General features: G+C 31.6%; 8 protein-coding genes and 1 pseudogene across 35 annotated transcripts in view; 4 read left to right on the top strand and 5 right to left on the bottom strand.

Moving 5' to 3' along the window:
- The window catches only part of LOC102625913 (uncharacterized), a 17231-nt gene extending 8416 nt beyond the window's left edge, over nt 1–8815 (top strand). Inside the window, exons 7-14 of one of the 6 annotated variants that reach the window (XR_003065430.2) lie at nt 1935–2109; nt 2479–2562; nt 2798–2993; nt 3328–3533; nt 4092–4310; nt 7617–7680; nt 7873–7990; nt 8594–8815. Coding sequence is in view for 3 of the 6 variants with exons in the window: in XM_025098742.2 (XP_024954510.2) it covers nt 1935–2109; nt 2479–2562; nt 2798–2993; nt 3328–3533; nt 4092–4280 (850 nt within the window). In the remaining 3 variants the exon portion in view is untranslated. Of the gene's footprint in view, nt 1–1934; nt 2110–2478; nt 2563–2797; nt 2994–3327; nt 3534–4091; nt 4311–6416; nt 6683–7616; nt 7681–7872; nt 8276–8593 lie in introns of those variants that run through there. The other 5 variants (XR_003065429.2, XR_008053410.1, XM_025098742.2 and 2 more) reach the window with 5 other exon arrangements.
- A 2319-nt stretch (nt 8816–11134) lies between these two features.
- On the bottom strand, nt 11135–12226 carry LOC127900616 (uncharacterized). Its single transcript, XM_052435782.1, has 2 exons — nt 11870–12226; nt 11135–11674 (listed from the first exon to the last, which is right to left on the bottom strand). Exons 1-2 carry the CDS (start codon nt 12224–12226, stop codon nt 11135–11137), a joined length of 897 nt encoding a protein of 298 aa, XP_052291742.1.
- Nucleotides 12227–14351: 2125 nt separating this feature from the next.
- Nucleotides 14352–18551, top strand: LOC102626403 (NAC domain-containing protein 21/22). Of its 2 annotated transcripts, none has more exons than XM_006477934.4 (3): nt 14352–14710; nt 16822–17099; nt 17833–18551. In XM_006477934.4, the coding sequence occupies exons 1-3, from the start codon at nt 14521–14523 to the stop codon at nt 18337–18339; spliced, it is 975 nt and encodes a 324-aa protein (XP_006477997.2). In that variant the 5' UTR covers nt 14352–14520; the 3' UTR covers nt 18340–18551. The 2 variants fall into 2 exon arrangements, with proteins under 2 accessions (XP_006477997.2, XP_015385606.2); XM_015530120.3 differs by having other exon boundaries at nt 17824–18551.
- Nucleotides 18552–28930: 10379 nt separating this feature from the next.
- On the bottom strand, nt 28931–35724 carry LOC107176952 (uncharacterized; annotated as a pseudogene).
- Nucleotides 35725–41583: 5859 nt separating this feature from the next.
- Nucleotides 41584–47953, top strand: LOC102626696 (DNA repair protein recA homolog 1, chloroplastic). Of its 3 annotated transcripts, none has more exons than XM_025099253.2 (13): nt 41584–41939; nt 42093–42184; nt 42452–42527; nt 43800–43865; nt 43975–44104; nt 44217–44302; nt 45074–45199; nt 45570–45674; nt 45781–45837; nt 45951–46001; nt 46088–46164; nt 47277–47349; nt 47537–47953. In XM_025099253.2, exons 1-13 carry the CDS (start codon nt 41667–41669, stop codon nt 47636–47638), a joined length of 1314 nt encoding a protein of 437 aa, XP_024955021.2. In that variant the 5' UTR covers nt 41584–41666; the 3' UTR covers nt 47639–47953. The 3 variants fall into 3 exon arrangements, with proteins under 3 accessions (XP_024955021.2, XP_024955020.2, XP_006477998.2); XM_025099252.2 differs by having other exon boundaries at nt 41586–41939; nt 45951–46013; XM_006477935.4 differs by having other exon boundaries at nt 41587–41939; nt 43803–43865; nt 45951–46013.
- A 189-nt stretch (nt 47954–48142) lies between these two features.
- Nucleotides 48143–50941, bottom strand: LOC102626990 (photosystem II 10 kDa polypeptide, chloroplastic). Its single transcript, XM_006477936.4, has 5 exons — nt 50786–50941; nt 49566–49624; nt 48874–48929; nt 48556–48608; nt 48143–48391 (listed from the first exon to the last, which is right to left on the bottom strand). The coding sequence occupies exons 1-5, from the start codon at nt 50934–50936 to the stop codon at nt 48297–48299; spliced, it is 414 nt and encodes a 137-aa protein (XP_006477999.2). The 5' UTR covers nt 50937–50941; the 3' UTR covers nt 48143–48296.
- Nucleotides 50942–51430: 489 nt separating this feature from the next.
- Nucleotides 51431–55455, bottom strand: LOC102627267 (pentatricopeptide repeat-containing protein At3g18020). Of its 18 annotated transcripts, none has more exons than XR_008053046.1 (3): nt 52449–55455; nt 51838–51932; nt 51431–51702 (listed from the first exon to the last, which is right to left on the bottom strand). XR_008053046.1 is itself a non-coding variant. In XM_052436968.1 (1 exon), the coding sequence occupies exon 1, from the start codon at nt 55403–55405 to the stop codon at nt 53375–53377; it is 2031 nt and encodes a 676-aa protein (XP_052292928.1). In that variant the 5' UTR covers nt 55406–55455; the 3' UTR covers nt 51431–53374. The 18 variants fall into 18 exon arrangements, 1 of the variants encoding a protein (XP_052292928.1); XR_008053051.1 differs by having other exon boundaries at nt 51838–51919; XR_008053047.1 differs by having other exon boundaries at nt 51431–51932; nt 52449–52541; nt 52607–55455.
- Nucleotides 55456–56929: 1474 nt separating this feature from the next.
- Nucleotides 56930–61088, bottom strand: LOC102628137 (uncharacterized). Of its 3 annotated transcripts, XR_008053061.1 has the most exons (10): nt 60944–61088; nt 60736–60835; nt 60380–60560; nt 59959–60031; nt 59683–59862; nt 59116–59213; nt 58798–58886; nt 58500–58673; nt 57705–57831; nt 57186–57334 (listed from the first exon to the last, which is right to left on the bottom strand). XR_008053061.1 is itself a non-coding variant. In XM_006477941.2 (9 exons), exons 1-9 carry the CDS (start codon nt 60984–60986, stop codon nt 57163–57165), a joined length of 1110 nt encoding a protein of 369 aa, XP_006478004.2. In that variant the 5' UTR covers nt 60987–61088; the 3' UTR covers nt 56930–57162. The 3 variants fall into 3 exon arrangements, 2 of the variants coding, with proteins under 2 accessions (XP_006478004.2, XP_015385586.2); XM_006477941.2 differs by lacking the exon at nt 57705–57831 and having other exon boundaries at nt 56930–57334; XM_015530100.3 differs by lacking the exons at nt 57705–57831; nt 59683–59862 and having other exon boundaries at nt 56930–57334.
- A 9590-nt stretch (nt 61089–70678) lies between these two features.
- Nucleotides 70679–70742, top strand: part of LOC102628635 (cold-responsive protein kinase 1) — a 3717-nt gene continuing 3653 nt past the window's right edge. The window contains exon 1 of the mRNA XM_006477943.4: nt 70679–70742. This exon is cut by the window's right edge and continues 114 nt beyond it. The gene's annotated coding sequence lies outside the window, so the exon portion shown is untranslated.

The raw sequence follows: 70742 nt of genomic DNA, 5'->3' as shown, positions 1-70742 counted from the left end.
ACGGACTTCATCAAGGTCTGAACTCAAACCTGCTAAGAATTCAAATACACGCTCTTTTTCTAACATCTTCTTGTATTTAGCACTATCAGCGGCACATTCCCACTCGCCATCATAGTACTGATCTAACTCTTGCCATAAGCCCTTCAAAATATTGTAGTATTTAGTCGCTCCTTGACTACCTTGTTCGGTTTCTCGAATTCTGGTTTTTAGATCATAAATCCGAGCAGAATTTCCCAAATCAGAATAGGTCTCGGTGACAGCATCCCACAAATCTTTTGCTGTTGGCAGAAACAAGTAAGTTTGACCTATTTCTTGTTCCATTGAATTCACTAACCATGACATGATCATTGAGTTGTCAGCATCCCAAGTTTGAAACTTTGGGTCTTCTTCAGTTGGTTCTTTAATTGAACCAGTAAGGTAACCAATCTTCCCTTTACCTCTGATAAACATCTTCACAGATTGGGACCACTGAAGAAAATTTTGACCATTCAATTTATGGGTTGTGATCTGAAGTGATGGACTATCATTAGAAACATAACTTGATGGTTGTAGATGCCGTTGCAACTGCTCTGAAGATAACTCAGAAGTTTCTTGCTCGCTATACTTTGACATTGGTATTCAAATAGAATTGAAACTAAACCCAAGAATCAAGAAAATTATTGAAGAAATATGTATCTCATTTTCTTATCTTTTACAATAGGATTACATAATACATATATAGATTCTAAACTACATAACGTGCAAGAGTAGGAAAGTAAACAACTAACTGCATACCAAGAAACTAGGAAACAAACTCTATCAAAAAACTGAAATTCTATCCCTATCTTTTTTCTTTTCTATCCCTATCTTTTTTCCTTAAAAATAGGATAGAAAACATGTGACTTTTCCACAAACCATCAAATTATGAATCCTTATTATTGTTTTTAAGTTGAAAAAAGTAAATGCCAAAATGTGCGACAACCCATCAACCTAAACCCCTTATGTATCTATCCGTCAGGAGCAATCGAATCAGTTTTGAGGGACTTAAGTCAGCTGTGATTGACCTTTGACCTGGATTTACTGGCATCAGATTGGGACCCTGTCGGCTTGACATTTTAGCAAACACTGACCAACTTCGTCTGAGTGACTTCTCAACTTTAGTACTCTAATAGAGTAACATGATAGCAAATTGCAATGAAAAAGGTGGAATGAGAAGACCCCTAAGGACTCAATCTTGTGAACTTCTCATATCCCTGTTCGAATTGATAATCTAATTGTTGCTGTGTCTGTATATGTTTTTTCAATATATGACCGCTGAGTGAGAAGAAAGTAATGAAGGAAAAACTAACATTATTTGATTTCTCCAAGTGGATTATGCTGTTGGCTAGATCTCCTGAAGTACAGGTAGCGGTCTGGATATAAATCCTCCTCACACCAATCTTGAGAATGCCTTAAGTTAATTTTGTTTACGCATGGGGAGAGGTCGGGTAAAATGTGTGCTAAAAAAGGAAATTGAGTATATCTTATAAGAGAAGAAAGCTACATGGTAGAAGATATTGATTAGATAAATCTATCTTCTGATGGCCAAACACTTCCTGTTTGCCAGGATGCATGTTGATAGTCATATTTAAGCTATTCTATTCTGCAGTTCTTGTGTCAATGTTATTCCTGCACTTAGGCCAAACACTTCCTGTTTGCTGGGATGCATGTTGGTAGTCATATTTAAGCTAATCTATTTCTGCAATTCTAGTGTCAATGTTATTCTCGCACTTCTAGTGGTTATGGTTTACCTAATTCATGTCATTCTACCAATCTTTATTTCCTGAATTCCTGTTACAGGATTTATACTGATACAAAAATTTCATGTCACCTGTATTGGTTTACTAATATTTAATTGAATTTAACAAATACATTTCTATTGGATGATCAACATAAGTACATCTCTGTTGGATCAGGACCTTCGTGGAATGCAAAGAAGTTAAAGCTGTTGTTAGCATCGGCTGCTGTTACAACTTATTATCTGAAGAAGGAATTGACTTAGCTGGGTCTCCAAGTGGTTTTCCCATTAGTCATGGTGTTAAATCTCTTGGCTTTACCCTTGGAAAAAGTTCACGTGATCTTGCTTGTCAGGTACATGCATATATTGTTTTTACTTTCAGTTTAATTTTATTTTATTTTACAAAAGATTTATAGAAGTATAGAAAGGTGCAGGTTTCTTTTCAATCAAAATTGCTGTATATTATATATATAAGTTGATGGATTCACAAAATAGTGAATATTGGCTTTCTCCCCTATTCTTCTGTATATTTCTCAATTTTTCTCATAACTTACCCTTCTTTCTCTTTGTTTCCTTTTTTCCCCTTCTCTCTTGTACGTCAATGCATTCTGAATGTTTATAGTTTAAAAAATGTCCAGCAATCTTATTTTCAAGATTCTTTTCTGCAATGTACAATGATGTACTAAGGGCAAACTCTGTGTCCTTGCTTTATCATTTTTTAGAGTGCAGAGAGATGGAGAAGTCTAGAAATGGATGCTGGTGTTCATAATTTTGAGTTGCATGCTTTCCGTGCTGCTTTTCAAATGGTATGCAATGTTTACAACCCTGTTCATTTCTAGCCCTGTTTTGTGAGTTTTGAAAAACATTTGGTTTGTTACTTCTCTGTGTAGTTGGCAATCTTTATGCCTTCCACATTTTCATGGAGATGGTGTTATTGTCATTCATTTTAAAGGTTTCTGGTATTCTAAGAAAAAATCATTGAATTGCATACGTTAAATTCTTTTAAGACATGCCATGTATGGAATAACTTTTCTTTTGAAGGTCCTTTGTAAATATTATCCAGAAGTAATTGTAACAAGTCCGTCAGTTGGACGTCAAGGCAAGGCTTTGCGTCGCCAACAACAAAGAAGGATCCTAGAGTCTCGGTTGCGTATTGAAGATCACACATGTCCATCTTTCGATCAGAAGCATTGTGGCATTGCTTACTCATTCTTGAATCCCAAAGAATCCAAAATGGGTAAATTATGATCTTTAATTTTTGAAGCATGCTAGATTGCAGTTGAACCTTTCTTTGCTTCTCATGAGCGAGACAATCCCAAAAAATGAAAAGTAAAAAGGCATATGAGAAAAGAAAATATTTCTTTTTAATTCATTCGAAAGAAAGAAAGCCTTGCATCTATTTGGAAAGCTTCCCAGCAGCAAAGTTATTCGATCAGTGCGCATTCAGAGGGCTGGAACTTTGATGAATCTTTGCTCAAAATAAGTCTTTGCTCAATATAGTCCCAGCAGATGTACTTTGTGGAAATTTAATTGGTGATCTATTTGAATTGCTTGTAAAACTTGTCCTGCAGATAACAAGTCAGTCTCAATGTTGGATACAGCAGCCTTATCTCATGGAAATTCATTCAATAGGAGTACAAGATGTGAACACACTGTTTCTGATGACAAATATTTACTTTTTGAGAAATATTGTCTGTCTGGATTATGCCGCCTTGATCTCAAACCTCTGGACAACCTAAATCTTCATAGATTATGGGATGAAGCTGAGCCTTTTGCAGTGCGTTATTCACATACCACTTATTATTGTATTTAAAATATTCTTCTTTAACTTTTTCTTTTATAATCATTACAGTTTTTTCGCCCTCTGTTTCTTTTAAGAGTAAAATTGCAAGAATAAATTAATTTACTGACAAATAAGTTAATAATCTAACAAGTGCCCATATGCAAGTGGTATACTGAATATATTTTTCATTCTTGTCTTGAACATTACATATAATTTAGATTTGCATCATAGCTGCTTCCCGAAGTAATACTGCTATTTTCTCTTTCTTAAGTTATGAAAACATGTTTGCTTGAAAATTTTGTTACTAGCTTACCGTATCATGAAATTTCATAAATGTTTATCCTGAACAAAGTATTCAAAGAGAAATATAATCAGAAATACCAGCATTTGCTGGGATGCATTTATTGCCAAAGATGCAACTTGGGCATTGTTTCATTTCCATATGTACTTCTTATGTTATAGTTGTTCTTTCTAGTGGCAGCAGGGACATGGACATTAAATGAATGTGCATATCGGCTGACAATGTACTGATTGATTAAATATAACTTACAGGACATCATTGGACCTTATTGGTCCCTTCGAGCTGCATTGGCACCTGTTTTGGAAACTTATATTCTGCTGGATAGATTACTGTTCCTCCAGGAGCAAGGCAGTTCTCTGGAAGCAGTCATGTTACCTGTTTTTGATCCTGTATTATCCCCAAGGAATGTGGCTATAATTGCTAAGAAGCCAAAAAGTTGACACAAATAATGCAACTTAGCATGATAAGTGGTAATGATCATTCCCTCCTCTCTCATGTGTGCATGCCTGCACGTGTGTGTGGGCAACATGTTTTCTAACTTGTAACATACTTGTGCATTGATTTTGCAATACTTGTCAACAAGATGCAACCAACTAAACATTTATCATGTGATGAGTGCTTTCTTGGTAGTCTTTTACTGGGTTGGTGGAAGTTGCTATGTAGTAAAGAAATGTGATCCAGTTAGAGATTCGTCGCTAGTAGTAAGTGATAATAGTATAAATAGTCATAGCAATCTCAAGTAATGCCTGTAGCTCTGATGTTAGCTCAATAAAGTCACCAGTTCATTCTTTCACATTGTTAGATATACAGACATTACAAGGATGCAAAAATGTTTGATACCTGTTATTTATCATTATTGTCATGGATATTTGTAAACTTGTTTAATCTTTGCACTGTTTGCTGACTTCTGATAAGCCATTACTTTGTGGTACACATTTTCAATGCTTTGGGAAGATTCATGAAGCATATATGAAAAGTATAAGATATGGTTTATAGTCTTGATATGATAATGTTATGCCTTCAGGGTTATTCAAAACCTGAAATAGACCTGCTTTGTTGTGCAAATTTACTTAGGTTCCCTTGAGTCAAGAAAAGAAGTCTCATTCATTTTAAATTTATTTCTTTTATGTTAGAACTTATAGTCATGATAATATCTAGACATCTCCCTCTGCTAAACCATATCTTTCTGTCTTTACTTTCTCTTCTTGATGTTTTTACCAATGAACAAGAGCATCAAATCTGGACATCATTGAATCTCACATAAGTAGATGACAAACCCACTCTTTATTGCTTGTCGTTTTTACAATCTCATCACGAGGCTTTAAAACCTTTGGTTGTTATAAAAAGTAGCCTGCTGTTAGGCATCCATTGTGGCCATTGAGTATGAGTCGAATCTACAATAAACACTACCTTCTTGATTGTGAGAAATCTGACAACATTGAACTTAATATCTGCTGTTATTGGCTAGAATTTATTATGCAATAAAACCCTGGTTAGCAACAACTTTTTGGATGACCCCTTTTTTTTCTTTTTGCCCCATCCATCCAGTCATTGAGTTTAGTTCATTCATAGTGCCTTCAATGTTTGTTAAATATCAAATCAATCAATTATCCTAGCTTTCTGATTTAGAAACTCATAATATTTTGTATATTAAGAATATTTAAGATGTATGTTTTCTAGCATAGCTTTGATTGGTTAGCTCCAAATTTCTAATGAAGCTGAAATCACTGCAGTTTGTCTTTGTCAAGAATGTGAAATCTAGTAATTGGTTTAGCAAACTGCAAATCTTGTTAAAAGATTTTTGAATTGTGTAATAGGAAATTTTATGTTACTTGTTCTTGACTCGTATGCTGTAAACATTATAACTTTTAGTTAAATTGTCATGGATTCGCATTATATTAGCATAGATGACCAACATATTTTGAGAGAGGGCATCATTCTCATTCAAAGGATTTAGGCTATTTATATATATTCCTTAAAACTTTGTAAGGACTTTTTGTTCATCTTTCATAGAGCGTTTGCAATATTTCTCCAAGATGATATGCAAACTATTATGTGTGTTTTGTCCAAATTGAAGTATTTATATTCAAATATCAGATATGTTTACTGAGAGTAGTCTCGTCTGATGTCATACCTACACAGAAAAATCAGTGCTGTTAAGCTGATTGTCATCATGAAAGGTGGAAATTTTTTAATTATTTTTCATACTTTAATTGGAACCAATCTCTAGCTTTGCGAAAGGTCGGTAGATGACAGATGATGTTAAAGCCATGATGAATGTTTTCTAGTAGTGGTTTGGTTAAACTTTGGCAGATTAAAAGACCTGTAGTAGGACAAAATCTTTAAAAAAATGAAAAGGACCTGTTTTAGGACTAAAGTGGCACTCACTATTGACTTTAATTTCTTTTGGTTGTTAACCCAGTTTCAGTCCTCAACATTCTGAGGTGAAACTTACACTCGAACATGTAAATTTTAAATGCTATTTGCAAATTAACATAATGAAGGCTCAATTTGAAAACCTTGATATGCTAGGTATTAATCACCATCAATATTCATATTGTTTTGGCATTATGCAGGTAGGCCGTTTTTTAAATGACCAATGGACGCATATCCCGGTGGTTATTTATCTTTGAAATTCTGATGAGTATATCTTCCAGATTGATTTCAGTTGTAGTAGTTAACGGGCAATGAGGAGTGTTAGTATAACTGATTCATAGAATGCATCTTCACCATGCCTACAAGATGCACAAAATATGATAGTTCTGACCTTGTATGGCAGTGTATTAGAAATAATCTTAAATTTTGGAATTAATTTGCAGCATTTAGATTGTCTTATGTTTTATTTGCATTCCAGTGCCGACGAAAAACTAATGTGGCTTTGCCCTGGTGCTATTTTAGTTATTTAGTTAAAATAAACGCATTTCCTTGTTTTAATCTAAAGTCTAGAAATATAGGGCAAATATTAGTTAATGATAAACAGGCTGATATGATTGTTATTTTGTAAATTTAAAACTACAGACCAAACCATCTACACATAGATACACTCGACTTGTATTCAAGGCACATGCTGTTTCAGTACATGGTCATGTGTACACTGTTGTTTGATGTTAGTCTTGACTGCGACGGTAGATGTATTGTATAGTTCAGCTTTGTTTCATCATGGCTATGTTTTTTTGCCCCCCCCCCCCCCCCCTTTTTGTTTCCTTTTGTTGCCCTTGTATGAGAATGATAGGACTTAGGGCTAAATTAGGGCTGACTTTTATTGATTATATCAAAAGAAAACAAACAATCCGGACCTACAATTCGAGAGGTAGGTCAATCTCTCTTAAAACTCCTAATAGTTTCTAATACCAGACAAAACTTAACATAAACCTTAAATGACTCCATAATATCTTATTTATACTTGAACCCTAATTAATAAAATCACTGAACTGCCCCTGCCTCTAAAATTACTAAACTGCCCTTGCCTCTTTATATTTGTGCCTAACATAAGTTTTCATTGGTCTAACTGAGAACTAAGATTTGCTTTGCTGGCTAAGATATCCTCTACTAGGCTGCACTTCTATTGAGGAATCTTTCTTCTTCTTCCTTTTTTTTTTTTTTTGGGTGGTTGAACATGTTGATTTTAGACCAGATAACCAAACATTTTCAATAAGTGTTTAGTTTTCTATTTGCTAAAATAAGTGGTAGGAATTATTTGAAAGCTCCAAAGGGTCCTGGAGTGACTATTGACCATTGACTATTTGTCTTTCTGCATGTGATGCCTCACCTAGCAGTCACTGCAGGAAGTCTCAGTTAGCACGCTGGAATGAGAAAGACGGATTCGTTTCCATTCATTTTGTAACCACCTTTCTTTGACCCAGTCTTAGAATTCTTCTCTCTCTTCTAAAAAGAATAAACTAATAATTGAATAAAATTCCTGGGAGTGGCTACTGTTTTGCCACCTTGAGATACTATTTTATGTAGCAAATAAGAATGATTAACAATCATGTTAGTTGACATAGCTAAAATTTCTTTAATGTTGTATAACAGAAAGATTCTTTGAAGAAATCTGTGGTTGGTGCGTTCTTTAGGCTAGTCAAATTTAGAGAATTGTGGGAACACTGTGGTTGCATTCACAAGATGTTCACGCGGATGGGCATCATATGAGGTAAGCAGCCATGAACTGGAACTTATACAAGTGGTGACACGTCTGTGAAGTTGAACAATTTTTGTCGTCTTTGTATCTTTTTATCTTCCTGGTCTTTCTACTGGGTGTTTGACAGTCGTAGAATATTCAGATAATGAGCTTTGTTTTATGCATTTGTGTCGTGAAATATTGCTTTCAAGAAAAGATGGTTGATTTAAACTTTTCAAAGTACATACAGAGTACTGAGACATGATAACAAAAGCATCTAAGTTCTGGTGTTTAGAGATATATACTCTTTCGCTCTCATGTCCTGTTTATGTTAAAGTTATTGTATATCTGAAAGTTGATCATGCTCGGATTGAAACTTGTTTCTGAATAGTTGACCATTTAGGAGATAAGAGAGGGAAAATAAAATATGTTTCTTAGTGCTTTCTTTTTCATTTGAAATCGACAGGTTATAACCAGAATTATTGCTGAGTATAGTTTAATCTTGACTGAGTGGCTGATGGGTTTGTTTGGGATTTTTCCTTAATGCCCAGTAGCTTTCTTACAACGCTGTCGTTAATGTTATTACTTTATTACAAAGTATCATTATTAATTTATCCTTTTTGCCTTTCCGTTTAGGTTGAAAATCCACTGTTGACGTGTCTGGTCTGTATTTAGACACAACGAGAACGTACCTGCGTTGTTTTTAAAAGTGAGTATAATTACGTAGACGGTAACCGTAAAACAGCTTTTTAGGAAATGTATTTTCGTGTTCGAGAATGCCAGAAACATCAAATTTGTTTTTTCCGCTTGGCGGCGCGAACTGAAAACTGAAGAGGATTCTATATTTTGTTAGACGCATTCTTAAGATCCCGTGGCACATGATTTTCCGGCTCACAATTTCAAAAATAAAACCAGAAACTTGTTTTTCAAAACAAGAACAGAATTTCTTCTATAGATCAGTAAATGTGTGTCAACAGTCACGTCATTAACCGAATGCAAATTATGAATAGCATTATTATTTTTCTAAAAAAATATTCATTCAATCCTGTTCTATTCCAAATTTATACAAAAGCAGGAGGTTTGTCGAGACATGTTCGGAAATTAATGCCGAAGAAAGATGGAAAGTAGCATCTTAAAATCAAGGGGAATTCTATTGAAAAATTATCACGTTAAGATGAGGCAAGAAGGTGTTAACCATTAGATTAAAGACTAAAGAGTGGCCTACCAAATTCCACAAAGAATGAGATTTTGGAAATTATAATAAGCTTGTCTGAAAATCGATTGGTAAGGTCTTGTTTTGTACCTTCATAGTTTTTAGCTAGTCATTCTTTGTTTTCTGAGATATTATTTGTTTCGTCATTTTTTATGAATACATAAAAAGTAAATTGTGTGGGTTTATTTACAATTTAAAAATTGTTTTGAACACTTATGTTTTATAAAAAGATTATTATAAAAATACTCATTTTATTAACATTTATTAAGGATATTTTATTATGAGCAAATATAACATTATCACTCTGAACCCTTATTTACCATACACAATTCAACGTTCAATTTTTTTAGTGTCAAATTCTAAACCTTTTCTTCCGAACATCTTAAACAAATATTTATAGAGGAGTAACTCAATCTGTCTAAGATTTTAACTTCAATTGAGTATGTGTGATTCTTTTGATTTTGTAGTATACAGTACAAAAAACAGTTATTTTTTTTACCAATATTGAATTCTACTCTAAACATGATATTATTTGCAGGATATTACTTGAACTCAAACTTTAAATGTTCATTCAAAATATGTGATGGACTATACTAGTGAATTTATAAATCATGGGGTGAGTAAATTAATTTTCTTTTATGCTAATGTACTAATTGATTATCTAACCAAACAATTAAATTTTAACTAAAAAGGTGCTCGGAGAAATTTTTTAGAGCGCATGGCATTTTCTTGAGCCATAGAATAAAATAAAGACAAATTAATTAAAAAAGGTTTGAGTGAGAACTTTTTTTGGCATTTTAAAGAATGTACAAAGTTGAAATTAATTTTTCAAAATTAATAGATGAATGTATAATACAGTATTCAGAGAATTTTTAGAATATAAATAATCTTACCCAAATATATTTTATTTGATTTCAACCTTTTGTGAATGAGGGGGGAGAACTCTAATGGAGTGTATACTTTCTAGATTTGGGAGTTCAAATTAAACCCATGTTTACTTACTACAATAAGGACAAGAATGGAAATCATTTGGGCAGACCTTACACCAAATTGGGAATTGAAAATGGGAGCATGATTCACAAGGGGTTGAGAATTAGACTCTCATTCTTAGAACTCCCTAAAATACCCTCTCACCTAAATTTCATTATTACAACTTTGTACACTTTTTAAATAAGAAAAAATAAAAAATAATTGAAACCTAGATCTTGTCATGCAGCATTGTCAGAATCGCGTCGTTGGTCATTGTGCAGTATTGCCGGTGTTTTTCACTTGGGGTGTGTTTGGTGCACCGCACTGGACTATATTATATTATATTGGACTGTATTGTATTAGAATGGTATGTATTAAATTGATCTGTTGTATAAATTATACAGTGTTTGGTGCTGAGCTGTATTGTATTATTATCAATTATCCTGTGTTTGGCATATAACATGTACTGAATTGTTTTAATGTTTGTTAAAAGTAAATAATTTAAGTAAATAACTAACCTTGTTATATTAAGTATCATAATCCTTGGAATATGGAATAATTTTTTAATGCTAAAAAGGATATGGATATATATAAAGAAAATACTCATATACAAATTTAATATTTTTATATTTGTTTCTAGATTTATGTAACTATAAGTTTCAAAAAATTTCGACACATAATTTTTCTACACATTTCCTGTGAAAATTAATCCAAAAAAATAATTCTAATCAAATTACACAAATAAAGCATATGATTTTCCTTCGTAGGGGAATTTTAAACCTTGATATAATCATTCAAAAGTTTACAAAAATTTGTTCAAATTAATAATACAATATTACAACATTACTCTACCAAAATATCAGGTTGTATGAAGTACACAGCTGCACCCACATGCTATAACTATACCAAAATATGGGGTTGTGTTTAGTACGGACATATTTTCTATACCAAAAAATTATTGGCTTTAAAACATCACATCCATTTTAAGCAACATATCAACCTTGTACTCTATGCAAGAGCATATGAACAAATGTTACCTTACGCTCACCTCTCGAGGACTTGAAAACTGAAATATTATGGGGTTCTTTTAGAATTAGTTCTAGGGCTAGAAGTTCTTCTTCAACAGAAAGTCCCATAGTTGCAAGTTCATCAGAAATGTCAAAACGATCTTCTTTGTTATCGAACATGCGTTGAGCTATTGTATTCATGTTTTCAAATGATTGGCTGATAAGATTAGCTATCTTATCAATGCCAGCCTGCAAGTCACCCTCTGATCTAGATCTCTTCCTACTTGGTGGTTGTGAGTGAGCTCGAGTAGTGTGTTGAGAACTTGAAGGTGGTGTAGCCGATATTGGAGAACATCCATCATCCATTTCATTATCATCATCGCGAATTTCTTCTTGATTTGCTTCGTCTTCCATGTCAGCAGGAGTTTGAGCTCCATGTCCAGTAGCACAGTCCTTTCCAAATATGTTTGCCAATCTTTCATAAAGTGGGAATGGCTTGCCTCTCCAATTTTTTACAGCATTATGAGACTACAAATATTTAATCAAAATGTAGTTAGATACAGTACATAATAAAAAATAATAAAGTTCAATATAATAAAGAGTCAAAAATTTAATAAACTCGGACATAACAATTGCTAAATGACTATCAATCTCCAAAAAGAAAATTTCAAAAACTCGCAAATGAGAGTAAATAAATTCAAAACTTTTAAAAATTTCTCTAACCTGCACATATGAATTCCAAACTTCATCACTATCAACCTCTATACATTTTTTTACATCATTCCATCCAAAACCGCTCGTGTTCAACATATCAAACATCAACCTATATTGTTTCTTCCATTTCCTAATCTTGGAGTCAATATGAGGAGAAGCCTTCAAACCACAATTTGGTAACTTTTGATTTATTACCTTTTCAAGATGTATAAATATACCAGATTTGAATCCATTATTAGCACGACCACCACTTACAACCACTGCATCTAGTGCATCCAACAGTGCTTCTTCTTCGACATATGTCCATGCTCGCCTTGTACCTACCTTGTTTCCAATGGTGTGGCTTGCACCTCCATCCTTCTTCATTCCTATATGTTGAATTTGATTATATTTTTTGATATATAATTTAAACTGTAAAATTGTGAGCCGCATATTAAATCATTACCATAATTCTTAACTAAAAATATTAACAAAACATTTCATATTTAAATTGACAGATAAACAAATCACAGAGTACCACATAAACCTCTTTTGCCTTAATCATATTTAATCTTGAATATTAAAGTGATAGAAATCTTTATCTTAATTATTCCCTAGTGATATAGCAATTAATATATCTATACTTATTATAGTCAACACGTACATGCAGCAACAACATTACAACAAGTCGTCACTCCTGTCTCTTTAAGCAAACTTTTTTTAACACTTTTTTACTCACTTTTTTCAACACTTTTTTACTCACTTTTTTCACAGGCTCCTCCTCCTCCTCCTCCTCCTCCTCTCTCTCTCTCTCTTTCTACCCCTTCACTCCTTCAGAAACATAGCAAAAAAAAAAGCCCAGACATAAGCCGTATGGCTTTTTTATTTATTTTATAGGAACTTGGGAGCAAGACCAAATTTCCTTTGAAATTAATATGGATCTAGTTAATATTTGAATGGTTAATAAAGATTTGTTAAAGTTAAGTGCTGAAATTACCTGCATAAAAAGGATTTGGTAAAAAGCTGTTCGTATTGTTTTCAGAAGTGAAGAAGAAGATGATATGGGTTGTGGACTTTTGGGTTCTTTTACTTTTCCTTTTTACTTTTATTAACCAAGCTAATAAAGACCTGGGGGTTGGTGCGGGTCTTTATTGCACACCCAAATATGTATTAATTTTACTTTTTTATACAGTACATACCAGTTGAATAATTTACCAAACGTGGGTTAAAAAAATAAGTGTAATACATACCCGCTTAATACATGCTGCCAAACATGCCCTTGTTGATTTGAAGATGGAGAGTAAATGGAGGAGAAGAAATAACAAAGAAGAGAAAAAGAAAAAAGAGAAGACAAAAGGAAAAAGAGAGAGAAAATAATAATAATAATACTAGTAGTAGTAGTAATAGTTATTGTAACTATTATTATTATTAACAATAATTTTCTTGAATAATTATAATAATTATTATTATAATAAATAATAAAAATAATAGTGATAATAAACTAAAGGCATTTTAGTAGCTTAAAATAACTCATTCTGATTTTAAGAAAACTTAAACACGTCAATAACAATAAAATTTATTCCAATTCTTACAATTAAACTAAATAATTTATTTTGATTCTCATTTTTTATTTTATTCCAGCCATTTCCATTTCAATTTATTTAAATTTCAATGGACACCAGAAATTTTCGTTTTTCATATTTTGTCCTCTACACAGTCATAGCATGTGGGGACCACGCCGATAGTTTAACCATGTGGGGACCACTGCTGGTTTCTTTCATCGCTCTAACTGAATTAGCTTTTATTTCAAATCATTTATTTATCTAAATTGGGTATTGTTTTATAAACACGTTATTTTTAAACAAACAAAAATTTAACTACCAAAATGTACTAAAATGTATGGCGAGTTTTTGTTGGTGGAGCTTATAGCACAAATTTACTAATAAAAATTTGTCACGCGTCCCGTCGCGCACTTAATTAAATTTAATCGCAAAGATGTTATCCATAAAAAGGCTCTTATTTATGGTAATCACAAACAAATAAAATGAAGAAATTTATCAAAATTTGATGGGTACTGAAGCGTAGGTAACTGTAAATAATTAAAATTTTATCAACCTTTTATTGAGTATTTGACGATACGATGATGTCTAATTGTGGAATACGGTATCCTAATACGACAAGAATTCGTGTAAATACGTTAAGAAAAACGAAGTTGGACAGGAGAAATGGTAATGTCGTCATAAATCGGCCCCCACTTTCATCCAATTTTGTTTGTGGCTGGTAACTTTATACGAAAAGAAAGTCTCTGAGTGTTAAAAAAAAAACAGTAAGGCAATGATGGACCATCAGTTCACGCCGCCTTTTCTTTTCAAAAAAAAAAAAGTTCACGCCGCAATAGTAATAAGTTGGGCAGCAGTAATTCGGACATTCGGTGATGCCACCTCACCATAAACAAGGTACGTACGCCAATAAAATAAAAAACCCATGAACCATTTGACTTTAATTTATATCTCTTCATAGCTTCTTCTTCTTCATCCATCTATATATATAAGTCTATAGAGAGACTCCCACTTGGGCTTCAGCCTCTTACTTAATTTTGTTGTTAAAAACAAAAAACAAAAAGAAAAACTAGTCTTGATATTCCTCTCACTTTGCTGCTCTTCTTTCTTCCAAAACCAAAAATGAGCAGCAGCAACAACAGTAATAATAACATAAGAATGGTGGAGGCTCAGTTGCCACCAGGGTTTAGGTTTCATCCGAGAGACGATGAACTTGTTTGTGATTATTTGATGAAGAAGGTCACTCACACCAATGAATCCATTCTTTTGGCTGCAGTTGATCTCAACAAGTGTGAGCCTTGGGACATTCCTGGTAGCACTTTTTTTTTTCTTTTTAAATTTTTCTTCATATATTTATTTATTGTTTTAATATATATAGTTTTTTTTTTCCCTATTTGTTTCCTTCTCTGCATGAACCATATATAGGGTTATACGGGCTGATGGGCAAGTAATTTTTCAAAAAAAAAATTTCAATTTTAACTTTTAACTTGAATTAATATATGATAAGATGGTGATGATAGCAACCGGATTGGCTACAAATAGATGTAGTTAAGGTGATCGTTTCTGTGGTTGACAAAAAGCTTGAAGTTGATTAATCTTCTGTCTGATTAGTATTTTGTCAACGTACGGTTGAGATCTTTGAGGCGTTTTGATTTATGAACACGATGAACCCTTCATCTAATAATATGCTAGAGTTAATTTTGTATACACAATTGAAAATATCATCTCATTATTTTCTGTCTGAATATCGAACATAAATGCTAATTAGCTAGCTGTTGTTTCTACAATTTTACTTTCCATGCGTTCCTTTTTTTTTTTTTTTAAATCATGAGTTTAAAATGTTATTCTATATATGACATTTAACTTACTATTATTTTTTATTTTTCAGTTAGATTTATTTATTTTTCTATATAGTATGAGTTATCTTGAGCATGCCCTAGCCAGCTACCTTTTTTAAAAAAAAAAAAAAAATTCAAATCTTAAAACTTTTCCTCTGTTTTCTTTGAGAAGGCTGTAGGGTTTCGTGGACCTTTTCATTTGTTGGGGGGCAAAAAAAAAATCTATAATTGTTTGATTTTTTCATATTCTCTAGTTGGTATTAAATTAGTCTTGAGTGAGATTCTGCTGAGCTGGGTTGTTTATCCGTTGAACAAAAGAAATTCATTTGAAAACTAAGAACCAAGGAAATAAAGCTTCATTTTCAAAGTTCCCATCCTCGCAATCTTCGATTTATAATATAAATGCTTATCAGCAAAATATTTATACATGTTATCTATATAAAGCATAATATTTATACATGTTATCCAAATAAATAATAAATAAATAAGCCTAGTTATGGTTTTCACATTTAAATTTTGTAAACTCCTTATCTTTTTAAATCACTGCAGTAAATTAGCTGTAAAGATTATAAATATAACAAATAATATTTCACATTCATACAGCTTTTAAAGAAATTGACAGTCTTGGCATTGTCTTGATTCCAACAGTTGAGTCTGCGATGGAGACTAATTAATAATGCAAAATTCAAAGTCATAATTTCTTCTAGCCTCCACCAAATGCCTGTATTATTATCACTTACGGTCAGTTTGAAAACGATTTTGATTTAATATTGTCATCTTTAATTTGTTTCTACCAAATCCAATAAACCTTGTCCCTTCGTCCAGCTAAAATCTTTTTCTTTTTAAAAAAAAAAATTTTGAGCAAATTATTTTTCATCTTATTAATAATTTAACTATATTTTGGCTCTTTGACAAAATATATTATTATTTCATACCTGCCACACGTGTAATTGGACCTATACCTTATGTCATTTCGAAAATTGAAAATTACCTTCAATAATTCGCCTTTAATGACCATTGACACTTAATTAACATGTGCTAGCTCCACGTGTTCATGATCGGTAAGTCCACACAATGCCTTTCAATTTCGTCATCCTAACTTTCATACTGACATCCCTAGATTCCTTTTGGGTTTTGAAGATCTAAAATATTCATATGCTTGAGTTTTGAACATGGAAAAAAATTTTAATACATCGACTAATTAAAACTTTAAACCAATTTAAGAAAATTAGATCAAGTTTGATTTAGTGTTTGCATTATTCAATTTCAATACCCATCCAAGAAATAAATTAATGTTGGTTCTTCTAAAGTCTGTGGCACATTTATATAAATACAAAGTTCTATGGCACAAGAAATCCAGTATTCAAAAAATATATATATATATAATAATTCTTTGATAGGAACGTTTTTATTTTAACAAAGTGAAAATATCACTAACAGATAAAAAAAAGTGTATAATGTATTAAAATTTATATTTTTTTATATTTTAATGGTATCTTCACTTTACAAAATGAAGATGTCCTCATTAATAGGCACACACATATATCAATTAATTAATCTTTGTGTTCATGATAATCTTTTGTAGAAACTGCATGTGTTGGAGGCAAAGAATGGTATTTTTACAGTCAGCGTGATCGAAAATATGCAACAGGACTAAGAACAAACCGCGCCACGGCATCTGGATACTGGAAGGCCACCGGAAAAGATCGAGCCATCCTTCGAAAGGGCAGCCTTGTCGGTATGAGAAAAACCTTGGTGTTTTATCGAGGTAGGGCACCAAAAGGGAAAAAAACTGAATGGGTAATGCATGAATTTCGGCTCGAAGGTCCCTTTGCTAATTCTCCTAAGGCTTCGTCTCTCAAGGTAATTCATATTATTCAACTTAATTGCTTTTTCTTTGCAAAAATTTGGGTCAATTTTGATAATTATTGTTGTCAATTCCTTTTGCATGAATCATGGGGCTTGTAATTGTTAATTAAGTTACTAAAATGTGCCACTTGACTTTACAATTATCTTTTTATTGACTATACTTGTCTTCCGAATCCTATAGCCACGTACGGTTGTAGCTGACCTAAGAACAATAACTTAAATATATATATTTAGTTGAAATGTGCACAAGCTAAAGATTTTTGCTGCAACACCTAATCCCCTTGTCCTTACCGAGGTATTATAATTCTATGATTAAGTGCCGACATAAGAAAAATTAAAGTGTAATATAAGAAACTAATTAGGTCACTATCCGGCCGGCTCATCACTTGAGGATTAATTGAACAAGTGAAAATGACACTTTCTTTCCCCATTAGTTTTTAGTTTATTACTTTTATTCTTACAATTTTCATAATGCACCGCTATTTCTTGATTTCAAAACACTCACAGTAAAGATTATCTCGATCACAAAAGCAATCATTTGTTTTTATTAAATTTTTTTTTTGTTAAGAACATATTAGGATACTATAAAATTTCTGGGGAGTAAGTGATAAAACTGAAAGATTACTGTGTGATGGGAAAGTGTGATCTCCTATTGAAGAATCAGAGGATAAGTTAAATATTTGCTAGAAATGCACTAATTAATTAATTAATATTCTAGTATGTGCAGGAAGATTGGGTGTTGTGTAGAGTGTTTTACAAAAAGAGAGAAGTTCCTGGCCAACAGAGCATGGGAAGCTGCAGCTATGACGACACAGGCTCTTCATCACTCCCACCATTAATGGACTCTTACATCACTTTTAACCAAACTCTACCAAATTTTCAAGATAATTATAATGAGCTTGTGTCCTGCTTCTCCATTCTTTCATCCTCCCAACAAGACCAAATTATTACCAACAACCCAATTTTCACCCATTTCAATCATTCTGAGCCAAACAATATTATTTCCACAAAAAATTCAACCACATTTGGAAAAAATATACCAGTGGGAACTGATTGCTTAGACCCTGTTGCTTGTGATAAGAAGGTCATAAAAGCTGTCTTGAATCAGCTTACCAAGATTGAAAGCAATGTTCCTAATATGCAAGGATCATCACCAAGCTTAGGAGAACCAAGTCCAGACAGCTACTTATCTGAAGTAGGCATGCCAACAAACATGTGGAATCATCATTATTGATGATTTTTAGCAGGCTTCAATCTCTCTCTCTCTCTCTCTCTCTCTCTCTCTCTCTCTCTCTCTCTCTCTCTCTCTCTATATATATATATATGGAAGTGGCTCATATATATTCTCCCCCATAAATACAATTGTTGTAAAGAAATATTTGTAATTGCATATATAACGTCCCACTTTTTTAGCTATATAATATATCTATGCATCTATTTTCAAGATTTGCAGACTTTTGAGTAGATGCAAATGCAATAGACCCTTGATTTGTACAAATTAATGTCTTTTGAACTTTGAATGCTCTGATTGGAAAATTGAATGAGTACAACGCTCCTCGAGTGTTGCTTGAATATTGTTAGAACATGTAATTTCATATATTAATATTGGCCCTTAGTTAATTAGTAGTGTAAGCTTTTGAATCATACTATTAACTGACATGGTAACTGCGTAATCTTTCTGAGGGAAAGAGGGCCTAGTTAATTACTTAAATCAAGCACATAACAGATTTATCTTCAATATTTTGATATTAAATATATTAAGATATTTTATTTTCATGTTTGTTATATGAAAGCTATTTGTCCAGTTATGAAAGCCTGAGTTCGAGCCGTATGATAGCTCATTTAAATATATATATATTACGAATTGATTTCTTCTCGAATTATAGTGAGAGTTGATTTCCGAACTAATACTCACCAAACCTTTTAACTTTATTAGAAGTGTACGAATTTATAATTCCCGTTCAAAGAAAAAGAAATGCTAGCTAGCTATGTGTTCACTATAACGTGCTTCCCTTTTATGAATTGTTGTGAGTGTAACTTTCCATGAAATCTGAACTACAATTTGGAAGGATAACAAAGAGAAGAGACTAAAATCCGTATGAGCTCACCAAACAGATTCGCTGACTTAATTAATTAATTTACTAATTGAAAGTCTCTTAATTAACCATACACATCCAAAGAACTCTTGAAATCAAAACTTAAGTTGAAATTTGATGGATGCTTGGATGGGACAAAATAGCAATCCATATTAATTAAGTGTGTATAATGGACAAAATAGCAAATGCTGTGAGGAAATGTTCTTCAAAATCAAAAGTGTTTTGTGATAATAATTGGATTAATTAATGATAAAACTGTTTGTGGACATGGTAATTGATATATATATATATATATAAAGATATTCTTTTGTTGGTTCGGGTATCACTAAGTTGATCTTTGAAGCTCTTAAAGCAACTTTAATCCAAAGCAATTTTTTTTTAATGAAAGTAATACTTTCATTCATGCAATAAAATGAATACATCGAAGATTTCTATTGAATATATACTTGGTCGTAAAGATAAGATTACATAAATATCTATTAGAGCATCTTCAAAAAAAATTTCAAATAAAATTTTATTACTTATTTGAAGATCTACATCAGCATTTAAAACTTTAAAAGACACTCCAATTAAAATTTTTCAAATAAAAAATGATTCTATTTCTTCAATTTTATAGAGTTGCTTTCTCCCTCTTCAATTTATATTTATTACTTTTTGTTAGAGAGAGAGAGAGAGAAGTGCTTTAATTACCACTTATTTTTCCTTTGAATAATATTTATTTGAAGAGCCTTTTGGAGAATAACATATTTTTTCACTCTACTTTTTACTACATAAGTAAGCAAATAATTATTTAAAGAATAAAATTAATAGAGTCATTTGGAGATTCTCTTACATACTAGTGTCCTATTTGAGATTGCAGTTGAAATGTTGTAACTAATTTATTTAACAAGTTTTGACAAAAATAGTGTTAAGCAAATATTTTAAAAAATTTCTCATTTCACAAGTTTCTCCATTTTAACATAAGCGTTTCTCTATTTTTACAACATCTTTTAAAAAGCAGTGAGGAGGTTGCTTTTCATAAACAACTTATTAAATAAATCATCAAACTTTTTTTAAAATTCATATTATAACCTTAATATTTTAATCAAAGGACAATTATGTCTTATTTTTCTATAAACCTTAATATAAAAATAAAATTTTGAACTTATATCTGCTTTAGTCATTATTTATTAAAATAGTACTTTCATAATAATATTTACCAAACGGATATATTCCACTTTTTAAACTCACAACAACTACACTAACACAATTTATCAAATACCAAGCTGATTTTTTAATCAGTAGCTTATTTTATTTGCACAGTAAAAATAACTTATTTTAACAGCCATCGCAACTGTAAATTGGCCTTAAATCAGCATACATACTTTTGATTACAATAAATAAGGCGGAGTTAGTGAACACTTATTGATGAATGGGGAGAAACAACAATGCACTGGGAGATCAAGAAAAAGAAAATCTCCACCATAGATGCGCATAGTATCTTAGAGCATAACCATTATTCTTTAACTCTTTTAAGAATTTCTACTTAGCTCCACTATCTGGTAATAGCTATCTTGCATAAATTGATTTATACCTTGTATTTTTTTAAGATATGGAGGTCAAAAGCCTCAAATATACTAGAAATATTACACAAATTGAAACTATTGTAAAAGAAACCAAAATCACCACAAGCCAGTGTCTATATGGAGAAAATGGATATATAGTCATGATAGAAAGAGCTACATACCTTCACACATGAAGTGAAAGGACACACAAAGACAAAATATAATAAAAAGAGAACAAAAAACTGAGTAAAGTGCCGTCGAAAGGAAAACAGCCTTTCAACCATATGAAGCAGAGAGGTCGGTGCTTTGTTTGGAGAGGGAGAAAGCTAGAAGCACCACACATCATTAGATCACAAAATTTAAATATTTGGAATATAAAGTATTTTGTGTTGAAGCCTTCTTCTTCTTCTTCTTCTTCTTCTTCTCATTCTTCTTCTTCTCCTTCTCCTCCTTCTCCTCCTCCTCCTTTTCCTCCTCCTCTTTCCTCCTCCTTCTTCTTCTTCTGCTTCTTTTGCTCCTTCTTCTGCTTCTTCTTCTTCTTCTTCTTCTTCTTCTTCTTCTTCTTCCTTCTTCTTCTTCTTTTTCTTCTTCTTCTTCTTCCTTCTTCTTCTTCTTCTTCTTCTTCCTTCTTCTTCTTCCTTCTTCTTCTTCTTCTTCTTCTTCTTCTTCTTTCTTCTTCTTATTCTTCTTCTTCTTTCTTCTTATTCTCCTTCTACTTCTTCTCCTTCTCATTCTCTTTCTGCTTCTTCTCCTTCTCATTCTTCTCCTTCTTCTCCTTCTTCTTATTCTGCTTCTTCTTCTTCTTCTTCTTCTTCTTCTTCTTCTTCTTCTCTTCTTCTTTTTCTTCTTCTTCTTCTTCTTCTTCTCCTTCTTCTTCTTCTTCTTCTTCTTCTTCTTCTTCTTCTTCTTCTTCTTCTTCTTCTTCTTCTTCTTTTTCTCATTCTTCTTCTTCTTCTTCTTCTTCTTCTTCTTCTTCTTCTTCTCATTCTTCTTCTTCTTCTTCTTTTTACATGGGTTAATAAAGCTAAAATCAATTTCTTAGCTCGTACTTTCTTAAGAATTCAAACTCAAGTGGTCAATAAATGACTATGTGGCTAACTATGAAAAGCTAGATGTTCAATTTGATTTTTCTTTTCACTTTGTCAATAGACGAAATGCATTTTTAAAAATTGATATTCTTTGTCTAGATCGGTATTTTTTTTCAAGAATGAGGTTATTTATACTTTAAAAATACTTTAAATCATTCAATTACTTTTTATGCTTGTCTAATAATTTTAAAAAATTAATTTTTACTTTCTACATTCTTTAAGGATTCAGATTCTCTTCTAAGCATTTTCTCTTCTAATTCTCCTAAACTTTCAAGGATCTATTGATATGTGTCATTAATGAAATTAAATAGTTATGATTTTTTAATTAATTTTTATCTAAATAAAAATCTAAACTCATATGACTACTGTCAAATGCTTTCCCTCTAAACTTTTTCTTATTTGATGACAATCTCCAGCAAATTATTAAAAAAAAAATGCGATCACAATTTTTTTTTTTAAAAAAAGAAGTTCAACAATAAGTTTTGAATCTTAGTTTCAATTTTTCCCTTTGTTTTTTTTTCTTTATATTTGTCTTCTTTACTTATCGTTTGTATTGTTCAAATTCATTGTTATAGCTTTAGAATGCTTGACTGATTTGGAAGCTAAATTTGAAATGGAATTTGAATCTGAGCAATTAGCATATAATTTCTACAACAAATATATACTAAAAATGAGATTTAGTATCAGCACAAGTGAGAAGTTGGTATGACGGAGATTGCCCTTAATGTGATCGACGAAATAGTTGGACGAAATTGGCTGTGGATAATTAGAAGATTTGAGAAAGAATGGTGAAATAAGTTTTGCCTTGTTATATGGAATTCTTGCAACTGCTTGCAGATAGATTGATTAAAGAATGGATGATTAAGGAGGCTAAAGAATTAGTGGAGCTTGCAAATTGATGTGGCTATCAGTAGAAGCAATTTTATCTATGTATTTATTTATTTATTTTTGGTAATGAAGTAGTAGTAATTTGTGATGAAGTTTTGTTTAGTTTTGGATAATTGTGAGTTATTGTAAAGTTGTAGTAAGTTGCTTACAGTTTATGGATTTCCTCCAGAATACCAATTTGGTTTTGCTAGAATTTGAAAAGTGTAGTGAAGATCTTGAAACATGTTCTTGGTCCAAGAGATGCTAACTGGATGCACATTCTATATCAGAATTGTTCTTATGCTTAGAAGGCTCTCAGAAAGAATGGTATGCAAATCAATGGAGTCCTAATTGTTGGTGTGAAATCATTAGATCCAATACAATGCCAAGCTTTGAATGAAAGAATTAATAATCAAGTATTTACGACTCTGCCCCCTATGTCCAGAAAAAATTGAAATTAGATGAAAACCTCATTGTCAATCGTTTTTTCTAATTTGTGCTTTTTTTTTATAGTTTAGTGGAGATCGGCATCAAAGTAGAAAGAGAGGAGAAGGAAATAAATTGACAGTAGTCAGTAGTCACAAGTGAGTTTGGATGTCTATTTAGAGTAAAAATTAATTAAATCAAAATCTTAGCCACTTAATTTTATTAATGACACGTGTCTATGGATTCTTAAAAGTTTAAGAGAATTAGAAAAAAAGAGGCCTAAGAGATGATCCAGATTCATTCTTTAAAATACTTTATGCATTCTTTAAATTAATTATCTTTATTTACTATACTCACTCATAAAATATTAGGTACACTCAAAATATAACAAAACCTATTTCTCATTAAAATTTATCTGGTCAGCCAATCAATTATGAAAAACAACAAATTCATTTTATTTTTTATAATCATTGTTTACCTCACCAACCACTTGTCCTATCTTCTCGTGCATGTTCATGGCTTGACGACCCTTCCATAATCAAAGTAACCTTATTTAATATTTTAATTCGCAATGCCATAACCACTCTACGAAATTAATCCCTTAATGAAAAAATGTTCTACTCTTTGCAGGAGAGTTGCGTGTTTTTTTTAGTTGCATTTTTTTAATAAATAATGCTTATTAGTCTTTTATGATAAAAAAAAATCAATATCTTACAATTTCAATGAACTTAATGTAAACTTGCTTTTGTACCGTCATAAAATTGACTAAATAAAAAAAAAGTTTAACATAAAAAATTGATAATGTTGAATGGATTTGTTAAATGAGCGTTCAAAATAATAATGATATTTTTTTTATTATAATCGATTGTACCTTTAGTAATAGTTTACTTCATACGATAAGAACTATTTATTTCATTCATTGCTACATCTAAATGAACTGTTTATGTCATTTATTCATGCCAATCAAATGACGGTTGAGGCTATTTATACTCTAAAAATTATTTTTAAAATTATTTTTAATAAATTATTTTATTACAAGAATACTTATCATATTATTTATTAATAAAGACTCTCTCTTATTTCCAATCTCTTAAACAATATTTAGGGCCCATTTTAGATTGTTATTAGGAGGCTCAAAAGTGGTTTTAAAGGTAAAAGTTAATTTTAATGTTTGGTAAATTTTTTTAGAAATTACTTTTGATAAAATCACCTAATCTATCTATATCAAATTTTAAAAAGTAGAGAAAGAGTAGTTTTTCAAAATTTGATTTTGAGAATCAATTATATACTTAGGGCCCATTTGAAATTGCTTCTAAGATGCTTAAAAGTAATTTTGAAAAATTAAAAGTTGAATTTAGTGCTTGATAATTTTTTTTAGAAATCGTTTTTGGCAAAATCACTCTATTCTACAGCAGATTTTGAAAAGTAGAGAAGAAGTAGCTTTTCAAAATCTAATTTTCAAAATCACTTTTATACTTAATAAAACTTTATATATATCCTTATATATATTTGTTTGAAATAAGCTGAAAGTTTGTATGGATTCTAAGAAAATAGAGACAAAAGAAGAAGAACGAGAGAGAGAGAGAGAGAGAGAGAGAGAGAAATGATCACAATTTTATTAAGCTGAACTAACGATGAATCAATTACAACTCATACATTTATACTAATACAACTACACACATCTACAAGCTTCTAGATTTAACTAGAATATTCATGCACATAACCACTAATCACTAATTTTGTTACAATATGGTTTTGCTATATAACAAGCTCTAGAATATGGTTTTGCCATGTTAGCATGATCAATTTCATAAGCTGCTTGCTGCACCACCAGCCTTATTGTACTTTGCAATCCTCACTATCTGTATCAGCTGTATCAAAACATATTCTAACAATATAAAAATCCTAAATTATCCTTATTAATTAGTAAATAAAATCATTAACTCGTAATAGATTATTATTATCACTACTAATTATAAAAAAATAAAATTAGTAATATAAAATATTATTTTAATTATCAATTATTATAGATACATGATTAAATATATTTTATATACATGTTTATAAATGTATAAATAAATTTTATTCAACATTATGTTAAATCCAATCATTTATATTCTTATAGCAGTTTAACAGTGAGATTTACAAAATATATATGACTGCTTTTAAAACTCATACCAATTTTAAAAATAAATTTTATCAAACGTTTAACTAATTTTCTTTACATTTGATCATTTCTATAATACAGCTAACAACAATTACTTTAAAAGATACAGCATTGCCAAATTGGACTTTAATACAATATCATATATATATAAATCCAAAATTATCCTTATTAATTAAAAGAATAAAAGCATTAATTTTTAAGAAATTATTATTATTACTAATTATGTTGAGATAACAAAATAAAAATAAAATTAATAATATAAATATGTATTTTATTTTAATTGTCATTTATACATAATTAAAAACATTTTATATACAAGTTTATAAATATGTAAATAAATTTTATTCAATATTATGTTCAATTAGTCATTTATATTCTTACAACAGTTTAACAGTAAGATTTGTCAAACATGTATGATTGCTTTTAAACTCACACTTTTAAAAATTAATTTTTCTAAATATTTAATTAATTCTTATCACAGTTGATTATTTTTATAGTACAAATAACAGCAATTATCTTAAAAGTTACAGCACTACCAAACAAACCCTAAGTTAAATAAAAAGCAAATAAAAAATATATATTAATTTTTGTGGAACATTCTGCTAAAGAGTTAATATTTTAATTTTTTAATATAAAAAATTGGTAATTTAATGTTTTTTATTATTAATTTTTTGGACATACATGAGCTTCCACAAAAATTAATATATATATTCTTTATTTTATTTTATTTTTGAGGTTAAATTAGCAATTTAATTTTTTTCTTTTTATTAATGTCCATAAAAAGAAAGCAAGAGGATAGTGACACGACTCAAAAGTGCATTACTCTAAAGTATAAAAGTGTCTAGTTATAATATAACCCGGTGAGACCAAGATCGACCCACAAGGAGTTTTAAATCTAGTAAAACTAAGAAAATTATTTGTGGGGCAAAGAAATTATTTGAAATTGATTTAAAAATAAGCTAAGATTTAGGATCCACTCTCTGTATTCAAACTATAATTTTAATACTCTCTCATTTATATTTTGCCTCACTTTTACCAATTAATTATTATATCATTTAATTCTATGCGTGTGGATAAATATAGAATAAAGTACCTAATGTGCCACATTATATTAATGTGTCGACATTATGTCAAAATACCATAAAATCCAGTGAGATTTATAAATTAATATGATATAAAAATAATTAAAAAAGAATTAAATAAACTTAAAAACTCATTTAAGAAAATAATAATAATTAATAGTTTGAAACATTGAGCTTCACCCTTCACCTCAGCTTAATAAAATTAGCTACTCATATTGAAAGAAAACACAACACTCTTTTTATTTGATAAACTTTTTGAAATATATTACAAAAAAAAATTGATACAAACGGAAACAAGAAAAGAAAAGAAAGAAAGGTAGAAATTCTTCAGTCTCGGCTTCAGCTCTCCAAATAGCTCTCTAGCTTCTACCCCTCGGCTCGTGCATTTCCTTGCCTTTTATAAGCAAGGAATGCATTATCTTTATTTATTTATTTATTTATTATTATTATTATTATTATTATTATTATTATATATGTACATTGAAATGTGTAATGGTCAAGTGGCTATGATGGCCACTTGACCATTACGAGAAACCAAATTGTTTTGGTTTCTTTTCTTTTGTTCTTTTGTATTTTTGTATTTTTGTATTCATTTTCATTTATTTATTTATTTTATTTACATCTCCTCAATAATGCTTCCAAATTGCTCCAGCAGTCCTTCTTTGTTCTCGCTTTCAATTCTAATTTATTCCTGAAAAATATTTATAAGATAAAAATTAACATATAGCAAATTAATTTAACACAAAAATTTATCTGTGGAGCATTCATATAATTTATAAGTTATGCGCGCATTAATCAACACTTTAAGTGAAAAGCTAATAATTTTATCCTTATTACACGTACACTTTTTAGTTTTAATCACACCCCCCAACCAGCTTATTGTTAGGCCTTAGCAATTTAAGCAATAAAAATTTAGAGAAATTTCAAAACCAAATTGAAATTTTTTTTTTTTAAAGAATTGTGTTTACTTTTTTTTTCATCAGATTAATGACAACGATCAAATAAAAGTATAAGCATTATCTTCACCCTAAAGAAAATCACACCCGCACAAAACAATTCAGTAAAATCCTGTAAATTGATAAATTATCAGAGCTACATTAATCAAATCACTTTTAAGAATAATACATCAAACCCAAAAATCTCACGATTAAGAGCGACTATTTCGAAAGAAGATATATCCCAAATTAAATTGTTACTCTAAAAAAATGGTAAATTTGAGAGGATAATAAACAATAGCATACACTCTCAACAAGATAAAAAAATAATGCCCACAGCTTAGAAATTAAATGATCTCAAATCCACGGAATTTACTAGCAAAAGTTATTTTTATTTTTATGCATCACCACATCTTTTAGTTCATATCACCAGCTTTACTTCAGACTATAGTTTCCTAAAATCAAGAATGACTTTTATTAGGACGTAACGTAGCCTAGGGTCATGGTTAACAAAAAAAGTAATAGGGAAAACAAAAAAATATGTTTGAAAAATAAGGGACTTTTTTTTAGATTACGAGGTGCTTTTTTTTGCTTGGATTTTTTTTTATTTTTTTATTTTATTTATTCATATATACATATCATCCTTTTTTTTTCTTTTTTTTATAGCACCATTATTAAGAATACATCATCATCCCTATTTTCATACATAATTGGGTGATGGAAAACATAAAACATAAGGTGATAGTCCTCATTGGAATAGGAAAATATGATAGGTTACTAAAGAAAAAGCTTTTTTTTTATTAAAGGCTCAAAAGGGTTATCTATGGATTCTTTATAATAGGGTTGGCTAGGAAGGTTCAAACAAATCAAAGATAGCCTTCTGTCATATTTTAGGGCTCTATATAATCTTTCATATCTACTAGTTCAATGGACTTTTAGATGCGGCTGCACAAACTTTTTTTTTTTTAAAGAAAATATTGAGATCTTGTACAATAAATTGTGAAGTTGTATATGCAAATATGGTTACTCTCCAAAGATAATAGGCTCAAAAACTCGCTTGGTCTTTTCATGATATGTACATTCCTCCAAATGACTTAATCAATTTCACTCATCCAATTTCTCAATTTACGTTTAAACATGCAAAAGGAAAAATATAGTGTAACATAACTCAAGGCCAAAGATAATACAAATACCAAAATTTGAAAATCGTCATGTTATTCAATGTTAAAAGATCACATCGAAAAAGAAAACTTTTTTTTTTTGGTGAAAGAAACACTAAAAAAAATTGGGACTGATTGCAGAAATTTAAGGGAGATGATTAAGAGAAAAAGAGAAAAAAGACAAAACAAAACGTTAGAAGACATTTTTTTTTTAAAACAAAACACTAAACTTAAGAAGATGTGTTTCTAGAGACATTATATTCTATATTCTACCATCTTCGACTAAAAGTTTTTTCTAAAGTTAGTCTTTACAACAAAAATTAGTAAAAACATCACTAGAACTGAGACATTCCACAATTATCAATTATTCCCTCCCCCCAACCTGAAAGAAACATTGTCCTCAATTTCTAAAGAAATGAGTAGAGTTTAAAAGATATCACATGGCCACAACTGGAAATATTTACAAACGGAGAGTTAAATCTAATTTACACTTTTTACGAGAGTTACTGCCATCGTCATCAGTTGCCCAATCCAACGCCAAAGTCATGGGATCTGGCTCTGGTTTGTAAACTTGCAAAAGATTAAGTAACTCATTAGCAGTAGGAGCACAAATGAAGAGTTTTTTCGCTGAAAATGGAATAAAATAATTTTTTATTGCATGATTAAGAAATGTTATTAAGCCAACATAAAAGTTATTAACATTTAACAAACCGATGAGTTTTTTTATGAACATTTAAATGGGCCCAAGAAGCAAATGTAATTAGCGCTTCTAAAGTTGCAAGATCTCCTGGTAAGAAAATGAAAGCGTCAGCATGATTTAACATTTCAGATATTCTTTCTTGCATACCTGAGACAACTAACTCTTCTCCAGTTGGTGAGTCTGGTAAACATCCTAAAGGTTTTAAGGCTTTTGGAATGATGCCTAGCACTTGGCTTTCTCGAACAAAAGCAGCTTCTAAGACAAGCTTTGATAACCCTCGATCACCTCCTCCATATACAAGATGTAATTTCCTCTCTGCTACAGCACGACCAATATCTACGGTTGTCTGAACGAACTCCTTATACTTTCCATAACGAAATCCAGAAAGCACACAAATATTTTTAAGTTGACTGCTTGAAGTTGCTGCCATTAGAAAAATTCTAAAAAAAAAAACAATTTGTGAGTGCTTGAAAAGAAGCTCTTATTTAAGGATCTTGGTGATGGACATAATGATATACATCTATAAATGGGGTGGTGTGTTTGTCAAATGACGCGTGAATCTTTTAGCTTAATAATTCAATGGCAAACAGTGAAAAGAAAAAGCAAACAGTGATTAGATAAAACAAAGAAAAAAAACACAATAATAATAATAATGCAAAAAATAAAAAAACTGTAAAATAAAATGATATTTACTGGTAGTTGTGATTGTGGCTCACATCTTCCTCTAGTTTTACGTCCAGTAACAACTTGAACGCCCTCTATGAGTCGAGGATAGGCTTCTAATAACTCTAGGAAATGAGAGTTATTACATCAATTTTAGACTTAAATCAATGTCACTTAGATAACAAATAAGGTGTTTTTATTACATTTTTGGTACCTTTTGCATAAACATTCATTTTAGTTGAGTTTTAATAAGTTTTGATTGAATCACAGTAATTTGTGCTAAAAACAGGTTTAAATTGTAGGTTTTAAATTCGTGAGAGGATGTTGAGGCATTAGAAGAGCAAGAGGAGGAAGGAAGATGGCCACAAAAGAAGTAAAGCACAATCGGGAATAAAACAATGTTGTAGCAGCTGTAGAGCAACCAGTGCTGTAGCAATCTGGGAGCAATGCGGGAGAGAACTTAGGCACAAGTCAGCAATAAAATCGCGATCTGCATGTTTCCTAATTCAAACATATGCACACTCATGGGTTTTGATTTTAACCTAATTTGCAATATAAAAAAGAGGCGTGCACCAAATAGAAAGACGGTAAGGAATTATCATAAGAAATAATTACAAAGGCAAGAAGAAGGAGATCAAGATTGGAGAGTGCTAATCGGAAACAAAAAGAAGATAGCCGTTCAAAATTATTGGCCATTCATCGTGCTCGACTTATATTTTCTCTTTTTCCTTGAATTGTTGGGATGTATTCCGAGTTCAATATATTTGTATTTATTTTTCTCATCCAGATTATGAACTAAATTTACTTGTGATTGAGTGACAAATAATCCAATGGGTTCTTGACTGTTCTTTTATGTTGTTATGGTAATGCTGTAGCATTATATTCTAGTAGTTTTTATGAATACAACTATTATTTCGGTTGACCACTCATTTAATAGTTTCAGTTAAGATAGAGCAGTAAAAGAGCATGTCTTAGCAGACATTATTAAAGTATTACTTGTTCTTAAGTCGAGTTTCCTGGATTAGGTTATCTTGAATCCCATAAGGGCAATACTTGAAGTAAGATTTGTGACACTCTAGACATAAGTGTTCACCTTGTAGGATAGAAAGATTAAAGGTTATAATATCATACCATAAATATATGAGCAATTGGTCATTGTTAGTAGATTTAAAGGTATGAGATTTCCAACATGCGATAGCTGCGGATGCAGATTTATTCTACCCATTGCTGCAGTACTTATTGTAACAATTAGTACTAATTCAATAAACAACAGTCATCCCATTAGGAGAGTTTAATCATTCAACTACTATATTCTCAATTGAATCTTAGACACATTCAACTCAGTTTATTTCATTACAGTATTGTTTTATTTTCATCTCTCACAATTATTAGTTACATAGAATTATTCGAAAATTGTTGTTTCGGTCCTTAATTGATTGGCATTATTGTGATTTGCTTTAGCATTTTGAGTAACATCAATCCCTGTGGAGACGATCTTGAATACTCATCACTTTATTACTTGTTGTGTATACTTGCACATTGGCATTGATAATAACTGCTTATAGAAATTTACCAACAGCTTCTCATCCACTTTTCTTATAAACTGGCAAACAGGGTCTTTAGAGTCAGATTCCCAAGACTAAACTGTACACTTTCCTTTTAGAACAGCTTCCACAAATTTTGAATTTCACGTTGAATATATCTGCTTGGATGCGTCTCAAGAGATTGTAAGATATCATCTAACGATTCTTTACTCATGCCATCCTTAACGAATTTGATTTTATCTTCACGATTTACAGAAACCATTCCTAAAGTTTTACAACGTGGCTTTTTGCAAGTCTTACACAGTGAGAACATTCAGAGCCAAGTCGCTTAGCTATTCTTTTCTTCGCAAATTTACTTTTACCAAAACCAGACATGTAGGAAATGAATGGATAAGAAAACTCACCTGCCAATCGGACCTTTGCTTCAATTAACCAGCGAATATCAGCAGGAATCTCATTGATCATTAACAAACGCAGTCATTCACAACGAGATTTGTAAATCTTCTTAAGAGCATTTTGAGGGAGAGAAGGAAAATGTTGATGCAAATTTTGTTGTATTTCTTTCATGCTTGACATTGAGATTTCAGTTATTGTGGCAAAACTGAGAATACCGACCTTAAAAGTCACGGAGTACCGTTATCTGCCATTTATACGGGAGAGTGAATAAAAAAAAATGAATCAAATCTGCAAAATCAAATCAAAATTGAAGAAGAACAACAAAATAAAACAAAAAACACACAAGGAATATAACTTACCTCCGTCATTTTATTGAATCCAGTTCCAATTGCAGATTATAAATACCATCCTCTATTTCTTTGAGTTGTCTTTCTAGATCTTTCACGTGAAATACTAACTCTGGTGGTTGCAGATCCCAAATGGGATGTAATTTACAAAATCAGAGCAATTTCCTCAGGTGAAATTTTACATGAAAAAGCATTTTAAGATGATCGAAAAGTAAATTTCTTATGGAGGTACTCATAACAAGTATAAAAATTTGGTGAGCTAAATCACAATTGTCAAACAACACACAATTAAAACAATGCAATGCACTCCATTCAAGACATAGGGAAAATGAAAAAGAAAAAAAATCAAATAATTCAAACGATAAAGTAACAGTAAATCAAATTCACAAAAAGTTAAAATGAAAAGGCTTAATCAAAATTTTGGTGGGTCACTCAAATTAATTTCGGTATCTACTTCACGTGGTTGGTATTCTAAATATGGTTTCAATCTTTGGCTATTAACTTTAAATGTGACACCATCCTTTGAATTCTCAATTTCTACGGCTTCATATGGATACACATTTTTTTACAACAAATGGACCGTTCCACTTTAATTTTAACTTCCCTAGAAATAAATGAAGACAAGAATTATAAAGCAACACTTTTTGACTAATTTCAAATGTTTTCCGAAAAATTCTTTTGCCATGAAAAAATTTGGTTCTTGCCTTAATAATTCTGGAATTCTCATATGCATCATTCCTTAATTCCTCAAGTTCATTTATTTGCAATTTACGCACATTGCCAGCATCATCAAGATTTGAATTAAAAGCTTTAATGGCCCAAAATGATTTATGTTCAAGTTCTACTGGTAAGTGACAAGATTTTCCATAAACAAGCCGATAGGGTGACATTTCTAAAAATATTTTAAAAGCAGTACGATATGCCCAAAGTGCATCAATTAGTCGAAGAGACCAATCTTTACGGTTTGGATTAACTTTCTTTTCTAAGATTTATTTTATCTCTCTATTTGCTAATTCAACTTGACCACTTATTTGAGGGTGATAAGTGGTAGCAACCTTATGTGTAATTCCATATTTCTTCATTAAGGACTTAAATGGCTTATTACAAAAATGCTTACCTCCATCACTGATAATGGTTCGAGGTATTCCAAATTTGCTCAAAATATTTTCTTTTAAAAAGCGGATCACAATCTTGTGATCATTGTGCCGACAAGGAATCGCCTCGATCCATTTTGAAATATAATCAACAGCAACTAAAATGTATACAAATCCAAATGATGATGGAAAAGGGTCCATAAAATCAATTCCCCAATAGTCAAATATTTCAATGACAAGGATGGGGTTTAAAGGCATCATGTTTCACTTTGAAATAAATCATACCATTTGACAATTCTTACACATTTTACAGAATGCATGTGAATCTTTAAATAATGTAGACCAATAAAATCCACACTGCAATATTTTTGCAGCTGTCGTTTTTAAAGAAAAATGGTCATCGCATGATTCAGAATGACAAAATTGAATGACCCTACTTATCTCGTCGTCTGGTATGCATCTTCGAAAAATTTGGTTGGAGCAGTATTTGAACAGGTATGGATCATCCCAGTAAAAGTTTCTCACTTCTGTTAAGAATTTCCTCTTGTCTTGGGAACTTCAGTCATATGCCATTTCACTTGTTGTAAGATAATTAACAATATTAGCATATCAAGGCATTTTGTTTATAGAAAATAAAAATTCATCAGGGAAAGAATCATTGATGGGTATTGTTTCAAATGAAGACTCATTCGTAAGTCTTGAAAGGTGATCTGCAACATCATTTTCAGCGCCCTTTTTGTCCTTAATTGTCAAGTTAAATTCTTGAAGTAGCAAAATCCATCGTATCAACCTTGGTTTGGCATCCTATTTTGACATTAAATATCTCACAGCAGCATGATCATAATAAACAATAGTGGATGAACTAATTAAATACGAACGAAATTTATCCAATGCAAATATTACAGCAAGTAGTTCTTTCTCAGTTGTAATGTAATTTATTTGAGCACTATTCAAAGTTCTACTTGCATAATAGATGACAAAGGGCTTACCTTCTTTTCTTTAACCCAGAACAGCGCCAACGACAAAATCACTAGCATCACACATTAGCTCAAAAGGTAAAGACCAATCAAGGGGTTGCATTATTGGGGCTGATGTCAAAAGAGTAGTTATTTTTTTAAAAGCCTGTTGACAATCTTTAGTCCATTCAAATTGTGTCTTTTATTAGGAGGTTACAAATTGGTCTAGAAAGGCACTAAAGTTTTTTATAAACCTCCTATAAAATCCTACATGTCCAAAAAAAGAACGGACTTCTCTAATTGTCTTTGGTGAGGGTAATTTTGAAATGACTTCAACTTTGGCTTTATCAACTTCGATTCCTTTTGAAGACACAACATGGTCCAAGACAATTCCAGAAGTGGTCATGAAATGACATTTTTCCCAATTTAAAACTAGTCATTTTTCTTTGCACCTTTCTAAAACTTTTTTTCTAAATTATCAAGACATGTATCAAAAGAATTACCAAATACAGTTAAATTATCCATAAAAACCTCTATACAATTTTCAATCATGTCACTACAAATGCTTAGCATGCACCTTTGAAATGTTACAGGAGCATTACAAAGTCCAAATGACATTCTCCTAAATGCAAATGTTCCAAATGGGCATGTAAATGTGGTCTTTTTCTGGTCTTCTAAGGCTATAAGGATTTGATAATAGCTAGTATAGCCATCAAGAAAGCAGTAGTATGGATATCCAGCTCCTCTTTCGAGAATTTGGTTTAGAAATAGAAGGGGAAAATGATCTTTTCTAGTGGCATCATTTAATTTTCTGTAATCAATGCACATGCGCCAACTAGATGGAATTCGTGTTGGGATTGGTTCACCTTTTTTATTTTTTACAACAGTTATTCCAGATTTCTTTGGTACTACTTGTGTTGGACTTACCCATTTACCATCAGAGATAGGGTAGATAATTCCCACATTTAGTAGTTTAAAGACCTCATTCTTTACCACTTCTTTCATATGAGGGTTTAATCTTCTTTGTGGTTGACGAGTTGTTTTGGCATTTTCCTCTAAGTGTATTCGATGTGTGCAAATTAAATGATTAATGCCTTTTATGTCTTTTAAGGTCCAACCAAATGCAGTTCTATGCCTTTTTAGTACAGATAATAACTTACCTTCTTGATCATGCGTGAGCTGGTATGTCTGCTGCTCTCCAAAATAGGCATACTTCAATTCTTCTAGTAAGGACTTTAATTCGAGCTCTAGTGCTTCCTCTTCATTTGGTTCTTCAGGTTGCACCGCATCTTCAAAGTTCGACTGGTCATCGTCACCTATAGTTACTTACATAGAATCAAGTGTAGGGCATATGTTAGTAGTATCACAATCTAATTCTTTACTTGATTCAAAAGAACCAGCAAAATAAATTTCAGCAGAGTTTGTAAAATTCTCATCCTTAATGTGTTCCTCAATGATTGGCTCGATGAGATCAATCTCCTCATTCTCATTATCATCATCTTCTTGGTGGTGAGGTTCTTTACACATGTTGAATACATTGAGTTCCAGTATCATGTTGCCGAAAGATAAATTCATTAATTCATTCCTGCAATTTACAAAGCATCAGCAGTAGCCAAAAATGGTCAACCCAATATAACAGGAATTTGTTTGCATTCATTAGCAATTAGCTCTGTTTCCAAAACAATAAAATCCACAGGATATATGAATTTATCGACCTGGACTAATACATTTTCAATTATTCCTTTTGGAACCTTAATTGATCTATCAGCAAGTAAAAGAGTGGTAGAAGTTGGTTTTAACTCACCGAGATTGAGTTGTTAGTACACTTAGTAAGGAAGCAAATTAACACTGGCACCAAGATCAAGTAAAACATGTCCAATTTTATGATCCCCAATAGTGCAAGAAATAGTTGGACAACCAAGATCCTTGTATTTCAAAGTACTATTGGTTAAGAGAATGGAACTTACATGTTTTGTTAGAAAAGTTCTCTTTTGCACCTTATATTTCCTTTTCACTGTGCACAGATCTTTCAAAATTTTAACATAAGAAGGCACATGTTTAATGACATCCAGCAAAGGAATGTTGACATTTACTTGTTTAAAAACTTCATAAATTTATGGACTGTGGTTTGATTTCTTTGGCTTGATCAGTGCTTGAGGAAATATGGGTACAAGAGGAGAGTTGGTTATATCTTCATGGTTAAAAGGTTCGACAGACTCTTCTCTATTTTCTAAAATTGAATCTTTACTAGTTTCATGAGGATCCACAATGTGTTTTTTGACCACTTTACCACTACGAAGGGTTATAACCGATTTGACTTGACTCATATTTTGGTTTCATGAATTTCCCATTTGAGGATGTTGTTAACTCTCGGGGTTTAGTTCAGGTTGAGCAGGAAACTTTCCTTTTTCATGTATGGTCAGAGCAGATGTAAGTTTGGAGATAGTTTCTATCAAATTAGTTAAGGTTTGCATCGTTTGGTTATTGATCGACTCTTGTTTTTCAATAAACGAATGCAATGTGTCTTCCAGAGTTTTTCTTGGTGGTGGGATATATAGTGGGTAACTTTGGGGGTTTTGAAAATTTTGACGTGGGGGAACTGGTTGTGAAGGTTGTGCATGATTATCATTTCTCCAACTGAAATTTGGGTGGTTTCTCCAACCAGAGTTGTAAGTTTGGGAATATAGATTTGGATTTGGCCTTTTGAAATTGTCAACAACATTTACTTGTTCATACAAACTTTCTCTCAGAGCTGGCAAAGTTGGACAGTCCTGCGTAGAATGGTCAGTTGAATCGCAAACATAACATGAAATATTTTGAACAGACTTTACATGATCATTCTTTTTCGACTCTAATGCTTCGAATTTTCTAGTTAATGATGCAAATTTGGCTTGAAAATCATGGTCTTCCCTAAGGTTATGCATGCCTCCACCAGATGGAGATGACTGGGGTTTACTTGATGACTCATAAGACCCAACTGTATCCCAGTGTTACTCATTCTCTGCTATATAGTGAAGATAGTCTAATGCATCTTCAGGACTTTTATCCCTAAACTCACCATTACACATCATTTCAACTACTTGTCTACCTTGGAATGTTAATCCCTCATAGAAATAAGACATTAATCTTCATGTTTCAAAACCGTGGTGTGGGCAAATGTTAAGCAGTTCTTTAAACCTATCCCAACATTGGTAGAGAGTTTCTCCTGATTTTTGAGTAAAAGTGGTGATTTGTCTTTTGAAAGAATTTGTTCTGTGGGGTGGGAAGAATTTTTTCAAAAATTGTGCTTGTATTTAATCCCAAATTCTGATGGATTCTGACCTAAGATTTTGTAGCCAAGTTTTAGCTTTATCCTTTAGTGAGAAAGGAAAAAACTTAAGCCTGATTATATTCATACTACAATTTTGATCAGTACATGTGTTACAGACTTCTTCAAATTCTCGTAAATGCAAATATAGATTTTCATACTCAAAACCATGAAAAGTAGGAAGAAGTTAAATGATACCAGGTTTGAAATTAAAACGTGATGCATCAGGACGGAAAACTATGCATGATGGTGACCCTATTCTAGTAGGATGCATGAAATCTCTAAGGGTCCTAAGTTGTTCATGAAGATTTTGCAAGGTTTGGTCATTTTCGTGCTCTGAAAAATTTTCAGCTTCTATGTCAGCCATCTCTAAGGTTGGTGAAGGTGATCTTCTAATTAATCTACCACTATTTGTACGAGACCAACGACGCATGTAATGCTAATGATGTGTGCTAAACTAATGATGCAAAAACGCTAAATGAAATTTGCAAAAATAAAAATAAACTGGAAATTAAATAAGCAAAAAATGCGAAATAAAAATAAACAAACTGGAAAATAAATAAATAAATTAGGTGGTGAAACCAGCCATTAAAAGAAACAGTTTAGGGGGTATTTTAAAACCAGTCATATAATAAAACATAAAATTAAATAAATTAATGCACAAAAATAAATAAACTGAAATTAAAATGCTAGGCGGTAAAACCGACCATATAAATAAAAATACATAAATTAACAAAATTTAAATAACAGTCAGGCAGTAGAACCGACCATTTAAAATAAATGTTGAAAGTAAATTGTAGAAATTTAATGGGGACTGATTTGCAAAGGTTTCTAGGCTAAGATGAAGTTTTTTCACAAATTTTATGGATAATGTTAAGGTTTGAAAAGAAAAGGGGTGCTAACTGAAGTTTTATAAAAAGAGAATAAAATAGAATCACGGAAAGATGGTAACGACAAAACAAAAAAAAATATTAAAATAAAGTAAAGACAAACTAATACCAAATTTAGAAAATTTTCCGGCAACGGCGCCAGAAACTTGACACGACTCAAAAGTATATTACTCTCAAAAATAAGAGTGTCTAGTTATAATATAACCCGGTGAGACCGGGATCGAACCACAGGGAGTTTTAAATCTAATAAAACTAAGAAAATTAATTGCGGGGCAAAGAAATTATTTGAAATTGATTTAAAAATAAGTTAAGGTTTAGGATCCACTCTCTGTATTCAAACTATAATTTTAATACTCTCTCATTTATATTTTGTCTCACTTTTACCAATTAATTATTATATTATTTAATTATATGTGCGTGGATAAATATAGAATAAATTACCTAATCTGACACATTATATTAATGTGTCGACATTATGTCAAAATACCATAAAATCCAGTGAGATTTATAAATTAATATGATATAAAAATAATTAGAAAAGAATTAAATAAACTTAAAAACTCATTTGAGAAAATAATAATAATTAATAGTTTGAAATATTGAGGTTCACCCTTCACCTCAGCTTAATAAAATTAGCTACTCATGTTGAAACAAAACACAACACTCTTTTTATTTGATAAACTTTTTAAAATATATTACAAAGAAAATTGATACAAAAGGAAACAAGAAAAGAAAAGAAAGAAAGGTAAAAATTCTTCAGTCTCGGCTTCAGCTCTCCAAATAGCTCTCTAGCTTCTGCCCCTCAGCTCCTCCATTTCCTTGCCTTTTATAGGTAAGGAATGCATTATCTTTATTTATTTTATTATTATATATATATATGTACATTGAAATGTGTAATGGTCAAGTGACCATCATGGCCACTTGACCATTATGAGAAACCAAATTGTTTTGGTTTCTTTTCTTTTGTATTTTTTTATTCATTTTCATTTTATTTATTTATTTATTTATTTTATTTACATCTCCTCAATAATGCTTCCAAATTGCTCCAGCAATCCTTCTTTGTTCCCGCTTTCAATTTCAATTTATTCCTGAAAAATATTTATAAGATAAAAATTAACATATAACAAATTAATTTAACACAAAAATTTATTTGTGGAGCATTCATATAATTTATAAGTTATGCGAGCATTAATCAACACTTTAAGTTAAAAACTAATAATTTTATCCTTATTATACATACACATTTTAGTGTTAATCAGATAGTATTGTAAAAGTAAGTCAAAATGAACCAAAAGTAAAGACACGTATGTTTGAGTTATTTTTAAAAGGAAAATTATCATTCGTGTACTCTTAGTTTACTTCGTTATAAAAAATACTACAACACTTTGAGGGTGTATCAATCGTCCATCCTAAGTTGACAAAATGTATCCATCGTCCACTAAACCGTTACTTGTCGTTTAAAAATGATAACGTCAGAGAGGTAATATAGTCTTTTCATATGATATAAGTGATAATTTGAGGGTATACAAGTGATAATAAGATAATTTAAGGGTATATAAGTGATAATTTGAGGGTATACAAGTGATAATAAGATAATTTAAGGGTATATAAGTGATAATAAGAGAATTTAAGGGTATACAAGCAATAATTTTCCTTTACTTTAATTTAAGTTTCAAGGGTAAAATCATCAATTCACTATAATTTCATTAACTTTCAAACGCAGCTAACAGTTTAGTGGTCGGTAGATAACTCTTGTCAATTTAGGTTGGATGATTGATACACTCTCAAAGTGTTGTAGTATTTTTTATAATAAAGTAAGTATGGGATATACAAATGATAATTTCCCTTTTTAAAAATACAGAGACTAAATGAGTACTAACCTAAAAATATAGAGAATAAATGAGATTTTACCCATCTAAATTTGTATGATACCAATTGGAAAGTTGGGGGTTTATGGAAAAAAAAATGAGTGTTTATCATTCATTGTGAACAATTTTATAGATGGATTCAACAATGACATAGAAAGTAAAAAATTTTCTTTAATATATTATTTTGCCCTTAATGCGAATTTATATTATGGATATTTTAGTAATATAAAATATAATTAAAATATGAATTTAATGAATATTTTATTGAGTTCAAATAACCTCTATCATTTTTCAAATTTAGTATATGAGTGCAAATAACCCCCACTCTCAAACGATTTTAATTGAGAAGGATTTTTACTTGTGATTTCATATCACAACACCACACAAGCAGTATAGGGCATTGTAAAATAAATACAAGTAGCATAGAGCATTGTAAAATGGGGTCTGCAATGGGGTAGGATGGGACGAGATGTGTCAATCTCAGTCTTGTCCCATATATGCAAGTGGGATAAAAAAAAAATGTCTCATTCCAATTCTTTTATTTTTTTGGGATAAAAATTTATCCTATTCTTGTCCTTGTTAAATATCTCGTCCCACCCCCTTATCAATAAAAAAAATTTTGACATTTTTTTTCTTTTAAGGATCATCATAATTCAATATGGCCTACATCTTGAATAAATACAAAGTAGAATAATTAAATAAATAGATTTGCTTTGACTACATGCATGTTCGAATATAATTTTATGCTAAAATTTTTTAATTGCTTGTTTGTTTTCACTGCACATTAATACTAAGACTTACGCTTTAAAAGGTATAGATTTAGATAGTAACTAACTTCAGGCATGTTTAAATATCCAACAATTCAACAATATAATAATAAACCAAACCAGTAGCAAAAGAAAAATCAAAAGTTCGAAGTTTCAACCCTAAACCAAATCAATCTAAGTTGCAAAGTTTAAGCAAAAATAAAAAATTAACAAAAACTTTCAAAAGTTAACTTCAATAAATAATTAAAAATTTAGAATAGTTTTAAAATTATAAGATCAGCGGATATATAGGACGGGACAAGATTTTATAATTGATTCTTCTCCCGTCCCACAAATAAAGATAGGATGTATTTTTTATCCTTACCCTTATCCCATCCCACTTTAATTTAGTATGTAAAAATACATTTTAATCCCAAACGAGATGGGATTCTGCAATAGGAAAAATTGATATTCTTATTGTTAAATAAGTTTTATTAGCACCCCAACTTCTAATTATCGTCATTTAAACTGGGCCAAAGATTCCGGGCTGGCCCATTTAACGATAGCTTACCCTCTTCTGAGAGAAACCCATAAGCCATAAACTGACCCACTTTGCTTCTGCTTCTGCTCTCTGCTTCTGTGACTTGTGTCTCCTCGTGTTTCGTCTATTATTTTCTTACAAATAATGGAGTCTCTCGCAGCAGCAGCTGTGCCTCTGAAAGCAAAACTGGGTGTGTGTCATCAGCTATGTTTCTCCCCATTCAACATGAAGACACACTTATGTCTCTTGTCAATTTCTTCAAGTCCCCTTCATTGCCAATCTTCCCGCTCTCGGTTCTTCACAGCCTCGTCCAAGCTGTCAGCTGCCAGAAAACGTGACAAGAAAATCAGCTGCGAATTTGACGGAAAAGTTAATGGCTTTTCTTCCGACTCCGGAGACTCCCGCTTCCTCGACCGGGTGGGTACATATAATAATAATAATAATAATAATAATAATAATAATAATAATAATAATAATAATAACTCTTCCAATTCTTTATGCTATACTTCTGGTTGAATGAATAAACATTCCTCTCTTAGTAATATTAATAAACATACAAATTTGTTACAGCAAAGAGCGTTGGATGCAGCAATGAATGACATAAACAGTTCATTTGGAAAAGGGAGTGTTACAAGATTGGGCAGTGCTGGTGGAGCCCTTGTGTATGTCTCCTTGTCTCCTGGAATCTCAGTATAATATGTATATGTTATTTGACTTATTTTTTTCATTTCATGTTTGTTATTGCTGTTTTTAAGACTGCGTTTTTTCTTTTTTGTCTCCCTTCGATGTGCTTAATCATTAATTTTTTTTTTTTGGTTATTGGTTATTATTGCCCTATGCCACTTCCTTCTTATGACTTATGTACTAGAGGTGTAGGATTAATTTTGTTTCTTTTTTCTGTTTTTTTTTTCCTTTTTTAACCATTGCAGTGAAACCTTTCCCAGTGGTTGCTTGACGCTGGATTTGGCCTTAGGTGGTGGGCTTCCTAAAGGGAGAATTGTGGAGGTATTATCCTTTTTTCTTCCCATGCGGGGCTTGAGATGCTTATATGATAGTTCATTGGCCATATGGTGAACATTTTGAAACATTGCTTTTGAGAGAAAATATTTCAATAAGGAATCATTTGCTTGCTCCGTGACTTGATGTGATGGTGAAAGGAGAAGATTTTTGGAAGATCCATAGTGGAAAAATGTTCCTTTCATCTTTTGATCACTAAGATACCATTGTTTGTCTGCTATTACAAGTCTTTCTTTATATGTTTTTATTCATTTACTGTGTCTTGATCGGGAAGTTCCACTGACTAGGTTCTGATTTTATCCAAACCAGTAGTGATAAAAGCAGATGAGCTTTCTTCCTCTTTGATTTCAGTGGTTAATTGTTAATGTTGTTTACTCTTACTTGCAAAAGGACAAACAAACTCGGTCACCTAGTTCTTTTGATACATTCCCTAGTAATATTACTATTAATTACTATTTTTTGAGGTTCATTCAATATCTGTTTTTCATCATAAAACTTCTATTTTGGAAATTTCTTGCTTCTTGAAAAGTTAAATTCTTAGTTTTGTCTTCAGCTTAAATGCAAGTGATTTGCTTCAAAGGAGGCACCCAAACTTTCCCTTTTCTTCTCTATGATGCATACTTAGTAGAAAGAAAGGATACTACATACATCATTAGTTATTGATATGTGATTTGCTCGTGGGCCATGAGTAGATTGTTATACATGATAGAGGTTTGTTTGGGTTATGGCTTATCATAGTGTAACAAAGATGTTAGAGGATTTGGGAATATCAAGGGGGAAAATTTTTTATGGAGATGTGCAGCGAGCACTGCTATGGGTCATGTGGAGTTCACAGCTCCTTGGGGATAGAATAATGTTTCTCCCTTCATTATGGGATTTGCTTTGGATTGTCTCCTATTGATGTTCTGGGGACTATCTCTCTGAGAATTGGAAATGTTGTTTAGAACTCATTTTCTTCTTCTCTTATGAGCTGTTCTGTTTTCTTTTAAGATAATTCTGTAATCATAGGATGGACTATTGCTCGTTTAATCCCAGCTTATTTTTGTTTGTTATCAAAAGTAGAAACGAAAATCTGTCGTTACTTGGCACTCTGTTTTTCCCTTATATTTTTTCTTGTTGCTTTAGTCAATTTCTGTCATTAGATAGTACCTATAATGACTTTCTGTACTCTGAAGAAAAAATATTTTTGTACTATAAATTTTGTTTTCTGGATTATACTCTGGTGCAAAAAGCTTTGTAACAAATTGCAAACTTTCTCAGCAGATATTTGGGCCAGAAAGTAGTGGAAAGACTACCCTTGCACTCCATGCAATTGCAGAAGTGCAGGTACCAATCAGTCTGCGCTTACCTTCTGTGTTCTTAATTTTTGTACAGTTGTAGAAAGTTCTGGGACACTGTTGTATATGTCATGCAGTTTTATACTGTTTATTTATAGAAACTTGGAGGCAATGCAATGCTTGTGGATGCAGAGCATGCTTTTGATCCATCATATTCAAAAGCATTGGGCGTGGATGTAGAGAATTTGATTGTTTGCCAGCCTGATAACGGCGAGATGGCACTAGAAAGTAATTTATCCTTCTTGTCCATGTTTTGTTTTTTTTTTCATTTTCTTTTGCTTGTGGGATTTGTTTCTTATAAGCAGAATGTTTGCTAACTAATTCAATTTTCACTTTGCAGTTGCCGATCGTATGTGCAGATCTGGTGCCATAGATCTTATTTGTGTTGATTCTGTATCAGCTCTCACTCCACGTGCAGAGATTGAAGTACGCTATAATTTTCCCCATGCAAACTAACCAATGTTTCCCTGTTAAATAGTGGGAACTAGAGCTTGCAAAATAGGTCGTCGGGTCGGGTTTGTACTGTGTCAGCTTTGTATTGTGTCAAATTTAGGTCGACCCAAACATGACCTATTTAATAATCGTATCAAAATATTGAGATCCTAACCCAACATGGAAAATAAATGGGTTACCCATTAATCTGCTTAATACCTATATATTTAACAAAATTTATATCAAATATTTGTACACTGTTTTATATATATTATAAAATCTATATATCTATTGAAATATTACATATTTACACTATTGAAGTTTTGTAATATTATATATCGACATTACAAAATATACATGTTTGCCAATATTTTACACATTTACACTATTGTATTTCTAAATCTATGTAAAATTTTTTAAATGAAACAATGTCGATATGTATATCCTTCTAAAAAATAAAAATAAAAAGGGAAAATCATGTCCAATATTTGAGTTTTGATGACAAGAATTTATAAATTAATTTAGAATTGAAAATATAATAGTGTCAGTGGTCGGATAAATCGGTTAAGAACTTTAACCCTAACCTGACGCAAAAAAAATCTTGTCGACTAGGACCCAGCCCATTTAATAATCATGTCAAATTTGACAATTCATGCTTATTTATTAATGTCGTGTTCGTGTCGGATAATCAGGTTATGTCAAATTTTGCTAGCTCGAGTGGGAACTTACCCGTGTTTGAATGTTGTCCCATTTCTTGTTGCATAGGGTGAGATAGGAATGCAGCAAATTGGTTTGCAAGCTCGCCTTATGAGCCAAGCTTTGCGTAAAATGTCAGGAAATGCCTCCAAAGCTGGTTGTACTCTCATTTTCCTCAATCAGATCAGATACAAGGTACTTTTGGGTTTAATTCTTTTCGATGATGTTAGACAGCTGCAAGAGTATCTTTTGTAACTGATGTGAGATCTGTGCAGCACTGACCTCAAGCTTATGGGAATTTTAGATGGTTCTGGTTTGTATTTGGTGGAGGACTTGTTAGGTTAACAGAAAGGGATCATTTTAGATAAATCAAAGGAGAAAAACTGCTTATATCTTCTCTTTGGTTGGATAAGCCTTGAACTTCTTGAAAGTACTGCTTTTAATATTGAGTTATATGTAGTGCCTTTTGTTTTATCTATGTTTTCTGCATCAGTCTGCTTTACGCTCCATTGGAAAATTTCATTTTCTAGCAACTGATTATATTGCTTATTCTGCATTCTGTAAGATTGGTGTATATTATGGGAATCCTGAAGTAACTAGTGGAGGGATTGCTTTAAAGTTTTTTGCCTCAGTTCGTCTTGAAATACGTTCTACAGGGAAGATAAAGTCTGTAAGTGCAATAACCACTTGACAGTTCAATATTTCTTCCACTTTCTTTATTTAACCATTTTTAGTCTCCTAGTAATTCTCATTAAGTTTGTTTTACTTTGTTGCAGGTTAAAGGAGATGAGGATGTTGGGGTACGGGTTCGTGTCAGAGTGCAAAAGAGTAAGGTAGATAAAAACCTTGCTATTTTGTGTTCCCCCACCAAAATTTTTGTTTCTAATTGATGCTGTCAAGGGTAGAGAAATTCCTGATCTTAATCACTTGCTTTCATAATTCATAGGTATCAAGGCCATACAAACAAGCAGAGTTCGAAATCATATTTGGGGAGGGAGTGAGTAAACTGGTTCGTATTGCAATAAAAAACTATTTCTCCAAAGGTTATAAGTGCTTTATGTTTTGACTTTCAATAACTTGCAGGGATGCATGTTGGATTGTGCTGAAATGATGGATATCGTGGTGAGGAAAGGAGCTTGGTATAGCTATGGAGACCAAAGGTTTGCCTTTGGACTTCTATTGTGTGTAATCATAGTTGCATCCTAGTTCTTTTTATATGGTTTACAATTCTTTTAGATCATTTTGCATGAAAATCAAATTTGTTTGCCCTTTTGTTTCTCATTCAAACCCATGTGTGCATGCCACAGATATAAACATATTTCATAATGTACTTAATGAATTTGCGTTAGTTATGGTTCTTTACGGCCAAATCAACAAGATGATTAAATTACATATATGCTTTCAGATCAGTTTACATTATGGGCCGCTCTGTATTGTTATTAACTTGCATAAGACTTGCACCTTTGAATAATTTTTTGACCTTCAGTATACATGGGACTAGAAATATGCACAACAGGGACACCGCATATATTTGGCCCTGTAAGAAAGTGATGGTTTTTTCTTGAGCACTGTTGAGTGGCCAATTCTCATAACTGTGACTCAAAATAGCTCTCTCTCTCTCTCTCTCTCTCTCTCTCTCTCTCTCTCTCTCTCTATATATATATATATATATATATATATTGGTGAATTGAGGGAATTCCCAACGATGGAGATACAAAGGTCTTAAGGGAAACCCCAATGGAGATACAAGGTCTTGATGTAAACGCATATTCATGCATACCCTGTGTAACTCAGGTATCAGGTAAGCTTGGGGTAGTTGCAAGTAAGACCCACTCATTTGTACATATTTGTTTTGACTGGTCAGAATAGCTGTAGAGCAGGTTTAAGATGGGGTAATTGCTTGTAAGACAAGCCTGAACCAGTGAAGTTCTCAATTCATACCAGATTGAGAACCTTGAGGATTTGACAATTGCAGTGATAGAAGCTTTGTGAGGTTTTGAGAATTTGGCAAGTGCAGGAGGTAGAATGAGGTTTATGACATAATATATAAAAAGGTGGGATCTTTGGGTTTTGGTTGTTTCTGGATCTAAAAGCTATTTTTAGAAAAAGTTGTACCTAAATCGGTGACCGTGGTGTAAATTAATGCACTCATTAATTTATTTTGTACTTTTAAACAGCCTTTATTTTCTTAAAAAGTGACTGTAATGTTGCCAGTTTCTAGAAATCAATTAAGGCTTATTGGCATTCTCCCTTTTTTGTGTTTGATCAATAGATTGGGACAGGGGAGAGATAAAGCATTGCAGTACTTGAGAGACAATCCTCTTCTTCAAGAGGAAATAGAAAAGGTAATATGCTTCTGCTTCTCTTACATATTTGTGTTTGATTTTTTCAAACAGAAAAGAAGATTTACCATCCTCTTTTACAATAGTAGGGAACTTGCAAGTATTGCTTTCCCTCATAATGGGGGATGCATAAATGACTTTAATTGCAAGAAAACTATGTTAGAGTAACAAATGGTTTGCATATATTCAGGTAGTTCGGTCTATGATGTCAGACGGAAGTGTACATCAGGGCTCTTTTTTGAGGAATGTATCTCTGCCTAATCAAGAGGAAAATATTCTTGAAGAGTTTTGAGTACAAACAAATTCACTATTAAGCTGTCATCAATACACCACACAAGGCTCAAATGGAACTGGCAAAAACAATTGGGTGGATTTTTTTCCTAGGCCCGTAAATTATGAATTAAGTGAAGTTAGATGCGATAATCGAACCATCCATCCATCCAGTTCTCCTGAGATCAAAACAACAGAAAATCTTTGCATCACGTTGACGGTGGTGTGAACTGAGCTGGGCAAGCATCTGTTGTATTTTGGCGATGTAGATGAAAGTAGTATAGGGAATGACAGTGATATTTTGATATTTTTATAAAGTAAAGCAGGTTTTTACTTATCCAGTTTTCTCTATTACTTGTTCTTTACATGGGAAGCATACTTGATGTCCATACACTGAAGTTTCAATGGTGCTGCTCCATGTATCAAAACAAGATCCAAATTCAGTTTGTATGGCCCTTATGATAAGCTTACTCAGACTAGGTTTAAAAACCAGGCCAACCATCTTCAATGAAGGCACAGAAGGGAGTACCAAATTATAGATGGCTATATGTCTCAATTTAAATCCACCCAAAACATTACACAAAATAGATACACGAAGTAGCTGTGGAAGGTACATTTAACAGCAACATTGACAAGTTATAAAAAATAGAGATAATAATGTAACATTGATTGAAATTCATCTACTGTGCCAAAGCACTTGTGTTGTAGACGAGAAGTGCTCCTCCTGCAAGAAGACCGGCAAGAGTAACAGCCCAGATTGCCAAGCCAGTTGCACCTGCAATACCACATTTGCACCGGAAAGTTTAAGTCCAAGCTTCAAATTTACCTTTAAGCTTCAGCTACAAGACTGAACACAAATATTTTCATTTGTGCTGATGTTTTGAGATATGAAATTACAGCCTGAAAATCAAAGTGAGATCATAGTTAAGAGTCACTTACCACCAGTATAGACATCACCACTGGGAGACCAGTCATTCTCGTTGTAGATAGGACTGTAAAACGACTCATCAGAACGTATATCAGAAATTTACTAATATACAGATACGTAAACCTTCATGGAATATTAATCTTATATCAACAACTAGCCAATTTTCTTAATAACAGATTCCTTCTTCCTCGGTCCCTTTTTCAGGAAGGAAAATCTTCCATAGATATTACTCTTAAATTGTCTTCCCCACTAACAGAAATTAGAAATTAAAACTTAATGGCTTAAGCTGTGAGAGTAGAAGAATTACAAAACTAAACAATGATCTCTACCTGTATCCATCAACATTGGCACCGTATTTGTCAACAAATTGGTAAACACCTTTCCCCTGTATTCAATTTGAAAAGCTGAAGAGTTAACAGAATATAGATTATACAAAAACACGACAAAGGAAAGATATAAATAAATATTGAAATACATTATAATTTTCATGTCCTTCCCTTTAGAAGCCCCTTTTAATATCATATCAATCTATCAACGATTTGCTCAACCTCGCCTTATCAGTGTAAGCGTATACGAACGCATCTTTTCTTTTTTTCAATATTTTTGGAATTTGCCTTTTGACTGTGATGGAAGAACTCTTATGCTCTTGGTTCGATGATGAAATATTATTAATTCCTTGATGAGTGCTTGATTTGCATAAAGGTGCAAAACAGTTAGCATTGAATATAACTGTTCACAAAGAAACAGTTAATTACCAAATATATATACAAATAATTCGCCTGAATTCAAAGGTTGTTGATTAAGGAATTTATACTACAATGAAACAAGATGAAATTTGCATTAGTTTCAAAGACAACAAAGAAATTGATACTCAAGTAGAGAACATATGAAAAAATTATAAATATTTTAGCAAAACAATAAACTTAGAGAAATTGAAGTAATGGACTCGAGAGAGAAGCAGCTAGAAGAATTTATCTAAAATGAGTATATAAATAAAATGACAAAATTGCTGGACACAAACCTTAGCCTTCCTGCCGGATGCATCAAGACCTTCCCTCAAATCCATACCACCATTTATTCCTGTAGAATCATGTATGATCATATGATATTAATTCTCAAATCTTATTGACATTGAATTGATAACAATAAATATTAATCAAGCTATAAAATAGCATGCAAGCCTATCTGATAACATTGAATATCAATTAAACTCATAACACAAGCATGCAGTAACATGTATAGGGTGCATTGTATTATGTTGTATTGTAATAACACTGTATTATAATAATGTTGTACAGTATTTGATGTTACGATGAACTGTAGTAATTTTATATTAATATTAAATCAATATTATTTAATTTTATTGTTATTTTATTATTAATTATATTAAATTAATTATTAAATAATTATTTTTATATTATTAATTATATTAAATTAATTATTAAATAATTATTTTTATATTATTAATTAATATATAAATATAATATCATATAATAATATAATGAAATATAGCATTATGAAATAAAATAATACTATCATATAATTTATTTTTATATTTCATTTATTATATTATTATTTAATAATAAAATAATTTATTTAAATAAAATAACTTATTTTTGTATTATTAAAATTTAAAAAAAAATATTGAAATGCTATGTAATACAAGCTGCCAAATTTTGGCACCTTTGCAGCATAAAACCTGAAAGAATATGAAGTCATAGATCACAACTATGGTATTGATGACATTGGGATGAACTGTCATCCACTTCACAATTTTCCCTTTTTCATTCAAAATATTAGATAACTTTAAACCCTATAATTAGTGAGAATTAACTATCACAGAAATGAACACTTGTGAATGTGTGCTAGGTATATCCATCACTAGTAGCTCAGCATACTTATATATGTAGTAAAATCACACGAACATGTTTGTATCAGTATGGGATTTAAATACTGCTGCAATATTACCTACAGTGATCATCGTTACAATCAATCTTGTTAACTTAGCTCCGTTCAGTACTGTTGTTAACTTAATATATATACACATATATTTACCTTTGCTAATTTTATTAAAAATATTATCTAAAAGTTACATGCATTTATTAACCACAATTTATAATAGTCGCGGCTTAAATCCACGCCACCTAAATACTAAACAAACCCTAAATCATAACTCACTGCATGTGTATTCATTTGATATATGCAAGCATGCATATGCACTGCGATATAAGAAGAATATACCATAGGGTTTGTCGGTTTTGATCTTGCCGCCTTTAGCCACAATTTTGAATGAAGTTTTAGCAAGAGAGGGAAGGCCTCTCGCTGCTGATTTCCCCACAGTGAAAGGAGCTGGTTTCAGGCTCAACGAAGAAGCCATCACTGAGGCTGCCATTTGCTTTGCTGTGCTCTCCTGTTTTGTTTTTGTTAATTTTCTGGGTTTCTTCTTGCTTTGAACTTGTGTGGTCGGAGTCCCAAAAATGCTAGATAATAATTCTGAGTAGAGAATAGTGATTGTCGAGTTGACACGTGGCAATTAATATGTGGCTCATATCTGGATATGATATTACAAAAGTACAAAACATTATCAGAAATTCAGAATTGCATGCGGCTACCAAGTTTAACCACTTCTGTTTTGAGATGACACAAATTGATCCATCACACATCCATTACCTACCACGTGGACGGATGCCATGGGTTTTCAGGAGATTTCATTGGTTGATCTCTCAATGGACACAACAGTACAAGCTTGTCTATTTCTCTAGTTTTAAAAATATCCATAAGTTTGATACAATTTGTGAACTACTAGAATCATAAATTAAACTATTTGAAATGCTTCAAGCAATAGCGTTGCTCTTTACAGGCCTAAACAAGATTGGGACTCAGACGCACTGGAATTTTGATGTAGTATACTTCTGAACATAATCAATTTTGTGAATGTTACAATTCGATAAGAAATTGAAAACATGTACAGAAAACACTCTCGCTCTCGGCTTGATCTTTATGGAACAAAAGCAAAACAGCAGAAGCTACCTATGCCCAGCTAGGTGTTTGTCCTCGAAAAATTAAGTCTGCAAATCAGGAACATGAAGCAGCAGCCTTGGCCGTAGGCTTGTAACCAAGGGAGAGATCTCCCTGAAGGCAAGGTTTGAACGCTCAGCCTGTGTCATCAGTTAGAATTCAAAATGCAGAAAAGCAAGGAAACATTTTAATAGGACAGTCGCAATAGGACTATCAAATAAAAATCATGTTTGAGTTTTTCAAAACTTCTATCGATATCTCAATTACTAACATACCTGGTAAATTTCAAAATAAAGAACGTAAGTAGCAAAATTTATCGAATGGATGAATGATGTGGCACAGCTGTTCCATCTAAGACTTTAAAAAAGAACTGCATAAGAATGCAGAAAATCTTACAGGAGGAACATATACCATGCCTAAAAGTCCAAACATTTCAAACAGAGTAACCAAATCTACCAAGTTTCATTTGATCATCATGAATCACTCACAAAACTTCATTTTTGGACAACACATCAACTAGCACTGATTCAAAGCGGATGATGCCTTGACAGCTCCGAGGCAAGTGTATTTTTCGTTTTCTTCTATCTTAATAAATGTTAGATTACAATGAAGATTTCTTCGAGGTTTAAACTGATACCATAAGGAGAGTGACTCATGCAACACTTTCTTAACCTTTTTTTCTTTTTTTCATTTTCGTTGAGGTTTACACTGAGACTTACAGATTTGTGAAGACTTCCTCCACTTTATTGACATTTTAATAACAAGTGTTTGGATGACCATAGCTGATTTTGTCATCCATCACTCATGCAAAACTTGCATCAATGAGGAGAGAAACCAGAGTTAACCGGAATCCAATAAAAAGGTGCAAGGACCAATAAGATTTCACCTGTGCCTGAAGGTGTTTAGTTGATATTGCTCCAGCAAATGCTGCTTCAAATGATGAGACAAACAAAGGGAAGATTCAACAGCTTTTCTTAACCTGTGATTGAAAATAATTATTCAGACCCTGTAAGAAAAAGACAGTTGTTGGGTATAGTTGATGACCTTCCGAAGAACTGCTGCTGCTGGAATCAGGGCATCTGACACTGTGTGATAGCCATATTTCCTGACTGTAGAAGTCGAAGTTTCAAAAAATGCTTTAGCTCCTGAATCGAGAGTCATTAGTATAGGTAGGCTAGTCCAAAACACTTAACTTCACGAGAAAATCATCTACTTTACTTCACAAGAAAATTATCTCACATTGTGTCAATGTGATAACTGACCAAATATAATTCTTTTGTGCAAGTGCTGTCTCGCAGAATATACTGTAAAACAATTTTAAAAGATGGAGCTGTGTCGTCTAAGCATCTATCATATGATTTTGGAGGTAACATGTTTGACCCATGTGAACAGACATGTTAGAGCTGAATACTATTTTTGGACTCTTACCTGTAAGCCTAGGCTTTTGGATTTATGGTAAAATAACACTCGCACTTTTGTTAATCGTGATAGGTGTCACCAGCATCCACATGGATCATACTTAATAACAACAAGCATGATTGCCAGTACTAGTACCACAAGACTTCCCAGATTACATGAATCACTGCCAACTATATTCTGAATCAGCTTTGATGAACATGAAGCCTCTTCATAACAAATAGTTAGATCCATGTTAAAGGGAGACATTAGTCTGCCTAACTGGGACATTGTTTCTTCCTTGATACTTCTCCACCAATTCAGATTTCCTACTAAAGGATTCATGCAATTGGCCAAAATCTATACGCACTAAATAGAGTTGAGTCCATCTCCTAGAGATCTTTTTTGGGTTGTGAGCTAAATTCTCAGACCAAAATCATTTCCTCTATTTCCATGTAACTTATCAAGAATCCTCCAAGTTACAGCATCTGGGTTCAGCCCATTCTTTCTCATTTCTCTCAGAATTTGATAAGCTTCTCTCTTCATGCTTAACTTGCAAGCACCATCAATTACAACATTATAGCACACAATATTTGGAGTGACCCCAGAATCAACCAGTTCATATAAGAAATGAACAGCCTCATGTATTTTTCCAGAGCGACAAAGCCCTTTGATCATGGCCGCATAAACATAATTATCATGAATATTTGAAGGCCAGACAATGTCATCCCAAAACCTCTTAGCTTCATCTAATTGGTTAGACTCACATAAACCATCTATTACTATAGCATAAGTTGTACTGTCGGAAACTACACCAATGCCTAACATGCAATTGAAAACTTCTTTTGCTTCTTCCACACGACGAAGTCTCAACAGACCACAAAGAACTGCATTGTATGTCACAATGCCAGGGCTATATCCTCTTTGTGGCATTACCTGATACAACAAATTGAGAGCTTCTTGGATTCTTCCAACATTTAGTAAACCAAAAATAATAGTAGTGAAGGTCACAGCATCTGGGGTACAAAATTTTCCAGCCACCATATCATTTAGCACCTTTAGAGCTTCTTCAATCCTTCCCATCTTGCAAAATCCATTAATAACTGTATTGAGAGTTATCACATCTGGCTGACATTGTGTCTGAAGCATAAAAACAAGAACATTTAGAAGCTCAGTAGGGTTCTTTATAAGACAAAGTGCTCTTAAATATATATTGAAAATTCTGGTCCTATCCACATCTTTCTTACTCAACATGAATTGGAGAACCTTCCTTGCTTTCTCAAGGTCAGATTCTCCACAAAGACCCTCAACTAGAACCTTGTAAGTATGCTCAGATGGCAAGTATCCAAATTGAATTCCTTCCTCTAACAGCTGGTATGCCCTCATACAACCACCATGTTTGCAGAGCCCATGTACAATAGAATTGTACGATACTAAGCTTGGTGTTAAACCTCGTTTTCTCATTACATAAACAACCCTTGAAGCCCCATGGTTCCTTCCACTTCTACAAAGCGAATCAATCATATGTCCACAAGCAAACTCCTCATTCACACTCTTCCCTTGCGGCATATCCTCCGCAATCCTAAAAACCTCATTGACATATCCTTCTCTACACAAAGAATCAACAAGATTAGCAAATGCCGCATTATTCACAGACAAGTCCTCCTCCTCCTTCATCCTCTCCCAAAGCTTGAACATCAGCACGTTAGCACGCTCTACGTCACGTGTCCTCAGAACACCACGAACCAAGACACTATAAGTAAGAGAATTCGGCAAGACACCGCAGTGACGCATTTCATCAAACACCTTATACGCAACATCCATTTCACCAGTTCTGCAATACCCATGGATCAAAGTAGTGTAAGAAACAACATTAGGTACATGGCCTCTACTCTTCATATCAAAAAACAACTTATGAGCTTCACCAACACGCGACAAACCACACAATTGATCCATCAAACAGTTATAGTTAACCAAAGAAGGCACAAACTCCGGCTTAACATTATACAAACAGCCTATAACACGCAAAGTATCAAGTGGGTTTTTCGAGCCAAGCAAGCAAGCGATAATTACATTGCAAGTGCGCTCGTCAGGGACGCAACGGGAGGAAATGGAGAGTAGAAACCGGTGGTGGGCTTCGGCGAACCGGTTGGCATCGCAGAGAGCGTGGATGATGCTGCTGATGTTGAGGGAATTGGGACGGTAGCCAAAAATGCGAAGGTGATCGAGAAAGCGAAGGGCCTCGTCGACGTTGCGGTGTTTGGTGCAGAGTCTGTGAATCTTTTTGGTTATGTCTTGTTCTGATTCGCGGGTGTTTATGTTTAGAGGTTCTTGTGCTTTTTGTGGGAATGTTGTGAAGAAGAAGAGTGCAAATGTGATGTTTGGTTTTGTAAGAGAGTTGAGTTTTTTTGGGTGATGGAAGAGTTGCGAGAAGCATTTGGAATGCATGTCTCCTGGGCTTTTGTGTTAAGTTTATTTGAGTGCTGAAACTCCGGTCATTAAATATGGGATGCGTATGGATTTAAAAATTGGTCCGGTTCGGGTTTAAATTCTGTTTGATCGGTTCAGATTTAAATTTAGATCGGATTTGAATTATACTTCTAGATCAAAAATTCGATTTGGGTTAAAATTTGAGGAAAATTGGAATTTTTTTTAGATTTAGGTTTTTTATTTTTTTATTTGCATGTAACTTGATTGGGTATGATGTTCGGTTTGATTTTAATTCAAATTGAATCCAAATATAATCGGTTTTTAGAATTAAATAAAAAAAATTTGAAATAAATTTCACATTTAGTTTAGTTTGATTTTATCTAAACTAAACACCCACCCCTGACCCCTACCATTAATATCTAAACTAAAGTATGACAAAAAACTGACAAAAATATATTAAAATAATGTTGTTTACAATTTTTTTTTAAGGAAACAAACTCAAAATTACATCATTTTGAATATATTTTTATCAGATTTTGATTCCCAAATCATTTTTCACCTTATAATGTTGGTGTTAGAATAATGTATAACCCGGCCAAATTATTTAATCTTAAATTAAGTCAATAAACTGGAGCAAATTTAAAGTTAATTTTATTGTTATTTTGCCTAATTTTTTTCCAATATTTGCAATTCAATTAAAATTTTGAAAAAAAATTGTTTTATCTATAACGGCCCAATAAAACATTGGCCTAGTAGTGGGTTTGGGTTTCTCTTAAAATAAATTATGGAGGTGTGATATTTGACCTCCTCACTATATCTCACCAATCTCACTAATCACTTTTATGCTAATATCTATTTTATCTTTATATGGAATGATTTTAAAAAATAAATGACTTTTAAGTGTACCCATATGATAATTTGTATTAATATTTATTTAATTAATCAAATTTCTTAAACTCTAATTTCTTTTAACTTTTTAAATTAGCATCTCTTCTCAAATATTGTATATTCTACTTTTATAATCATGGAAAAATTTAATTTATAGTACTCAAAAGAGGATGATGAGGAAGTATCAAATCTTTTTTCATGGCTATGACAACAATGGATAAAACCTTTAAAAAGAAAGAGATTATAGTAATTATGAGAGTTTTTCTTTCCTTTTTTAAAATAAATTTTATAAGTTTTATAAGATAGGTGATTGAAAGAAATATAAAAATTAAAATAAGACTACATTCGGAATTTGGTGAGATATGTTAAGAGATAATGATCAGCTAAAAATTTTTAATACAGTTAACAGAAAAATAGAAGCTGGTGAAATATAATAAGGAGATCACGTACCACTCTAAAATATGTTCTCTTCTTCTTCCGTAGATATGTGGATCGACCGGTAAAGAAAGATATCTTCCCACTGCGGGGATTAGATTTCTGAAGTTATTTCAATAGACTTCTCTGCTCTGATCGGTATTTCTCATCTGTACTAAGAAAAAGGTAAAGTGCGGCGGCGAAAAGCAACAATGCCCATGAAGTTTAAAAAGAACAAGGGAAAAGTAACAGACAGATCTATATTTGTACAAAGATGATTAACGATGAAAAGAATGATTTCCATTACATATCCCATTAATCGAAACGAACAACTCGCTAAAATTAAACAAGAGTATTAAGTGATTATAATTTTCAAAATGGCAAGCAAGCCAAACCGAATTACATCAACAAACAATTACTTAAATGAGGCATGATGGAAGCGTTTTTCACTTGAACAACTGTTGATACCATCGCTATAAGCAACTAAGAATCTCTGTAAGTTTTGAAGCTGCATCCAGGCCACTAAGTATTGCACCTTCAACATTTGGACTAACACAAAAATCTCCACAGATGGCTAGTCTCCTTTTTACATCCCAGAGGCATCTCTCCTCTTTTGCTATGCTTGCAGCTGGAAAGGCGCTTCCCCTGGAAACAAACCATTTGATAGATATATTTAGCTCTAAGAGCGGGAAAGAAGAATCAATTTGCTCAATAACAAATGCATTTTATGCTATATCATGCACGATGTCGATGTCATGATATATCTGCATTACATCAACAATTCAGTGTATAATGCACTGGAATTCCTGACCTTTGAGTGGGGTGATGAGCCATTACTATGTCAAGCTAAATTGTATAGGTGTAAATAAACTTATATTGTAAATGTTTTCCTATAAATTTTTTTGGTATGTGTGCATGTAAAAAGAACAATAATTGACACCCATTTGAAGCATAATTTGAAAAAAAAAAGTTGGAAAACATAATGTAAAACCTATAAGTAATTGATGATTCACACCTTTGAATGAATGTAACTTATGATAAGGAAGCTTGCATGACCAGCTAGCTCCAGTTGTGGGCATATAGTTATGGGCAATTTTATATGCTAACCACCCAACCTACATGTTATATTTGACCTTCTATACCTGAACAATTTCAACAAGAGCCACATCACTCACAGTTGTAAATGAACTTAGTTGCCCACTGTCAAAACCATCATGCACAAATTTCTGTCTCTGTATGTCCTCAAACTTCAAAGTCATGTATCTATTTCTAAGCCAAGGTTGATGTTTAAGTGGATTTTCAGCTGCCCATTTCAATGTTTTTGGTTTCCATGTCAGTTCCAGGGAAAAACCCATCCCCCTAATTAAAAAATTGCATAAAGAAAATTAAGCAATCCCCGCAAGATGATAAGAAGTTGAAAATGAAAAACATATTTTTCATGCAACCCTCAAGTGTGGTTTTGTACGTGCAACAAATAGTTGACTTCATAGTGCTCATAGTCTTAGCCATGCTGCCAAGAACAAGCCAATATAGGACTTGACAAGCGAGCATTATCACTTTTATGCCAGTTAGGATGTAAAACCAGATGGTGAATTTGAAAAATAGAGCAAACTTCCAGGACAAATTAACCTTGCTCTAAATTAGTGCAGAATGAGATGCACCTGAAATTTTTACATGTCTCTAGCAAGCGAACTTCCAGGTCAAATGAACCTGGTGTAATGTCATGCAGAGTGGGATGAGCCTGAAATTTTTAACATGTCCCTGGCTGATCTAATGATTGGCAGTTATAGTATTTACTTCAGATACTGACCATCTATGAGCTTTTCTGAAAATTGGCAGAGGAATGCTGAGACCTGTGCCTTGAAATTCTTGGAACATTTCTTCAGCCACCTTTTTTAATGTTGCTTCTGAAGGCTTTTGAAGTCCAGTTTGTGCAATTACAGTCCTTGCATAGTCTGCAGTTGAATGCAATACCCATCGTTCGCTAACCATAAGGAAGTAAACAGTGAGACAAGATAAAACAAGAAAATGGAATGAAATCTAGATGGAGCAGAAACTAGATCATTTGCTCAATTAAGTCACTAACAATGGAAAATAAAACTACACACCTGTTGGCCGATCGCCCAGGCTTGCTGCTGTCACAGTGAGCCCAACTCAGAACTTCAGAATCTTGAAAAGAGAAACCTTTTACAGGAATCTGAATAGAGATATTAAAGTAGAATCAGAAACCAAAAACTACCATATATAGACCTTTCAAAACATTTAAGTAGCTAATTTGATAGGAAGGGTCCTGCAGCAAAGAAAAGAAAAGGAAAGGTTGATGGAACAAGAAGTTTGAATCATTAAACCATAATAAGAATTGAGAAAACCATTGATTTAAAAATTTATACAGTATCTAATTGATCGATGCATAGTTATTTTCTTACCGAAGATAAAGGCTCCGAAAATGCCAGCATTAGAGCAAAACAAGGGTTGACAGGAATTTCTTCCAACTTCACAGCCAAATCTGGGGCAAAAGTCAAATCTGTACCAAAACAAATAACCACAAAATTATAACTGTTTCTAACAAAATTGATTTGTGTCACAAATTAATTCATACCATTTTTGCAACTTGCAAAAAAGAAGAAAAAGGAAGTCATGGCACTTTTCGGAAGAAATCCAGCCGAAAGATGAGATCAACAAAGAATGGTCGGAACCATCCTTGTGAATGATCACATAGTATTATTGTTAACAAAGTGATGAGGATAAGCAAAATGTAACACTACATTAAGCCACAGTAAAACCAAAAGAAACAAAGCCATTCCATTTTCTTAATTTCAGGTTGTATAATAGTTTATTTCAGACAATAACAAATTGAACTAATGGTGCAAAATGGAAAAGAAACTCTGTGTGCATTATTTTATGGATTTCAACTCTGTAATAGAGTGATAAAACAAAGAAACAATCTTCACCAACAGTTCTGTTTAAGGAAAGATTGGAATGTGTCGATATACCAAGAGGAGGTGGTCTCCCTGTTACGTCTCTAAATCTTGGAGAAACCACATTTTTGTCTGAAGCTACCGCACCATTAAATTGACCAAGACTTTGTCCATCCAACCCTGACACTGACCATAAATTCTTATCCTCTAACCATTCAAACCTCCCTACACCCACTCCAAACTTACTTTCCACTCCTGAAGAATATTAAAGTGAAATATTAGACACTATTTAGGTTTCTATTTACTTTGCATTAAATATAATTAAAGAAAAACTATAGCATTGCTACATACCAGGCTGACGGCATAATGCTTTACAAATAGAGTTCATACCCGGCACACCCACATACTTTTTGTTCATTCCATCCTAGATTAAATTAATATCTTAGAGAAATTGTTATCTGAAAAAGGAAAGATGAATACATGCACATGTACAATTTTTCTTTTGTGTTACAAAGTTAAAAGTACAGAAAACATGCCCATGCTACAATAATAACATTTTGGTGAACCAACTAATGATACCAAGCCTATCAAGCTAATTTATCCTTAGTAACTAAAAGAGTTGCTACGAACAGCTGAGGAATTGCAACCCTCAGTTCCAATGAATAAAAATTAATTAAAAAAAACATCTTAAAATTCAAGCACAATGCTGAGGTGCCTGCATTAAAAAGTACAATGATGCACATATATATTTTCACACAGAATTGTTATAAACCTGTTGTATATTAACGAATTTTTTGGAGACACAATCGAAGGAACCGAGGTTCACTTTCCACTCAGCAACAAGACCTCCTGATTCCCACTCGCAAACAAGAGCCAACACATCATTGTTGGTAACAGTAAAAAATGGAGCACCATGATCAAACAACATCTCCTTCCCGTCTTCAGAAGTTTCTCTACAAAGTTTGCACATTTAGAACCTCAAATTAACAATAGCACGTATAACCACAATAGCATTTATAATCGCACACATGTGCAATTCTGCAACATCTCGTGACAGAATCGCTCACCGTAACATTAGCATTTCAGCGTACACTAGATTTAAAAATAAAAATAGTAAAACAAAGGAACCTTCTTTGAGACATGCGGCCACCAGGTCCTCTAGCGGAGTCGAAGAGAGTCACTGAGATACCATTTCTAGCTAGAGTGCAAGCACACACAGCTCCTGATACTGTCCATTATTAACAATTTGATAATTTAATTTCATCAAACTTTAGTTATCCAATCCATTAACTAATTTACCCGCAAAAAAAATTATATAAAAAAAATTAAAACTCACTTCCACTTCCGACGACGGCAACCTTAGAAGCAGCGTTGTTCATGGTGTCCCCGCTCTCTGCTTTTTGTTGATTTGTGAATTTGCAGGTGGCCAACGCGACAGAGCGCCTGGGCAGTTAAAAGTACCGTAGTGTTATTAATTATTTTATTTAGGGAAAATATCCCCGTCCACCTATTTTTTATACCTTTTTTAAAAATACACAATTCTTTCATTTTTTAGCTAGAATCCACCTAAAGTTACATTTTTTTTCACTTTTCGACTTTCGTTTGGAGTCCGTTAAGAAAACTAACAGAAACTTAATAAAATGACCATTTTACCCCCAAAACGAAAATTACAATTTCACCTTAAAAATACCAAAAATAATAAGATTTAATGATGAATATCATTATTAGTACTTTAATGAAGTACAAAAAAATCTTAACTACTAGAGATTATAACTCAATTAATAATAAAACTCTACTTATCTTAAATTCAATTGATGATTTGTGAGATTGGGCTATTTTTAATACTACTGTTATAATTTAGCATTCTAATTACAGATATATTTAAAAAAAAACATGTATTTGATGGTTATGGAATTAATTTATTTATTGACCGATGGGAAAAATAATTAGATTTAATCTAATTATTTTTTGTAATTTTTAAGGTGAAATTGTAATTTTCATTTTGGGGGTAAAATGGTTATTTTTAAAAGTTTCCGTTAGTTTTCTTAACGGATTCCAAACGGAAGTGGAAAAATGAAAAAAAATATAACTTTGGGTGGATTCCAGCCAAAAAATAAAGGAATTGTGTATTTTTAAAAAATGTGTAAAAAATAGGTGGACGTTGGATATTTTACCTTTTATTTATTGAGCTGACGTTAAGTAACGATTTTTTCAGGGGAATTTTCATGGATAGGCCTAATCTGTATTTAAATTCGCCTTAAGGTAACATATTTTCATATATTAACATCCTTAAGGGACCGTTGATGACTATTTTCCTGATGTTACAATCACAACATTTTTTTTTTTTGGGTGGCCAAAGACCTTCGCAATTTTGCACCAAGCATGACAATAAACCTAAAAATTAGGCTGATCAAGATCAATGGCTATTGGCTATTGTTTAGCAGTGGATGTAGAGATTGATTAATGGTTATTTTTTAGCCGTCCATATAAAGGTTAACAATCTAAATATTATCTTTCTCAAAGTATTAGTTGACGCTATTATTTATGTATGAGAATTTTTTCAAAGAATGCAAGCTAAAAGTAATAATCTATTAAATCATGTGTGAGATGCAAATTTTTATTTTTATTTTTTCATGGTTTTCTTCAAATTTACAAATAAACTACCTCGGCTTTTGTTATCATAGAAAGATATAAGAAAAGAGTTGAAAGGAAAGGGGTCCAAAGTCAATAAAGTTACGGTAAAATGAAAAAAAAAATTAAATTGATAATTTACCTATTTCATGTGAATTTTAAAATTTAACTTCTTAACTTCTACAAAATTCTGTTATGGCTTAATAAAATTATCAGAACCCCACTGCTAATGACTCTTCAAGTTGTACATGTTTTAAGGAATAACCTAAGATGGAACTACATGGTAAAATAAAATTACAAGGAAAGAACAGAAATTTATTTGTGTGATAAAGTGGCGTGCAAAATTAAAGGTGTTCAGAATCTAATTCAATCCACTCAATCCGTCTGATCCGTAGAAATTCAATCCGTAAAAATTTAATCTGTGGATTAGTAAATTAGGTTGGATTGAAATTTTGAAAATCCACAGTTAGTGGATTGGATATGGATTTACTTATGTAAATCCGTAAAAATCCGTAAATCCGCAAAAAAAAAAAAAAATATTTAATAAAAAATTAAACTTGTAAATATGGCATTATACTTACTAATAAATAAATAAGTTAAAATATAGTTACATTAACAGTATATTATATCTTATCCAATAATAATATAAATAAAAATAATTAAATAAAAAATAACTTCCTAACCAATTAATTTTCATGTATTAATCTAAACAAATGAGATTTTTTTTCTTTTTAGTGTGTTATATTTTGCAACTTTAGATGTATTTTCTAGCTATATTTAAATAATTAATTTATTTAAATCTTATTTAATTTTAAATTTGATCGGTAGTATAATCATTTTTATATTAATTATTTATTTAGTTAGTTCATTGATAGAATATATTTAAAAATTTTTAGCCTGTAAACCAATCCTCAAAATGGTGGATTGGTTATGAATTAGGTTAAATTCGCATCCGATCCTCAGACGTATAGATTAAATTTGAATTAAATTTCATCAATTCATTGATTGAATTGAATTTAAAATTTATAAACTGTAAAATTATGTATCAGATATGAATTAGTATCCAATCCGCAAAATTTTATCGGTGAACACCCTGTGCAAAACAAAAGTGGAAGTCTGTCCACTACTCAAAACATGGCAAGCATGTGATAACCTTCCATAACACGTGTTAAACGCTCGAGTAAAAAACATGCTTCCTCTGTGGCCACATGTTATTATACAATTTGGCTACATGTGATTGGCGGCAAATAGGGGTGTTTGTTTTCTATTTTAATACACAATTGCAAAAACATAAGGGCGGTGTTGTTTTTCAAATATTGTTTTTATGAAATAACAATGAGAATGGAAATGTTATAATTTATTTTTAAAATTTAAAAATATATTTAGTATTATTTTTAAAAATAATCTTGAAAATGAAAAAAAAAGTAAAATATGTTTAGTGGAAATATTTTAAAAAATTATTATTGGAATAATTTTCACCTAATTAATAAATTAGGTGATCTTGTTAATTTTTTTATTTAAATAAAAATGATAAACTCTACATATTTGATTTAATTAATATATAAAAACATAAATATTATAATGTATATAAAAAGAAAAGACTATTGTGAGGGAAATTGAATTTTTGGGTATAATAATAATAATGATGTTATTGTTGTTGATATTATTATTATTTGTGAAATGGTGGAAGAAAATTGTTCAATTTGAAACTTAATACTGTATTGGAAAACAAGAAAAATAAGAAAAAACTATTTTCTTAATTTTTTTGTTCAAAAGTGTAGAATGAATTTTATATTTTTAAAAATATTTTTAAAAACGATCTACTCAACACGTGTTTATTATTTTTTGAATTCAGAAAATAAAAAAAAATTGAAAATAATACCAAACGCACCCATAACTCTCTGGTGTGTTATCATTTAGCCTATTACGCTTTATATAATCTCTATTACTTACATAACTTAATAGATACTTCCTAGTTCCTACATAGACCTATCAATAATATCATAAATTAAAATTTACCTATTTTTCGTACATTTTAAATTTAAATTCCTTAATTTTCAAACAATTTTGTTTTAACCTAATAAATATATGGTTTATTTATTATAGCCCCACTGTGGTTGGCTCTTCAATTTTTACATATTGTATTTGTATGGAATTTAATGGAGTTTAAAATCTCCAATATGCCCCCATTAAATCAAAATCATAGTTCCAACATTAAAGACACGTCCGAGATTCGTTCTAAAAAATAATGGAGAGATCTACTTGCAAATTAGAAGAAAATTATACTACTATAATCATATGCAAAGATTTAAACTTTTGGTCTTAAAAATTAAGATCCACTAGACTAATAATTAATTGATAGAGACCGTTAATGACTTGATAAATAATAAAATGATTATTCGAGGTTTGTAAAATCTCAATTATGATTATATTGTTAAAAATATCTCAATGATGTTTCCTAAAATAGAAGGTGGATAATTTAATGATTTAATTTTTTAATTTTAGTATCTATTCAGATTCTTATACGAAAAATATCTTTACTTTAGAGCAATTGAGTTTCCATTTTCGTAACAGCGTTAGGTATTAGTTTTTAAATGCCAACAAAATATAACACTGAGGGTGTGTTTTGTTCAAGTATAAAATGATGGGATTGGATAAATTTATCTTAAAATTATCCTAATGTAGTGTTTGGTATCCAAAAATAATAATGGAATAAAAATAGTGGATCACTCCATTTAATCCAACACAGTGTCAAAATTTTATCATAAGGGGCGGTGTGTGATAAACTAAAACTTAGCCATAAGATAACAAAAAAAAAACCAAAATTTTATCCAACACAGTGACTTTTTTTTATATTTTTGGGCATGTCATCATCCAATGGTAGTATATATGTCAAAACACTCTTTTGATGTTAATGATATGTAATATTTTCATATATACAACTAGTGACATTGTTATGTAATTTTTTTTTTCATTTATGGATTGATATTCTTATTATATTTGTTGATGATATTCTTGTTATGTTTATGATGATATTATTTAGTAATTTATAAGTTAAAAAACAGGTAAAAGCTCAGTTAGTCCCTGTATTTTAAGATTAGTGTTCATTTAGTCTCTGTATTTTTAAAAATACCTCGAAATATCCCTGCCGTTAAAGTATTGATACCTCTACAGTTATTTTTTATTTTTTTGGCTTACTTTTACAATATTACCATTTTATAATAATTTTTTTGTTTGGACATTAATAAAAATAAAATAATTAAATTACCAATTTAACCCTAAAAATAAAAAAATAAAAATTATATTAATTTTTAATTGTCAAAAATTGTATGCAAACTACCAAGTGTGTAAATGGTGCTTGCAAAAAAATTAATATTTTTTTATTTTTTTTTTATTTTTTAGGGTTAAATTAGTAATTTAATTATTTTCTTTTTATTAATGTCCGAAAAAAATTTATTATAAAAGGGTAGTATTGTAAAAGTAAACCAAAAGAAATAAAAAGTAACGGTAGGAGTATCAATACTTTAACGGCATGGATATTTCGAGGCATTTTTAAAAATACAAGGACTAAATTAGGGATGGTAATTGTACCCGCAAACCCGCCCAAACCCACCCCCCAAAACCCGTCCGTTGCGGGTAATTTTACCCGTTGCCGGCGGGTTTAGTATTATAAATTAAAACCTGCACATGGATGCGGGTGGGTTTGGTATTAACCTTATATCCGGTGGATACCCGCATGGATATCCACCAAACCCGCAATATTTTTTTCAAATATTTTTAATTTAATTTAAATCTAAAAATGTATAAAGAAAATAATGTCATTAATTAAATTACCAAATAGCCAAAGGCTTAAAGTTGTGTATGTGTGTATGTGGCCTATATCCTATTCTAAAGTCATAATCTAAAGAAAACTAAAGGCATTTTCCTTCGAATTAGTATTTGAAAATATTAATCTTAATTATTATTATAGGCATTGTGTTGGATGGGTGCTTATGGTGGTGAATGAAATGAATATCTTCTCTTGGAGCTTGTTTTAAATGATAATATGAAATGTAATTATTATTTTTAGATGCTAGTTTGTGTTTTTTAAATGGATTTGTGTAATTTATACTTAAATTTGAGAATTTGTGTTGAATTGATGTGGAAATTTTAATTTTTCATTTACATTATTTAAATATAAAATTGAGTATGTTATATGGAATTTGAGGTTATTATTATAAATTTATATATTAAACATTTGTGATTTTAAATACGGAAACCCGCAAAAAATCCACCGGATACCATTGCGGGTTTGGTAATTGTTAAAACTCGCTGCGGGTGGGTTTTTGTAAAAAAATTAAAACCCGCTGCGGGTTGCGGGTGGGTTTGGTAATTTAAATTTTGTGCGGGTTTGGGTTTGGTAATGGCAAACCCGCTGCGGGCGGTGCCCATTGCCATCCCTAGACTAAATGGACACATATCTTAAAATATGGGAATTAAATAAGCTTTTACCCGTTAAAAAACTATAACATGTTAAATATAAAAAAAAAAATTGAAGGGAAGATTTTGTATCTTTTAACAAATTTACCAATAATTATTTATTTAAGTTAGATTATATTTCATGTTATTTTAAAATAAATCTAAAATAATTTTGATAAATTAATATATAAGACATTATTAGTTACCAACCAATCCTATGGCATACCAAACATGAGATATGATTATTTATAGTCCAATCCAACATTACACCAAACGTAATATATTATTATTAGCCCGTTTGGGAGTGTGGTGAGGTAGCTTGGCTGCCAAACCCTAGCTACTAAGGTGTTTGGTAACACTTATAGTTGGGCTTTGATAGCTTAGCAAATCTTTTTCCCAACTTCTACTTCACAGCAGTTACAGTTTAAAAGTTACAGCACCTCACTCCCAAACACACCCTATATAATCTAATGTTATCTAATCCAATCATATCTTATCTAATCTGATCTGATCCAGTTCAATCTAATCCAGCATGCCAAACAAACCTTGATTGTTTTTTTTTTATAAAAAAAAGTGTTGATTTCTTTTAGAAAGTAATTTAATTACCTTTTTTTTTTAACTCAAAAAGCACTTTTTTAGAATTAGGTAGATGTATTGATTGTTTACTGCTGCTTCCACGTAGGAGTGGGCACTACGAGTGGGCAAAAGAAATTATTGCTCTGGAAAAACCAAACCAATACTTATGTTCGGCTTCTAAAATTAAAAAGAAAAAAAAAAAAGAATTGGCATATATAAGAAAAATAAAAAATTGAACAAATTAAAAAATACAAAAGAAATTACAATTTAAAATAAAAAAAATTAAACTAAATTACAAATTGAGCATATTTAGTTCGATTTATTATTTTTTAAAAATGAGACGGTTTAAATTCGATTTAGAACCGAACTAAACTCTTACTCACTCATACTTTCGCGTTCCAACAAATATTATATTTTGCGTGTTCCATAACTTTCAAAAGTTTCTTTTAAATATTATTGTTGTGAGTTGGGACGCCAATAATTAATTATCATGCATGCTAATTGCTAAACGATGATTGATAATGTTTCTTGTTGTGGGAAAAGGGGATCTTCAAACTCCAATCCAAATCGTTGTTTTTATTTTTTTGTTTTCCCTTTTTGGTATGAGGATATGCATGCCGCTTCAACGACCAAACATATGGTTAAAAGAGTTAATAAAATAATATAAAATTTTTGACTCTGTTTACCCACTTTAAAAAAAAATTCAAAGAAGAAGTTCTTCAACATCGTGTTTCAAAGGCAGCCTTTCTTGGACTCCAAACATCATAGCGAACACAATTCAGTCTCTAAATCACGAGGTAATTGAATAAACCCTAAGCCGACCAAGACGTGGTGGCTGCGTGTGGCTTTTAACCTTCCCTTCTAGTTATGTCAACTTGTCAAATAGATTAAAAAATATAATTAAAAAAAAGAATTTATCAGCTTGCATGAAATCTAGATTTATTGCGAGTCGATTTCCAAATTTAGAGATTTATTTTTTAAAATATTAAAAAGATTATATTTTATTAATATTAAAAGTCGTTTCTTTTTCTACAAAAAGTGACGGCAAACTTATTTTTTAGATGAGAAAGGTTCACACGTAAATTGATTGGATTTTTGTCATTTCAATTTAAGGGTCAGTTTAGTAATCATACTTAAATAAACATAATAAAACTGTGGGCGGGCGGGGCTGTTTGGAAATCTTAACTTTCTCTCTTCATATATTTTAAAAAATAAATTTATTATTAAAATTTAAAATTTCAAGATTACCTTCACTACTCATTTTCTCTCTCTACTTTACAATTGCATATTCTCTCTCCTCTCACATTTTACAAACTAAACACTCAATTTCACATTTTTAATTTATTTTTTTTATCATTTCTTAATATATCATGATCTATATTTCATACTTTCTGTATATAAGATTTCGTTTTTATATATTCATTAACTTTTGCATTTGGTAAAAGTTAATTTCTTTATATTTATTAACTTTTCTTATTGATAAAAATTTGTTGATATTCATTTTTAAATAGTGGATTTTGTTCCTCTTAGTTAGTGATACCAATTATTTGTAGCTGAAATAAACTATTTGAATGAATTGATGAGAATTTATAGAATTGAGAAGAGAAAAAGAAAAAAAAAGTTAATTAAGTAATTTTTTTAAATTATTTAGATTATAAAAATTTTAATTAAAAAGATGGTGTAAAGAGTAAATTAGTGGGTTTAAATAGCCCCACATTAATGTTGAAGTTTAAATCCAAGACCTACACTCCATAAAGAACGCACCATACAGTGGAGCTAGATCCTAACTTCATAATTAAATTTTTTAAGAAATATATAACCATATTTTTTGTTCAAAACAATAATGTTAAGAATCTCAATAGTTAAGTTCTAATTGTTATGTATTGCTCATTTATTAGCTTCTGAATTTTATAAATGGTAAAATTAATATTTTGTCCTTCAATAACTGAATGTCAAATCAATTGAGACACAAATTAAACCTAATAGTTAGGATTGCCAGGATGAGATGATCTTGTTTGAAATAATTTCAAAAAATTACAAAACATCCAAATTTTCTTTTTAATATTTTTTTCTAAGAATACTACAATGATTTTTAAGTCATTTGATTTTCTTTTACTGGCTAGAGTAGTTCAAATCTCAAGAAAATATAGAATAAAAATAAGAGATATTATTATTTTCTCACCTAAGTTTTTCTAACACATCAAATTAGTAATAAATTTTGGTGTTAACTATTTGACTATAACTGTATTTTACCACCAAATATTTATTTTGTTATCACTCTACCACCATTTTGTCAAAAATAATTAATAACCAATAGAATATGAGTTAAAAGTCAATTTTGTCCCTAGAGCATAAAATATGATATTTTCCTTTGAAAAGAAAGAAATTACAAAAGAAAAATTTGTCATTTATCCACTAGAAGTTTTCTAATATATCAATTCAGTATCAGGACTTCTTGTAAACGATATTTTATCATTCAATATTTAAACAATTATCACTTTACCTCTATAAAGTTAAAAATAACTAAATAGCTAACTTAGAGTGTAAAATATGATTTTGTCATTTGAAAAGAAGGAAATTACAAAAGAGAAATTATCCTATAAAAGTAATCGTTGTATTAAAAAAAAGACTACTTTTTTATTATATCATTTAACGTCAGTAATCCTAAGCTATTTTAAACACTACAATAGCAAGCCGAATACCCCACCACACACTCCAAATTTAACACTTCATCATTAAAAAATTATATTAATGTTTAGGTTTCAGCATGAAATTCCTTAAATGTGATTATGACATCAGTAAATTTTTTATTATAAACAGTAGACAAATATCTCTTTCACAGAGGTATTTTGATTTTAACATAAAATTTTTAACATTGTGAATGGAATGATGGTAAAATATTGTCAAATCTTAATATTGACTTAATGTCTTAAGAAAAATTTAGATGCAAGAATGGTAATATCCCTAAAAATTACGCCAACTAATCTTTGCCATTACGGCAGTCGCGCAAGACCACTCCATTGTGGAAGCCGTACAATTTTCCCATATTGAGTAGACTGTCCGTCCCCCGTCCCATCTATGAAGCAGATTTGCTTTGGGTCTCGGCATCCATGTGATTGTTAAAGATCAAGAGAATTAATTAAATGGTAACCAACTCCCATGAAAAGGGCAATAGGCTGCTGATGGTGCCATGGTGGCGCTGCAACAGTACACGTTGCGTATGCCGTGGGCCCACGGCGAATGAAAGACTCGGTCATGTTGTCTGACCAGTTGACATTTTAGTTATTTACGCGCCAGCCTCGACCTTTTTTACACTGATGAAAATTCAAAAAGAGCGTATGCGTTCCTTCGTGGACTTTTGTCAAGTCTCTCTCTCTCTCTCTCTCTCCCCCCTCCCTCTCTCTAGTCATCTTTACCATTACCTTAACATAATTATTATTTATTTGTTTATGTGCTTTCACTAATAAAAA

The sequence above is a fragment of the Citrus sinensis genome, chromosome 3, assembly GCF_022201045.2.
Source record: "Citrus sinensis cultivar Valencia sweet orange chromosome 3, DVS_A1.0, whole genome shotgun sequence".
Taxonomy (NCBI): Eukaryota; Viridiplantae; Streptophyta; class Magnoliopsida; order Sapindales; family Rutaceae; genus Citrus; species Citrus sinensis.
The sequence above is the reverse complement of the archived record's forward strand: the minus strand, read 5'-3'. Positions and strand labels throughout refer to the sequence as shown.

Bases quoted from the DNA above. Each gene is read 5' to 3' on its own strand.
- LOC127900616 (XM_052435782.1), bottom strand. From the start codon at position 12,226: ATGAAGAAGGATGGAGGTGCAAGCCACACCATTGGAAACAAGGTAGGT. The intron at 11,675-11,869 runs GTTAGAGAAATT...AAATATTTGTAG, and splicing joins TTTGGAATTCATATGTGCAG to TCTCATAATGCTGTAAAAAA.
- LOC102626403 (XM_015530120.3), top strand. From the start codon at position 14,521: ATGAGCAGCAGCAACAACAGTAATAATAACATAAGAATGGTGGAGGCT. The intron at 14,711-16,821 runs GTAGCACTTTTT...AATCTTTTGTAG, and splicing joins TGAGCCTTGGGACATTCCTG to AAACTGCATGTGTTGGAGGC. The intron at 17,100-17,823 runs GTAATTCATATT...TTAATATTCTAG, and splicing joins CTAAGGCTTCGTCTCTCAAG to TATGTGCAGGAAGATTGGGT.
- LOC102626696 (XM_025099252.2), top strand. From the start codon at position 41,667: ATGGAGTCTCTCGCAGCAGCAGCTGTGCCTCTGAAAGCAAAACTGGGT. The intron at 42,185-42,451 runs GTATGTCTCCTT...TAACCATTGCAG, and splicing joins AGTGCTGGTGGAGCCCTTGT to TGAAACCTTTCCCAGTGGTT. The intron at 44,303-45,073 runs GTACGCTATAAT...CTTGTTGCATAG, and splicing joins CTCCACGTGCAGAGATTGAA to GGTGAGATAGGAATGCAGCA.
- LOC102626990 (XM_006477936.4), bottom strand. From the start codon at position 50,936: ATGGCAGCCTCAGTGATGGCTTCTTCGTTGAGCCTGAAACCAGCTCCT. The intron at 48,930-49,565 runs GTTTGTGTCCAG...AATTGAATACAG, and splicing joins CATCCGGCAGGAAGGCTAAG to GGGAAAGGTGTTTACCAATT. The intron at 48,609-48,873 runs GTAGAGATCATT...GTCGTTTTACAG, and splicing joins GCCAATGTTGATGGATACAG to TCCTATCTACAACGAGAATG.
- LOC102627267 (XM_052436968.1), bottom strand. From the start codon at position 55,405: ATGCATTCCAAATGCTTCTCGCAACTCTTCCATCACCCAAAAAAACTC.
- LOC102628137 (XM_006477941.2), bottom strand. From the start codon at position 60,986: ATGAACAACGCTGCTTCTAAGGTTGCCGTCGTCGGAAGTGGAA. The intron at 59,863-59,958 runs GTATGTAGCAAT...AATATTCTTCAG, and splicing joins AGCATTATGCCGTCAGCCTG to GAGTGGAAAGTAAGTTTGGA. The intron at 59,214-59,682 runs GTATATCGACAC...GTTTTGGTACAG, and splicing joins AGGGAGACCACCTCCTCTTG to ATTTGACTTTTGCCCCAGAT.